Source organism: Notothenia rossii, assembly GCF_949606895.1.
Source record: "Notothenia rossii genome assembly, chromosome: 3".
NCBI classification, from domain to species: Eukaryota; Metazoa; Chordata; class Actinopteri; order Perciformes; family Nototheniidae; genus Notothenia; species Notothenia rossii.
In genome coordinates, this window is record NC_136901.1 from 79,084,575 (window position 1) to 79,156,663 (window position 72,089).

General features: G+C 40.2%; 4 protein-coding genes and 1 long non-coding RNA gene across 7 annotated transcripts; 4 read left to right on the forward strand and 1 right to left on the reverse strand.

Annotated features, from left to right (window-relative positions):
• Positions 1-6,778: 6,778 nt before the first annotated feature.
• sesn4 (sestrin 4) lies at positions 6,779-19,065 on the forward strand. Its single transcript, XM_079671491.1, has 9 exons — positions 6,779-6,996; positions 12,956-13,153; positions 13,329-13,511; positions 14,053-14,298; positions 14,591-14,705; positions 14,886-15,010; positions 15,424-15,590; positions 15,680-15,824; positions 17,237-19,065. Exons 1-9 carry the CDS (start codon positions 6,931-6,933, stop codon positions 17,324-17,326), a joined length of 1,335 nt encoding a protein of 444 aa, XP_079527617.1. The 5' UTR covers positions 6,779-6,930; the 3' UTR covers positions 17,327-19,065.
• A 1,414-nt stretch (positions 19,066-20,479) lies between these two features.
• Positions 20,480-28,263, reverse strand: foxo4 (forkhead box O4). Its single transcript, XM_079671490.1, has 3 exons — positions 26,128-28,263; positions 24,080-25,633; positions 20,480-23,505 (listed from the first exon to the last, which is right to left on the reverse strand). Exons 1-2 carry the CDS (start codon positions 26,566-26,568, stop codon positions 24,104-24,106), a joined length of 1,971 nt encoding a protein of 656 aa, XP_079527616.1. The 5' UTR covers positions 26,569-28,263; the 3' UTR covers positions 20,480-23,505; positions 24,080-24,103.
• A 4,202-nt stretch (positions 28,264-32,465) lies between these two features.
• On the forward strand, positions 32,466-39,320 carry LOC307032816 (uncharacterized protein). 2 transcript variants are annotated; one of them, XM_079671094.1, is made up of 3 exons: positions 32,466-32,508; positions 35,176-35,278; positions 35,586-39,320. In XM_079671094.1, the coding sequence occupies exons 2-3, from the start codon at positions 35,204-35,206 to the stop codon at positions 37,566-37,568; spliced, it is 2,058 nt and encodes a 685-aa protein (XP_079527220.1). In that variant the 5' UTR covers positions 32,466-32,508; positions 35,176-35,203; the 3' UTR covers positions 37,569-39,320. The 2 variants fall into 2 exon arrangements, with proteins under 2 accessions (XP_079527220.1, XP_079527219.1); XM_079671093.1 differs by lacking the exon at positions 32,466-32,508 and having other exon boundaries at positions 34,766-35,278.
• A 1,247-nt stretch (positions 39,321-40,567) lies between these two features.
• Positions 40,568-48,547, forward strand: ubl3b (ubiquitin-like 3b). Of its 2 annotated transcripts, none has more exons than XM_079669451.1 (6): positions 40,568-40,730; positions 41,305-41,415; positions 44,739-44,847; positions 45,457-45,543; positions 46,064-46,141; positions 47,032-48,547. In XM_079669451.1, exons 2-6 carry the CDS (start codon positions 41,389-41,391, stop codon positions 47,082-47,084), a joined length of 354 nt encoding a protein of 117 aa, XP_079525577.1. In that variant the 5' UTR covers positions 40,568-40,730; positions 41,305-41,388; the 3' UTR covers positions 47,085-48,547. The 2 variants fall into 2 exon arrangements, with proteins under 2 accessions (XP_079525577.1, XP_079525578.1); XM_079669452.1 differs by lacking the exon at positions 40,568-40,730 and adding an exon at positions 40,764-40,909.
• A 5,642-nt stretch (positions 48,548-54,189) lies between these two features.
• Positions 54,190-54,896, forward strand: LOC307033564. The gene is made up of 2 exons (XR_013806555.1): positions 54,190-54,297; positions 54,764-54,896. It is a non-coding gene; the product is annotated as an uncharacterized lncRNA (long non-coding RNA).
• The last annotated feature ends 17,193 nt before the right edge of the window (positions 54,897-72,089 follow it).

Genomic DNA, 72,089 nt, shown 5'->3' on the forward strand with positions numbered 1-72,089 from the left:
TGCATCAGTGTGTTACATGCAAAAAACTCAGGAGGTTCACAGAAGAACAACGTATGGCAGATCTGCCGTCCGAGCGTGTGGATCCATTACCACCATTCATATTCAGCATTGCCACCAGACAACGCTGGCATACTCCAAAGAGAAACCTCGAAGTCGGTGACATCGTCATGGAGGAGACAGATCTTCCCAGGAATGAGTGGAAGTTGGCAAAAGTTATAGAGACAGTGACAGATAAAGATGGGCTAGTGAGAAGAGTCAAGATTCGTATTGGAGACCAGAAGACGGGACAGTGTTCTGGAAAGCCGTCCATTCTCGAACGTCCAGTGCAGAAGCTGATCCTGCTCTTGGAGACTGTTTGACCACTCTCTTCATGGAACAACTATATCCTTTACAGCAGTGGTCACCAACCTTTTTAAGCCCAAGATCACCGACCTCGGCCGAGGTGAAAGGCGAGATCTACCTATTGCAGAATTGAGTGTAAAAGACGGCCCAGACAGTGCTTCCAATTTGAGGCCTTTTATATAGGCTAATTGCATCTGAATTACTGTTACAATGAAGGCTCCATAATCAGCTCACGGCATATAGGTAGGGGTAAAGTGCTATTGGGGGGCGGACCTCACCTCCTCAAGGGGGGTCCGGGGGGATGTTCCCCCGGGAAGATTTTTTTTTAAATATTGAATTTGAAAGCATCAATCTGGTGCACTTTGAGAGCAACATGAAGAGATCTATGGATACCTCTCTCAGCACCCATATGAGACAGAACTGTAAACATATTTTCTTTTTCTTTATGGATATTTTACAAATCACATTAAACTGTATTCTTCTTTTACTGCCATATAGTAGGCTATTTCATACCTGTTTTTCATTTATTCTCTTATTGTTTGTATAACTATAATGATCATATAAAGGTGTGCCGCGGAAATAATCTTTTGAATAATTTGTGACAAAACTGTTCTAAACACTCAAGAGTCCTTTAGCTCACCTGAGCCCCTCAGTCTGACAGGAGAGGACTCCTCCAGCTCGTTGTGGAAACAGCTCCTTATGTCCGTTGGTGCAGCTAGCTAACCAGATGCTAACATCACGGTCCCCGCTAGCACCGGTCCCTCTCTCTCCCTCACTCCCTCTCTCCCTCTCTATCACACTAAATGCGCTATCGCCATACACACACAGAGCCGAGCTTGAATGACACAAGCACACGTGTATTTCCATGCAACTCTCTGATTGGTCTGGTGTGTTGCCTCTGTTGCGTTCACTGAACACGGGAAATTACAGTCCTGCCGTCCTCTCTTGTGTCATGATGAAGTTCACGTAAAGCACGGTTAATGTATTATATTATTGAGGTGTCTCAAATATACGTCAATCAAGTGGCACCTGCTAACGGGGTGGTGGATGATAGGTTTACATCTAAAAAAGTATTTTTCAAACATTATTATTTTAATTTTCTTTTTCTTTCTTTTGTTACTTTTTTTTTAACGGTCCGCGATCTACCCGCACCACACTCGCGATCGACCGGTCGATCGTGATCGACTGGTTGGCGACCACTGCTTTACAGTATGAACACTTATTCATGGACATTCTAATGGAATAAGAGTTAAGGTTAAAGGTCAAATCGAGTTCAGAAATTATTCGTGCTTTATCTATAAAGTTAACATTCACTCATAATTTGGTGGGAGTGTAAATGACCTTTAATATGTTTAACCTTTTGTAGAGGTGGTTATATTTGTGTGCCGATGTTTTCCTGTGGTAAAGTTTTAGTTTTGTACTTTTATTTTGATAGTTATAAGATCCGGATTTTTTTTTTTTCTAGGGACTTTTGCCGGAAGTGAATAGAGAACGAATGTCGTCTTCTTCTGTTTGCTTTAATCGAGGCTACGTAGTCATGCAGCGCCCCCATATGCAGTAAATGGAAGTACTACAAATAACCCCGTTTAGTGCAATTATTTCACAAGTTTTGTTATATATACTCGAAAAATATTACCGAGGTCCGGACCTCAGTGACCTCAATGGTAGATACGGCCATGTTGTGTGTGTGTGTATATATTAGCCTATATTATATATCGTGTGTCTTTTGCAAAATACCTATCATACATAACACATAGGCTATCAAATACCAGAATATTCTATTGCTGTTAAGCCTACTGTGAATATTAAAATACGCAGAATCATGTGTCCGGTATCATGCCTACATATATGACGTTTGCAGAAAACCCCCCCCGTGAAAATCAGTTTTGTATTCAGCGAGTTATGATTGATTAAATGCGCTGACACTTCATTGCGCCTGCCAGACAGATTACACTGAGTGGAGCGGGTGACCGGTCCAAGATGGCGGCCCCACGGCTCGTCAGCGCCAATAGGCAGTAGCAGTCGATGCGGCGTTCACTCTTTATAAGTCTATGATTGTAAACACGTGTAATGACGGATGAATGACGGAGAAATTAACTTCAGATAAGTAGTTACGTTACAAAACTGCTATATAAGGAATGGAGATGTTTTATCTGTGAGAAGGTGTCTAATTATTGTGTTTTCTTTCTTTTTTTAGCTCTTACGTTGGTACTTGACAATTAATGTATGTATACATGCATGTGTGTACAATAAAAGGATACCATCAGTTTGAGAGTTAGACCATTATTCAGCTGGGGACGCTACAGCAGTTCCCTAACGTTCAGAAAGTAGCGATCTGTGTGCTCAGTATGTTTGGATCAACATACACATGTGAATCAAGCTTTTCACACATGAACTCAATCAAAAGTAGCACTCGCTGCTCCCTGACTGACAGCACTCTTCACCAATGTCTTAGGATTGCATTGACATCCTATGAGCCAAAAATCACTGCTCTTGTTCAAAACAAAAAATGTCCCTTCTCCCATTGGGAAAGTCAGCGATGACAAATCACAAATGAGGTGATAGTAAGCACCTAGTTTACTATAGTAGACGTGTAGTGTAGTATTAATTCATATAGTTACCCGTATCCCTTGTTATGGGTTTGTGAACTGAAGGGTTTGACAGTTCTTTCTGTATTAATTTAAATGCACTTTGTAATGTGTCTGGGTCAAATGTGACCAAAACGTATGATTTTTTTGTTATTACTTGAAAAGTGAAAAAATAGTATTGCTAGAGTACTACCTCTTTGTGTTGCATTGGATCTCTTTAGGTGGTTTTTTTGTATGTGAGGACATTTATTAAGACTGCTATTATTGTATTCAGTATGCACTTTGTGATGTGCCTGGTTAAAAAAAAATAACCTGAATATTTGACTTCTAAAGCAAAAAAATGTAATGCTCCAACTGTGCACTTTTTTTTCAGATTCTGTTAAATTAATGCTAATTTGTTGTGTTTTTATGCACTAATTGACCTACCTTTGTTAGATGAACAATGAATAAAAATTGCATGTTTTTCATCGCAGTATGTGTTGGTTTAAAATGTGTCACTACCCGCTTTTTACAGGCCGCTGAATGTCTGGCCCAGCTGAATTTTGTAGATATAAAATCTGGCCCAACTGAATGTGTAATTGAATAGCCCTGACGTAGAACATTCAGTATTTTGTGTTCTGGACTGTGGGTTGGCCGAAAATATATAATTGAAGGCGTCACCTTTGCTTTGAGGTCACTTTAGATAATGAAAACAGTCCTTAGATTCATCTAGGAGTAGGCTTAACCTCTGGATACCCCCTTATTATTGCAGATATTTTCCAGGACAAGTCCCAACCTTTTTTTGATGTTTCTCCTGAATCAATTTAAACTGTAGTTAACCGGTTTGGACTGGTTCTGCCTACCGCTGGAGTAGATTCACATGATGTTTGTGCAGACTGCTATTTAATCTAATATGGAAAGTTTATAGTCTCGTGTCACTTGTTTACCGCACCAGAGCTCTCCTCTGCTTTATTTTTACTCAGATGTTAACTATTTTATATTTTCAACACTCATAGGTGATTTTAGACATTAGATCTGTATTTATAGCAAAAGTGTTTTTCTTGTAAGTGGATATTACACTGCAAATATGGAGGTTCATTTGCAAATACTATCATTTTCCATTTTAACTGACCAACCAGAAATGTTTTGATTTCCACTTTCATAAAACAGAAGTTTCCATAGAATCATGTAACCATTTTTAAAAGGAAAACAAATCTAAATTCTTACATTTTGACATGATTGACATGGTGATTGCTGGAATAATAGATGTCACGCTTACCACATGACCCTATCTTAAGCCAGGAGCTGGTAAGACAGTACAAAAACACAACAACCAAATGATATGAATGTCCTGATTCTCAGTCACAAAAACAACCTGATTTAATTCAATTCAATAACAATATGCCTGATATAGAACAAAGGTCCCTTTCAGTAAGAGGCGAGGACTCAATAAATCCCTGCACAAAGTTACATCTCTTTGTAGTCGTTGTTGCTTCTCCTTGTAGTACTATTTTGGTTACTTTGTGTTTTTTTCTGGTCATGTTGTGTCCCTTATGGTAATTCGGCATCTATATGAGGACAATAGTATCTCTCTAAGATCAGATCTTCAGTTTAAGTCAGTTTTCCACCAAACCGGGTGTCTTTGTCTATATGTATTATCCTGTTGAAACTGATAAGTCCCTTCCACAAACTGATGAATAATCATTGTGTGCTGTTGCAGTAAACGAGAACTCACCTGAAGGTCACTTCCCTTCTCAATTAGCTACTCAGTCCCTGAAAGCAGTTTAATAATGATAGACGTCAATGTTAGACAAATGTAGTGGAGTTAAAAATACTCCCCTCTGAAATGCAGTGCATTAGAGTTATAAAGTGGCATGTGACTGAAATACTAAAGTAAAGTACAAGAACCTATAATCTGTATAAAAGTATGCATAGCCCTTTACAGTACTGAAATGTGTCCTGCTTATTGACACACCACCACTGGAGACAGGCCCCTCGGGGACCAGGGGGCTGATTTATAAAGGGATATACGCTCGAAAAATGGCGTACGGCAGTTTCTACGCAATGTTTGCGATTTCTAAAATACTAACTTGACGGGAAAACGTGCGGTCCTCCACGCAAACTCTAACCCATGCGTACGCACTAAGCACAAAAACGGGAGAGACGAGAAACTGCGACACCGTTGGCAGAAGGAAGAATGGAGAGAAATATGTGGAAATAATACCATAAATAAAATGTTACATCTCATTTATCATATATGAAGAATTCATTTTCAAACATTGGTTAAAGCCAATCTTAAAATGATTTAACAAACGCCTGTTTGAGACTCCTCAGTGCACACAAAAACATAACTGGGAGAAATAAATAAATACAGATATGTTATTTAAAACCACCTTGAATATGTTGTGTTAATGTTATGAAATGTTTTCTCATAAATGATGCGGTAAGCAGGAGGACAGAATTACGTCTAAACTGACGCCGTTTTGCATTTCTATAGGTTGTAGATACGCGCATGGTTTTATATATGTTTAATAAATGTTTAATCGTGTTTTATGCCGTTTGCCAAGACTTGATAAGTCGCTCGTAAAACACAGGAGGTATGGAAACTAAGAGCACCATATGTGGTAAATTGTACAGCTAATATAACAACACATTAGTTGTATTTCCTTTAAGTGACGGATATAGAGTTGCTGCGGGGGGGGTTGAGATGCACAGGCTGCAGTGGAGACGCTGCGCACAGCTGATCGACAGCTGGGACACAAACCACCAAATACAAAAACATAATTCAGATCCAGTGGTCATGACTCCACTCCCGAGGGATTCCCCGATCATTCCTTACAGTTTACCTTCAAGGGGGGGTCTCCTGTCCCCGGTACAAACACACTGCCTGAGGAAGGCTTTGTGTATTTTTTTTGTCATTAGCCTTTTTCGGACCACTTATTTATTTATTTTGGTGACAATCCGACCTCCATGCTGCTATTCTGGTTCAAACTACATCCACCAAACAATATGATTTATCTCGACCTCCCCAAAATAATCAAAATCTGACACGGTGTGAGATGTTTTTTTTTAGCGGTTCTGTCGTCATTTCCTGCGATCTTCTCCATGCAGTCATTTAAAATGAATGAATGAATGAATGAAAGGGCGTTTCTATTTATAGGCAAATATGGGTATTACGTGAAGCCCGCAAAAGCTGCATCGCATTTCGAGTCGGTTGTGATTTATAAAGGGAAACTGGCGTAGGAAGTGCCGTACGCACTTTCCTCGCTGGTACGCAATGTTTGGTGAATCGGAAAGTGGCGGAAAATGTATGGAACTATTTTTCGGATTTCTACTACATAAGCAACCTTCCAATGTGAATCCTACGCACGGCGTTATAAATGAGGCCCCAGATCTTAACATTTCCAGATTCAACATTCCCCTAATTCACGTGTACGGTAGGCTATGTTTAAGATAAATCAGCACAGGAGCTTAAAACAGGGTGTAACAATAAATACTGTACAGTAGAATACAAAACGGCTTATTGTATGCCAATGCCAACAGATGAATGGTATGAAGTTTTGAAAAAGATCAGGAGTTGTATAGTCCTATGGCCTGTGGATAATAAAGCTGTCCCTGAGTCAGGTGGTTTTTGTTGAAGATACTCATGTAAAGTATCTAAAAATTGTACTTAAGTACAGTACTTGAGTAAATGCTCTTGGTTAATTTACAACACTGGTTGGGACAGTGTTGTAAAGTGGGACTGTGTGTGCTGTTGTTTGCAGAAGTTCATTAGCATTGATATGAGCCTCTGAGCCCGTAGCCCCGCCTCCTGATCGCTGATTGGCCACACTGTTACCGGAGCTGTCAGCCTGTGGAAGGTTTCTCCGCTCTGCTACTGTCCCAGTCTTCAGCTCCAGAGCGACGGGCTGACTGCAACTAGCGGCAGGCAGGCTCGTCTTGCCTTTTGTTAGCTATAGCTTGGAAAACACCAAGGAAAAGACAGAGCCGCATCCATGCAGTAGCACACTTTTATTGGAAAATGATCATCTGTACGAGTAAAATGGAGTACCCCCTGAGAACCCAGTGTCAGCGCGTGCACAAACAGGTAAGCTGACAAGAGACGAAGCAGTTTGAAATAGTTTCAGCACAATTAAAGCTAACGGCTAACTGTGTCGCCTGGGTAACGTTCATTCATTTGATAAAGGGATTATTTTGTATCAGAGTAACAACTCGTATCTTAACCACCTCTTTCATTTAGCTTCCTTGTCTTTTTTAAATTTAAATAGCATGTTTAGACAGGAAACAGCTTATTGAAAATATGACTATTGCAGTTTTAAACAGTTTTAAATATCTAAACTTTTTTACTTGTCAACTAGAAGCTAGCTAGTGAGCAAAAATAGCATTACCAAACTGATTTAGCTAGCTAACTTAGCTAACGGTATATAGAGCAATCATGCTAGAGTTGAATCAAACTGAAAAGACAATCAAAAATAGTTTTAATTGTTTAATTGGGGGTAATGAGCTGCCACCTTTTATCCCCATCAAGATACCTTTAATCCTTTACATCTCCAGTCGTTTACATGTCAGCTATATCAAGGTATAACAAGCTACCGTTAAGACATTAATATGAACAAAATCTGTTTGTGCAGCCACTGTGATGTTATGCCTTCACAATCCATGTAACGAAGACAATTCCTTTGTTGGTTCACCAGTGGTGATTTGAGTGCTTTCCTTTACAGTACATGGTTATATATAAGGTTCACAGTAAAATACTAATGTTTAAATGCAGTAACAAATATGAATGTTGCAGTACGAGGAGAAATCTATAGGTGACGATGACATCATCTGAAGATTTAGGAAAAAAAGTGTGTCAGTTTTGGTGGCTGTGGAGTAATGCAGTGACATTTATTCACCATAAATAATATATAAGCAATGCTCTAGGTGACCCTACAGTGTAAATGCTTTTAATCTATGAGGCTATATGGGGATCAGTCCTTTTTACTGCAAGTCGCTATAAATGTTGGCGACTTTTATTGTGCTGTTTTTTGCTGGCTGAACTGGACTGCCAATCAAAGTTGTTTTTCTCCTCTGTGGCTGTTTTTCCATTTTGCAACAGAAGGGGGGCGCTGTCCCGAGTGCAGTCCAAAAAGCCATGTTTGCTGCAGATTAGAGTCCAGAAATGGAGCAAAACAGGGAGGAATGTGAGCAACAAGGGATTCAAAACCCTCCACTTTGGGTTCAAGTCCAATATGTGTTCCTTTCAGTACCCTTCTCATTGTGTTATGTTCATATTAATTGACAATCAGCTTGCATTTTTCTGCTGGCATTTTTCTGTACAGGCCATTTGAGTACGTCATTGTTATAACTAAATGGCAAACAATCAGTATTTTTGTTGAGACCTATGCTTATGCAAACCATAATAACCCTATGAGTACTACAGCTCCTTAAAGATATTGCACCCCAAAGCTGTTTAAAATAAAGAAGTATATAGCAGGCAATTTAAGAAACACCTCATTTGAGCACCCGATTTTATAACCCTCTCAGCCTCGGCTTGTTTTTGAATTACCTTGTTATCCGTCTTTTGCTCTACCTGCCTGCCTTGTTTTCTGACAGGTCCAATAATTCATCTGCTGTATATGGGCTTGGCTTTCTCTATTTCTTTAGTCACCCTGCAGCACAGTGTTTTGTTTGTCTTGGTTGTGTTGTATCTGCTGTCCTTACCCTCCCCTCTTCTCCCCCCCTCTCCAAACATCTTTGGGCTGCAGCTGGTTTGTTTTGCGCTACACTCTTGAGTTCAGGTTGCAAGGCCAAAACCGGCCCTGGCTGCTTGTGTTTCCGGTAATTTTTTTAAGAGGGGGGGTTAATGCTGGCAGAACGCCGGCGCATGATAAGGACGGACCCCCTCCAGGCTCAATTGGAATGCAGATTGAATGTCCTTCTCCTGTATCCGCAGCAGCCCCCCTCTTGCAGCCCACCAAAATCACACTCATACTGGAGAGACACTACATGCACACATGCACGTCTCATCTCAAACTGACACAATTCCCCTTAGAGGACTGCTTGCATAATTTTTCCACATCATTGTGTGACATCTTCATATTCCTGCCTGTACAGTGCTGCTGTTTTGTTTGCCAGCCTGCCATCAAAGCCGCTCTTTGTCTGCATTTACCTTTCCTCCCTTCAGCGACGTCACTCCTGTTTTTCATGTCATCCCTGCCTCTTGCTGCTCTCTGATCAATATACAAACGACCTCTCCTGTGGCGGCAAGGGAAGGTTTTTTTTTTTGAATGTCAAATGATCTGCACCTGTAAATGTTTTCCCACAACAGGCAGCTTTTTAATTCTTCTTCTATCGTTTGCAACCAGGCCACAAGTTTGAATTCATCTTTTGATTTGAATAGAGCAGGGCTTCAATATCAACAGAGCCTTCTCGCTTTTGTCACCCCCAAGCTTGTTTTTGACTAGAAAAAAAATGGCTTTGTTTCCAAATCCTTCGCTGCTGGGCGTACTGTAAGCAGAATGAATAGGGTTGTGTGCGCAAAGCCTTAATATATTTCTCTATGAGACTGTTTGCTTCTATGTGAAACCAAAATATGCTTGTTAACAGCTTTTTCTTTTCGTTTAATGCGGGTGTTTTTTTTTCCTGTGGGTGGACAATAAGGAGCGTATCGCCTTATCAAAACTACGGCTGTGTGCAGCATCTGTGGGCAGGCAAAAAACACGAAGCAAAATGCATGGGTGTCTCTGGACACAATCTCTGCAAAACATGTCTGTTTAAACCTTATTTCCCTGGGTATATTAATCACAAGTATTGATTTGAAAGTGTTTTGATAAATGGGCTGGGATGGATGTGGGGAGACACTGAAATATTCATTGCTTTACTGGTCAGACATTTAAGATGTTTTTTGTTTTGGTTTCAGTAGTTTCAAAATCTTGGAATCTTAAAAAAATTACTCATAGCATAATCATCAACTTACTGTATATTGTCTCGAGCTGCTGACTGCTGACTTTCAATTTTGCTTTCATGTTAAGCTGTCAGCTCACTCAGTTAAAACTGTAGGATGTGTTATTTCCTGCTGTGCTCACATCAACTGTAGTTCCTGTTTCAGAATTGACTTTCTGTCGCATTTGTCCAGACTTGTTCATGAAGTTTCATGAAACGCCAATTTCCTCTTTGATGGGGTGACGCTGGTGAGGACAATTCCTGTCTCCTCTGTCTATACATGAGTACGTCTTGTCACTTGTTTTCTGTAGATTTGACACTGGCTGAAAATCAAATTAATGACAAAACTAGTCATTTATTTGCCCACTGGCTATGAGGAGTTTGTGTTCTCATGCTTACATATTGTATGTAAAATAGCAGTGGGTTTATCATCTGGCTATGCAGCCCAGTCTCTCATTTCAGTTTGAACATTTTCTAACAGCAACAGTTACATTTTCTGAATCAAGCTTATGCAGATATAATGTGTTTTCCCTTCACACTGTGAACAAAGAGCTCACACAGCCCCTACTGGAGCAAGTAGCAGTCTGTGTTATGCCCAGATGCATTGCGTCACCTGGTTGCTCACGATGACCCACTTTGATAAGGTTTTGCCAGAGACTCAGTTTTTCTTGATAGTCTGTTTTTTTTCATAAGCAGGCGCCATATTTCCAGTGTTGCATTTGGGACGTCTGGTACAGGTCGTAAATCTGAGACCCGGAGTACATTTATTGTTTTGCATTCATACCGTCAGCTGTGCACTGCAACAAAAAGTGATGTTCATTCAACAGCTATACATCAGCTGACTGTTATAGTGGCGCAAGTGTCAGCTTGCCATCACATACTGGCAGTTACACAAGTATTAGCAGAATTTTCATCCTAATACTGTGTGCATTGTGTTCATCTTGGCCTCCATTCTTCAGTAACTTGAATTAATTAATAACTGAAAAATAACTGTTTAATCTTTAACTCAAATATTGATACTTCCATTAACATAACATCATTCAGGTTAATACATTGACTACAGAACCACCATTTCTTAAACCTCTGATTAAGGAGTGTGTGGTTTTACTATTACAAATTAAACAGAGAGATGGTGATTGAACAGTTTCACATGGATCAGTCATAATCTGTTTGTGTTGCGATCGTAGCTTATTCTATAGTGACACACTGGACAGAATTAGTGGTCTCCCTGCATGAGAAGTCCTTGACAAGTCGACCTCAAAGCAGCGACCTCTGTAAGGCCTTTTCCTTTAAGTGACCAAGCCGGTTGGTGCTTGATGAAGCAGTAACGTAGATTCTGCAGCCCAGAATACTAATCGGCAGCTCTTGTGTTTGCAGAGAGATACTTGTGTGAATGTGCTCTTGTCAGGAGGCCTTTGATTGGCAGGCACCTGTGTGCTCTGCCCTCCAGCCTGTCCTCATGTCTGCTGACAGACCAGAGTGGGTCAGGGTCCGACTATAAGGAGGTTTTATTTAGTGCAGTTCATTCGCTGCCTTTTAATCCTCCTCTTGACTTTCCTCCATTTTATATAAGCTATGAGATGAGGCTCAAATCATCATTAGATTTATTTAATGTGTGTTTCTAGGTCTGAGCGTAAATAGGTCAAGAGGTGGAGTCTTGTGCAGGATCAAACCCTCGTCCACTGTAGAGAGAAATGAAATACCACATGAAGCCACTAGCCAGATAAACATGGTGGTGAATACCAAAGAGCCGTGCTTGGCTCAAGTTAAGTAACATGGTCCGCTCGTGGACATTGTTTCTGACTATCCGTGACATGAACTGAGCTGTCGGGGAAAGAATTAATCCTAGATAGCAGTTTGTGCTGTGGCAAGTCCTTGCCAACATTCGTACAATTCCAACTGCAGTGAAGCATTTGGTTTTGATCAGCGCTGTGCTCTCAGGTTTCACATTCAGGCGAACTGAGTCGTCGCCCAAGGCTGAGCTTCTAAACACCTTTTCCTAGAGGCCATTGTATGATGGCGAGGGAGGAAATAAATGGCTGTGCCTATGAGGGCAGGACAGCTTCCCTCTCCTCATGGGTCTGTTTCTCTTGGCCTCGGGCTCCTCGGCCCAATCCCACCTATGTTTGTGTGTTTGGCCTCATCCACTTCTTTGCTACTGCGGACCTTCCCTCTTCAAGGCCTCATAAGCCCACATTTCACATTAGATTCTTCTTCTGCGGTTCCACCCAGCATTAAATCCCCCTTTCCCCTGGGTGTAATGTTTTCCTGGTTTCGTCGTTGTATCAGTCCATCTATTGAGTTTGTATACTGCATCCACTTTTAATTAACAGATGTGGAGACTCATATGGCTCAGCTACATGTAGTAATGATAATGTTTATGAGGCTTCAGATCCTGCTGCTGCCAACGCAAGGTGGCGTCTCGGTGCCTGTGGAGCTGGCGGCTGAGCACTTTGTTTGCTTGTTTTAGTTGCAGAAAGAATAATGTAAGGAATGCAGTGCCTTGCCACCGGCGCCGGTATCCCAGCATCACGGCCGCTGTTCCTTCAACACTCATGAGCTGATTTAAGGTGTGGAACATGACTCCAGTCCAAAGCACAGTCGGTGCCCGTCGTCACACGTTGTGGACGCTGAAGCTGCACTTTATCTTGAGCCAACTTTTCTTGGCTATAAAATAAGTTTTAATAAATCACCGAAAGGACAGTCTGCCCTGTGTTACTGTTTTATTACGTCTTATCACCATTTATATGTAAGCAGTAGTACACAAAATCAAAGAAAACATTTATCTGACATTTATGGCTGCATATAAGGTTTTCGTTCTCTATCAATTAATCTAGTTTTATTACTTAAAATTTCCATATCCGATCAAGTGGAATCCGTTTATTTGGGGGATTTTTGCTGATATACTGATTTAAGCAATTATTACAATGTATGCCAGTTCATTTTCTGTTGCTAGATAAATCTATAAATGTACCTCGTTTCAGGTCCAATGACTTCTGCCTCAGCATCAAACACATGATCACAGCTATAAATCATCCCCCGATTTTACTGCAACAACAAACGGGAACAAAGTTTGTGCTTCTCCCGTCAGAAACCATCTCCTCTCTGCCTGCTCTCTGTAGGTGATGGTGAACGGAGAGAAGGAGCGCGTGTCGCTGCTGTTCATGAAGGCTCTGGTCAGCAGGGGCAGCGTGGACGCCGTGTCGCAGCAGATGGCCTCTCACCCGCAGTACTTGGAGAGCTTCCTGCGCACACAGCACTACATCCTGCACATGGACGGGCCCCTGCCGTTGCCGTACCGCCATTACATCGCCATCATGGTCAGTGGCCTTTCTCCTCTCGTTGATACAAACCCAGGATCTCGCCATACTGTGAACAAACCGATAGTCGATTTGGAAGCTGTTCTCCAGCAGGGATCATAGAAGTATTATTCAAAATGAAAGAATAACACCTTGTTTGAAAAATGTCTGAACTTTTTCTTACCTTGCCCTTCAGGCTGCAGCGCGACATCACTGCAACTACCTGGTGTACCTGCACTCAGCCCAGTTCCTGAGGGTGGGCGGGGACCCTGTGTGGCTGCAGGGTTTGGAGGCAGCCCCCCCTCGGCTTCGTCTGCTTGACCACATCAACAAAGTGCTGGCCCACCAACCCTGGCTCACTGCCTGCTCACACATCCAGGTACAGCACAGCAAAATGCAGACAATCATTTTTTAAATAAAGCGTAACAAGAAAGTATCAAATGATTCCCCATTACAACTTACAGAATACACAATACAGAAGTGAGCTCTCAGGGTCAAGGTTATAAACCTATGAATTAAAGTTTTCTGTATGCGTTTGCTAGTTTTAGTCTTTATATACGTTTGACAGCAGTTTGTTTATTACACTTCTTGAAATCATTTTCTTGTTATCAAATTCTACAAATCCAGACTGTGTGTGAAAAACAGCAGGTTTTAATTGTGAAGCACAGTGCCCTCTGCTGGAGTGTCACGTCTGATCAATTGCTGTCTTCTTTTTTAGGAATTGATATTTAATAGAAAACTTAAACTAAAATAAATGTATGTTCATTCTCATTTTTTTTTTAAATAGCCAGACTATATATTTTCATTGAGTTAAGATATTTTCTCCGCTCATTTCAGTTTCTGTTTATACTAATCACCCTGCTCACATGCACACTAACGAGTATAAAGGGCCGTGTCTGACCCTGAGCTCTGTCTGTCAGGCGCTGCTGAAGGCGGGCGAGCAGTGCTGGTCTCTGGCGGAGCTGGTGCAGGCCGTGGTGATCCTCGCTCACTGCCACTCCCTCTGCAGCTTTGTGTTTGGATGTGACACAGACTCAGACCCTGCCTCTCTCTCCAAGTCTCCTAACGGCACCCCGCCCACCTTCTGCCCCATCGATGCTGCCAACGGCAACGCCAACGTGCCTCAGACGCTCGCCACTCCCTCCGAACACATAACTCGAAGACGGGTAACAAATCAGACCTGTATGCTCTTAAAATGAAAATCACTGATAATTGCAGAACAAAGTAGACTGTTTAACACAAATATTCCACTTGCAAACATGAATAAAATATACTTTTATAATTACAAAAGTGTACAGTAGGGTGATCATTTTAATCTGATACAGCATCACAGAGCTCTTTGTGTAAAGGACAGATGCATCTGAATCTATAATGTAAGATTGGGTAGTTCATTGTTCAGCCTGTTGTCTGTTCCTTCCTGAAAGGTTTATTAAACCTTATCTGTGTTTGTGTGGATAGTCTCTGGACTCCAGCTGTGACATGGTGTGTCTGAAGGAGAAGATTCAGAAGTCTCAGGAGGAGCGAGAGAAGAGAGAAGAGCGGCTGCTGCAGACACAAGCACTCCAGCAAACAGGTAACCAACAGAAGCACACAGGCAAGAAAACCCCGCTCAGGTGTTCCCCCTCACTTCTGATGGCTATCTCGAGCGCTACATTTGAAGTCACATGGTGTGAAACTCGAGCAATTTACATTTATTGACGCACTCCCTCTGCCTCCCCTCCCTCGCTGTTGCTTTCATCGTCTCTTTTTTTAGATATGGAAGAAGAGGAGGAGATGATATGCTTTGCAGACCCCACACGTTTCATCACAGACCCCGACTTATGCTACCAGGAGTTTGCTCGCAGAGAGGAGGACCACTTTCAAGTATTTAGAGTTCAGGTGAGGGTCGGTCACGGTGGGTGTTAGGGCTCGTTATCCCACGGCGTCAGAAAATACCTTCCATTTCTTTTACACATGACTTCGTCCCTCAGACCCCATTGAGATCCTGATGCCATACTTTATGGTTCTTTAGGAACAAAATCATAAAATGATTTAGAAGATTGGAGAAGCAGAGAAAAAATGGCTTTACAAAATGATGTTGTTTTTTCCTTTTACCTTTGGGATTTGTTCCGTCTTTGTTAAATCACATCTCACCTCTTTAAGGCTTCTTAAATTATTCAAATAAAAACAACCGTCTTATTTGAACTGCTTACAAAAGGACGAGGGTTGGGAACCACTGCCGCACTTTAATATTTGATGATCTTTAGCTAACATCGCCACCTTGCTGACTTGATGTGTTGTTTTCTCTGCAGGACTATTCATGGGAGGACCACGGCTTCTCCTTAGTCAACAGGTTGTACTCGGACATCGGCCATCTCTTGGACGACAGATTCAGGAGCGTGACGACCCTCCCCTCGATGCACAGCCCCGACCTGAAGAGGGCCATCTGGAACTACATCCACTGCGTGTTAGGAATACGGTGAGACACAAACACCCTTTGAGACTCGAACTAAAGCCCTGCTTCCTTTTGTGTTTAGTAGATAAATGAATGTTTGTTTGTGGTTACAGGTACGATGATTATGATTATGGAGAAGTGAACCAGCTGCTGGAGCGCGATCTGAAGCTGTACATCAAGGCTGTGGCCTGCTTTCCAGACGCCACCAAAACTCCAGTGTGTCCGCTCAGTCTGGCTCCGCTCAAACCTTCAGAGCGGGTAAGAGCCCCTTTAACACAGCTTTACCGACTATCTTTGCTACATTTGAAGCCTCCATAGAGGTGTTTTATTTAAGCATTATGTCTATGTTGTTTTGTTTGTGACGTCACTACTCTAGAAGTACATTTAAAACATATCCTCATACAAATCCTTAATTTAAATAGTGATTTATCAGAATTCGAGAGTGAATTTCTTTCTTTTCTTCACTTTCTTTTATGAATATAACTTTTAACTGAGGGAGAGCCAGGGGCGGATCTACGGGGGGGGAAAGCAGGTCACCTTTAGCTCTCTTAAGAGATGGGTGATGTTATTTGTGTACTTAATTATAACTAAGTACTTTTACTGTACTTACAGTAAACAGAATTCTAGGGTATCACAAGTATTGAGCTGTTTTATACTATATTTTAGTTTGTTTGTCTGAACACCTTGTTTCTCTTGTGCATTAAGAACACTTATGTTAGGGCATGATTTAACAATAAATAGGTTATATATATATATATATATATATATATATATACAGTATAAAATACCACGTACTGCCCGCCCTCCCATGCCACCCTGGCATGACCTCTTGCCCCCCCTTTGCCACCCCATGTAAAATGTTCTAGAACTGCCACTGGGGAGAGCTAACAGGTTTTTTTTAATGCAATGAACATTTTATTTTTTGAAAGGCTTAAAGGTATGGTAGGTAATTCACTTCAGAAACACTTTTTGTTATATTCCATGGAATGTTCTTAACATAAATCCATAAATAAATGTCATCTGTGGAAGCCGTAGTACTGTAAAAAGCACGACCAATCATCTGAGCCGGCCCGGCTAAAATAACTGGATGGCCTACCTGCCTGTCAGCCTTCCATCTGTGCACAAACTTATCTCGTGCCCTCATTGGTCATGTGCGCGTTCGTGTGTATTGGAGGAGGGGTTCTGTAAGGAAGTGGCAGATTTTTTTCGGTTGTGTATTTTCAAATTCTAGCGCACTCAAGCTGGTTCCTCCATTCTTACCTACCCCACCTTTAACGCCCCACAAATATTTGAAGCACAATATATTTGATCATTTTGGAATTAATCACATCTTTTTTCAATAGTTTTTGAATTTTTGAGGTTATTGTGAATGTTTGGATTGTGGAATGATGGGGCAATCATACACAGCCACCACTCGAATGTAATTATAATCATAGTATTACATTAATAATAATAGTGTAGTCTTTTCTGTGTCTGCAACTGTACTGAAATACTGGCTTTAAACAGGACGACTAGACGTTAAAAAGAAAACAAATCAGCAAAGCTTTTAAATCTGAATATCAATATCAGGAACTAGGCTTCTATCTATTTGGTGCCGTCCTAATCCTCACTGTTTACTCTGAACCCTGTGAGGCGCTCTGAGTGAACCCCATGTCCTCCCCTCCCCTCAGATACACGTGAACCTGCTCATCATGGAGGCCCGGCTGCAGGCGGAGCTGCTCTACGCGCTGAGAGCCATCACTCAGTACATGATCGCATGAGCGCTCGGAGAGGCACCGAGCTAAATAACTCTCCGCCGGTACAGAGAGACGCGAGGATGAAGACATCTCAACAGCAGACGGTGGGACGAGAGGGACACTTTTAGGGACACAGAGCTCATGGTTTTGTAGCTGTGCCTCATGAATGTGCTTTTCTTTTTCTCAGATGTAATGTATTTATACCATAGTGTGCCACGCCCCCCTCCTCACGCAGATTCTCCTGTTGTGAAGTCCTCTCATCAGACATCTCGGCTCTCAAACGTTATGTGCAATTATTCCTAGAGATGTTTCAATGTGTACCTTTTTGTTTTGTGTTCATTCTGTACGAAGCTGCTCGGTAGTAGCAGTGCAACACTCTCCTTAGTTTGATTGGCCTCCTTTTTGTATTAACTATGCTTTCCCCAAAAAATATCGTTTTGTACACGTTGAATGTTAACGGGAGACCAGGTTATTTTTGTTGACAATCCTCGTCAGTGTTGGAGGAGGACAGTGAAGGATGACCGTTTCGCCCTCCCTAACATTTCGTATTAATGCTGGTCAAGAACAAACACCACAGTGACACTGCTGGAAGTTATCACATCACTATAGTTTCTTTTAATAAGCACTTTTCTAAACTTTATATATTTATAATGCAAGGTAACTCAATAGTAGACATTGAGACGCACGGTGTGTGTGTGTCTGACGCCTTTCTTCTCGACTGTATGACGTGTAACAAATATTTGAGACTGTATGACGTGTAACTTTCAAATTAGCTTTTGTTCTCAACCCCAGATTACAGTGAATTATTGCTCTACTTGTTACGTTCAGGTCAGCGCTGACACACAGAAGGATTTTGAAGATAATAATGTTTTCAAGACTTAATTTACGCCTGATAAGAAAACATGTAACTAAACTTAGGAAGTCATTGAGGATTAAGCTGAGCCATTCGCTAAATGATTGTTTTTTGCGCTTCAGAAGTGATCAAATCAGAGACTGAATTTCAGACGTTAAAGAAGCAAATTGAAGGATTGGATGGATGAAAAATTCCCAGTCGATCTGCACTGGTCATGAGTTCAGACGTTCTGCTCAAAGCTTTGTGTCTAAGCTTTTTTTGTGAGCTGTAGCAAAGCTGATTATCAAGTAGAAATCCACGGTACAATTTGCAAAGCAGAACAATGTGCAAACTATTCGTTGAAACGCGTGTATCTTGTTTTTCTGTCTTTTTTTATTTTTATAGTTTTTGTTTCTGGGTTTGACGGTAGGACCTGCTTGTTGTGCTGCAGCTCAGGTAGACGTAGAGTTTTGACAGACTTTAGAATTAGTAGCTGCAGGATGTAGAAAATAAACAAGTGCATATCGAGCATGTCAAGCAAAGCGCTGATAACACAGGTGCCTTCAGAATACAGCTGGATGCTGCTGAAGTGGAGGGACGTGACTACTGGAGGCTGGATGTGGGCTCTGGTGGGAGCTGGGTAACCTTTTTTAACACGGGTTTAAAAAGTTGAAAAAAAGAAGTTTTTTTTCTTGGCGTTTGTCAGTGTGTGTCCTCTATCAGACACCTGGGAGCCCCAACAACTCAGCAAAGAGCCTTTGACACAGATGGATGTTAAACATGTTCAACTTGAGCAGATAAAAATAAAGGATAATTATCTTTTAAAAAAAACAAGAAATGTCTTTAAAAAAAGAGAACAAGTGAAAAAGCAAAAAACTGTTTTTGAAAATGTGAAGAAATGTTTTCTATAAAGATGCTCTATGAAAATAAATCCTGTCTCCTGTTTTACTTTCATCCCCAGGAAACCTCAATGTTTTTCATAGTGTGGTAAATCACACAAACCTTAAACTGTAACCAAATCATATCGAGCAATCCTTTTGTTTCTCACTTACTCTCTACAAGTCCGAGTTTTAAACCATTTGATTTAAGTTCCATTTATTGGTTTCTAAATCTTTCCACCACCTGACCGTCTGCTGATCGCCTGTGAGGTTGAATCAAAGCAAAGGAAATAAGACGGAAATGTACTTACGTTTCTGCTTAAACTACTTTTTCCAATATCATGAATATATTTACTCTCCTGATATATGACCAAGAAGATATGATGGAGAGTTAAGTATTTTTTACTGTCCTTTAATCTTTCTGATTAATTACAATTCAGGGGGAAATGTTGTACTTACCTCACTTCAGTTTTATGGTTTCTTCACACACTAAAAAACAAGTTTTATAATTGAAATGTTTTGTTATAAGTGTAACAACCCAACATTTTATAAAATCAAATGTTTTATTTTATTATGCTAAAGTTACATTTTCCTGATTAAATACTAAATGTACTTAAGTACCCTTTTTCAAAGCAGGACATTTGACTTGTAACAGAATATTTTACGTCATTTCTCAAAAAGTCCTCAATCCTGGCTTTTATTAACCAGCCTTATGGGTACACGTTGTATTTACCGGCCTTATGGGTACACGTTATATTTACCAGCCTTATGGGTACACGTTGTATTTACCGGCCTTATGGGTACACGTTGTATTTACCAGCCTTATGGGTACACGTTATATTTACCAGCCTTATGGGTACACGTTGTATTTACCAGCCTTATGGGTACACGTTATATTTACCAGCCTTATGGGTACACGTTGTATTTACCAGCCTTATGGGTACACGTTGTATTTACCAGCCTTATGGGTACACGTTATATTTACCGGCCTTATGGGTACACGTTGTATTTACCGGCCTTATGGGTACACGTTGTATTTACCAGCCTTATGGGTACACGTTATATTTACCAGCCTTATGGGTACACATTGTATTTACCAGCCTTATGGGTACACGTTATATTTACCAGCCTTATGGGTACACGTTGTATTTACCAGCCTTATGGGTACACGTTGTATTTACCAGCCTTATGGGTACACGTTGTATTTACCAGCCTTATGGGTACACGTTGTATTTACCAGCCTTATGGGTACACGTTGTATTTACCAGCCTTATGGGTACACGTTGTATTTACCAGCCTTATGAGTACACATTATATTTACCAGCCTTATGGGTACACATTACATACTGTTTATCTGACAGTTACAGTAGCTGTGTGACAGCAGCGCACCCTGGCGGCTGAACTGAACACAGTCTGACTTCAATAAAACATAAAGAGTGAATCACTTTGAAACCAAAGACACAGACAGTGGGTTAAACAGTTTATTGAATTTATTTCTGCTTTTCAGAACTGACTGTCATCTCTGGCTGACTTTACAATGTGTAAAGAAAGATAAAGAGGTAGGGGGGGGGGAAATCTATCAACATTAATCAAAAATCATAAACATAATTGGCTTATGCACAACTCATCATTCCATGTCCACCCCACCCTCCCCTTATGAAAGAAAAACCCTTGCCGCATACTAAAATACTGAGTAAAATAGGGGCAATTTTAACAGTTCAAAACAAAAATTAAGGGACTAACTGCTACTTAAAAAACTGAAGAACAAAATATGTAGATAATTATTACATAGAGGGGGAGATACAAGGGGAGTAATAACACCACACCTGCCCTTTTTTTTATTTTTTTAAATGAGGCAACAGTAAACTAGAGACATCAAACCAACCACCGCTCCTTTACATGCTGCAGTCTGTCCTTTAAATGTTAATAACATTTCCAACACCTGGACATTAATTCAAAATAGGGGGCAAAATAGTTGCATATACAACTTTCTAAAAACGATTACATGTTATGATTTAGAAGAAAATCATGCACTTTGAACAAGCTGGTCTCCTGTTTCCAGATCTAATTAATGACCAGTTTGGAGAAGGGGGTTATCATATTTATATATAAAAACATAAAAAACGAGGAAGGGGAAGGACTTTTGATCGTGTGCTAACTTCTAACCTAACACCTCATCCACATCCTTGAGCTGTGTACAGAGAATTCAAAAGGCCCTGATATGCACCCATTGCATCATGGCGTACAGCAGGATACGTCACAAATGACATCTAGCACCATTCATAATGTTTTTAAAAAACTGTGGAACAAAAAAAAAAGAGAGAGTGCTTTGTACAAATCAGAGGCTCACATACCTGCAGTGAAATGATGAGAGTTCAAACTGCAGGGATGTTATTTCTGATCACAATTATGAACAAAAGTATTTAAATACAAGCACAAAATGTACGGGGGGGAAGAGGACAAATAAAGTCCATCTTGCTACTGAGTAAAGTCATGCTATAGTGTTTTAAATATTGGCAGTAAAAAAAAAAGGAAACCCAAGGGATCGGCTACCGGTGATATAAAAAAAGGTAAGTCAAATTTAAAGTCAACTCTTTTTAAGACAGAAAATCCTCCAGGAAAACAAAGACGTGAAGGTTTCCAGTCCAGAGACAAAGGGGTCAAATATATAGATTATTTTTTTGCTTTATGGTCACGTGATCATAAAGCAAAAATAATCTATATATTCAGTGATCATAAAGTTGTTTTCCTGTGTTTCTTGTGAGCGACCCTGAGAGGTAACGGTTGTATCAGTCTCGTTTTGAGATGAGAATCCGGCGGCATGTTGAAAGTGGGACTGTTTCTCTTTTGGATTCACGATTAAAAACAAAGAGGCAGATCATTGTGAATTTAAATGGTCAAGTATGGATGCACGTTGCCTCACTCTACAAGTCAGATTCTTATGTTACAGGCATCTTCTGCAAAGCTTATGTACACGAGATACTGTGTCAGGCCCAAGCTGGCCCTACATGCCATGCAAATATTAGTGTTCCTTTGGTTATGTAAAAAAATCTACATGCATCTCATTCTTTACAAAAATAAAAGTATAGAAAATTACCGTTAAAAATTATCTGAGAATGCTTCCTCCAATGTAAAAAAACATCACTTGTCATTAGTAATATATTCATATGTATTAATATCTCATTTATTACGTCGTCTAAATTGTATATTAAAACTATAATCAAATATATTCTTTTTGTGTACTTCTCACACAGAGAATTAATTTCTTGAATAATTAAAGTCTCAACATTTCAGGAAAATGTTAAACAAAAAAACCTTCAAGAAGTGATTTTTTTTTATTTCCTTCAAGATTTCATTTAGTTCTCTCCATAAATCTGCATAGCGTCTCATCGTGTACATGTGCAACACGTACTTTTATTTATTTTTACAGGATTTAAAATCATTTGATGAAATGTTATAACCTAATGTGTCTACTAGTTTGGGGTTCCTGGTTCGCAGGAAACCTAAGTGCTATTAAAATGCACAGGCTCGATGAAAACAAAAAAGAGGAGATAATAATCAGATGTCTGACAGTGGTGGCATATTGCGGTCTGAAACAATATAATACTTGGCCAACCAATCACTTGTTGGCAAATAAATGTACCCTTGAATGCCCCGTGTATAAATTCAAAAATCACATTTCTTCATTTTGTTAGTTTAACTGCACATCAGGGATAAAAAAAAAAAAACACACCCTCTAACTGACATCTACCTTAACACACCGGATTGAAGTCAAAATAGCCAAACTGCAAATACAGACCCTCTTAACTGTTCATCACCAAATTCCATTGAAAAAAAGAAAGAAATGAATCTTCTTTCTCTATAGTGAGAAATTTAAACCGTACACATAATTGTAGTTTACAATTGGGCGAGATGTCGAACCAAACATTTTATACCTCCAGTCGCCCAGTCTTTTATCTTCCGTCTGTTCGCAACACAATCCTGTGAGGAGGCTTCTTCCTCCGACAGCATTTGGTCTGGCAGTTCGTGCTCGTGTAGTATGGAAAACTGGCCATTTCTAAAAAAAAAAACAGTCTATTGAATCTTCAATACCAAAGTAGTCCCGTACCGTATCCACCCTAAAGCTATTCTGGTGTGACAAAAACTGAAGTATAAACCCCCAGCAGAGGGGAGTTCATGATGTCTTTTCACTCTTTAAAACACCAAGTCACACGTCTTTTAAAAAACATCAGTTCTGGTTAGAAGAAAAAAAGTTAATCGGCTAGCAGCCAAATCGTTGCAAGTGTTTGTTTTTTGAAAAAAAATGGAGAAATATTGTGCATAGTAGCATGAAGCTCCTCCCTGTCCTCCGCATGTCTTGGCACATGACATGGGAGAGGCTCTGTCTTTTACGTCCGAGAGAAGCATCTTGTTTTAAAATCCAGCCAGCAGGGAGGAGGAATGCACCGGTTGTTTAGAACGATTTTGAGGTTTCATTGATTGGAGATCAGTTCCTGCAAGACAAAAGGATAAAACGGTCTTTCGTGATGATATATCGTAATGAATCCTTAAGATGTACTTAAAATCATATCAGCTCAACCACTGTAAATGTAATCCATGTGTACTGCTCTACATGGTGTTGAAATGCTCATCATTTCGATATAAATGTCTTGTTTCATGCCACAAACCGTCCAAAGCCCAAACATATTCAATTTACAGTGAGACAGGTTAAAAAGTGAACCTTCTAAGGTGTTTTAATTCATTAGAATTCGATTATATTTGGTTAACGTAGACTAGGGCTGCAACAATCAGTTGAATACTCAGTTAGTCGATTGAGGACAAACTAATCTCTAACTGTTTTGATAACCAATTGAGGGTTAAGGTGTTTTAAATATGGAGATTTCACACTTTTATATCATATTAAACTGAAAACATATAATTAGAAATTGAGAAACTGGTATGGACTGTAATTGTATAACCCGAACAATGAATTGACTGATCTAGAAAATAATAATCGATAATAAAAATGGCAAATTGCAGCCCCATGCACCAATAGTTTAACTGATAGAGGAAGAGTGATGAGCGTACCTGGCTGACTGGACAGCGGAGGACTTAGCTCGGCACCCAGCTGTGAGCGGAGCCCTGTGTGGAGGCGGGGCCGGCGTAGCCCTGGCCTCCAGGCAGGATGGGGTCAAAGTTGAAGTCGAGGACGTCTCCGTCCATGAGGTCACTGTTGATGATGTAGTCCACGTCACAATCCAGGTTCTCGGTGAACATGTCAATGTCCAAGTCTGTGGGTAGCCGGTCCTGCCCGGGCTGGAAGCAGGACGGAGCTCCAAACTGACCCAACTGACCCAACTGAGCCATCCCCAGCAGGCTGGAGCCAGGGTGGGCTGCCCCGGGGTGAGAGCCCCCCGCTGGCAGGGCTGCGTGCTGGGCTTTGAGGGCGGAGAGCTGTGACGGGTCCTGAGACATACCTGAGAGGATCATCCCCAACCCCATCTGTGAGTGGTGCTGGTGTTGTTGTTGTTGTTGTTGTTGTTGTTGTTGTTGTTGTTGCTGCTGCTGCTGCTGCTGCTGCTGGAGGTGGAGGTGGCGCTGCTGCATCTGCTGAAGTGCCATGGGGGCCACCGTGTTGGGCTCCAGCCCTTTCCCCAACAACAGCTGGTTGGGTTTGGACCTCACGCCCACCACGGATGAGCCCAGGCCCATCATGCCTCCAGGACTCTGCATCAGGGGGTCCACCTGGGTCATCATCACGTCACTGGGGGGGGGGGAGTCGGAGGTGAGCAGCGCCTCCAGGCTGGAAGGCACATGGCTGGTGTAATGGCCGCCCCCACGAGAGCCGGAGCTGGACATGGGGTTGAAGAGGGAGTTGCTGAAGGATGACGGCTCTTTGCTGCCACACGGAGAGGCCTGGGTCCCGCTGTGAGGGGGGGGGGGCGGCGGGAGGCTGGACTGCTGCAACTGGTTAAAGGAGGAGAAGCTGGAGCCGCGGGGCAGCAGGGTGGAGGCGGAGGGCAGCGGGGTGGGAGGGGCCGGGGGGGCTGTGCTGGGACTGGCCCCTCCCTGCTGCCCGGTCATCAATGTGAGGCCATCGATCAGATCCAGCTCTTCCATGAGGGTCTCGGTGAGGGTGGGGGTCAGGCTGCTGGAGCTGTATCGGCCCAGTAGGCTGTCCTCCGGCAGGTTGTCGTCGTCCTCGTGTCCCGGAGCGATGGGGGACAGACGCCCACTCAGGGTGCTGGCGTTGGAGCTGGTGCGCGGGCGGAAGGTGGTCCACATGTCAGAGTCGTCCAGGCTGCCGCGGGACGAGGGGCTGCCGCTGTTCACCCCCCATTTGGGAAACTGCTGGGATGAGTTGGGGCTGTCTGCGCCCCCGGAGCCTGTGCTGCCGTCGCCCTGCAGCCCCCCTCCTGCCCCCCCCAGCCCGGCGGCTCCAGCCTGCTTCTTGGTCTGCTTTGCCCTCATGCGGCTCTTCAGCAGTTTGCTGCTGTTGTCCATGGAGGCGGCGCGGCGGCGGGGGGCTTTCCCCGTCTTCCCTCCTTCTGGGTTGAGCATCCACCAGGAGCTCTTTCCTGTCGATTCATTGTGTACCCTCAAAAACTTGTTGTGGAGTGATAAATTGTGGCGAATTGAATTCTAAAACAGGAGATAGAGAACATGAAATAATATGAAAAATTATGCACAGTGGGCTTTCTTTCATTAAACATGTTTTCATTGTTTGATTAATCACTCGCCAAAGTTTAGATTACCCCACTTGCTTTGTTTCAAGGGGTTATTAGTCAGAACTATATTTGCCTTGCTGAAAAAAAAAGATTATAAAAAACAATTGTGCCCCCACAAATAGAATCAAATTATGTGGGAAACACTGCGCAGTCATATGAGATAATTAAATACATCTATTAAAAAAGACAAAATATAATACCCAAAGAAACAAAGTTTTACACTTTTTTTGAAAGAGTGTAAATATCCATATTGCCCAGCCCAAGTAATATGATGGTTATCTGCATACTAGTGTTTCTATGGTGCAACATGAATTGTAAAGCTATAAATATATAAGTTGTGCCACATAAAGCTCTACAATCCACCTTGTAAAGTGATGCAGTAAACATGTCCACCTCCCACATGCTCACCTTCCAGCCAGCCGAGCTGTTGCTGTCTCCTTTGTCTCTGAAGTAAGGCACTGTCTTCACCATCCACTCGTAGACCTGAGCCAGGGTTAGCCTCTTCTCAGGTGAGTTCTCGATGGCCTGGCTGATCAGGTCTGCGTAGCTCTGGTTCCCCCACGCGTTGCGGCGGGAGGACCCTTTGCGGGGCGTTGCTCCTCCCCCGCCGGCCGCGGCCCCTCCCTCCGCCCCCGCCGCCTCCAAAGGCTTCTCGGGCTCGGACGTGATTTGCTGGGGCTCGGGCTTGTCCTCGTCCCCGGGCGGGGTCCCGGCGGAGGACTCGGAGCCATCCGCCCCCTCCGTTTTGACAGCCGAGATGTCGGGTCTGGGCAGGGGCCATGTGCAGGAGCGGGGCCTGCTTTGCGGCTCAAAATCTGGGTCAATCGGTGGCACCGAAGAGTCCTCCATGGTGGTCCTCTGAATTTACACTCAACCAAAAAAATATGTCACGACTTAAAACATCTACTCTAAAAAGTTAAGGTAAACTTTAAGTGTATGATGAGTAAAAACAAACACACTTCCTGACACAAAAACAATATGCTCCAGAGACTATGGGGCCTGGAGAGGAGACGGAATAATCTGGGCACACCAATAGCCTCGGTTAATCCTCAGATTGGAGATTAGGGAACCCAAATAATCTCCTTAATAGTAACTATCATAAACCTTCCGATTATATAGAATGAAGGAGGGCCGGGATGAGAGTCCCTTTGTTTGAATGAAATAAAAACAAAAGTGGCAGAGTGAGCACCAAAACATCTGGTTCTACAGAGGTTTTGGTTCCCCTGCAAATGAATACCAAAATGTTAAAGGTATATGGATACAAAATAATGCCATTCCTATTATTTAACAATTTAAATATTTGTTTAAATGGTAAATGTTGTGAAAAATATAATTAGCTAACTAACTAAAAACAATATTTTTTGAATAAATAAAAAATTAAGAAATATTTCGTACAAAATGTATCATTTTATATTTAAATTGTCTTATTCAAAACAGGCAGGGTTTATATGTTACTGTAAAGCTATGAGACTACAAACAGGGATTACAAAGGATCTTCTCAGGAGCCCCTGTCCGTCTACACTTGTAAACAACGTGATCTACACAAGCCAAAAAAAACATCCAAACAAACTTCAAAAAAAAAATAGCGCAAAACAACCTCACAACCCAGTCCGGAAAAATCAAAGTTAAGTGTAAAAACTAAAAACGACTGATCATCCTAACAACAGTTTGTTTGCAACTGTAAAAAAGTGTTTAAAGATCAGCCTCCAGCTCCTCGGCCTGTAAGTAAAAGCCGCTAAAACTAAAAACCAGAACAATTTAGAGCGGGGGAAAAGGGAAGGGATTTAGGTGAGTGACAAATGGTGTTTATAAAGTTAATAAAAGTGGAAAGATGACAGAAATGTTGGTGAGTAAAGTCCGTTCTTCAGGTCTGCACGATCTGCCACATTGCGGCCAGGCGCATGTCACCATCTGCCATGTTTCTGCTGCCGCCGCCGCACACGATGCTCGAAGAAGCGGCTATAAAACCCTCTCAGCGAGGCCCGGAGCTCGGTCGATCCGCCACCAAGTCCCGGAGAACAAACTAGAAATCGTATTCCCGGGTGTTGGGTGAAGTTGTGTGTCCTCGGCGGTGTATCGCCTCCAACCCGCCGCACTTTGAAAACAGCACGATAGCCTACGTAACGCTAGCTGCTTAAGCTCCTGCTGTACTCCAGAGTTTACAATCCGTGAAAAAGTCCGTGAAAAGCTCCCGATAACTTCCACCAAGTGGCCGATTTTAATCCGCGATGAGTTTTTTAAAACTTCCTGTCGTCGTGGCTGTCCAATTATTCACTCCTTCAGTCTCTTTTTGAGTTGTTTTGTTTTGTTTTGTTTTGACTCGAGGCGAAGACTCCCTTCTGACGTCTGTTTACCACTGTCAGGCGAAGCGTTCTGCGCCTGCGCACAGGGGGTTTCTGGGAAAAGGAGTCAAACATGTGACAGCAGAACAGGCGTAAACAGCAGCTGAATGAGGCAACATGTACCTGCTTAACACTACATTATGTAACAGTCTGTTAAGTGTGCTAAATCCAAGGTACACTTCGGTCAGTTAAGGTATTACCGATGTTTAGAGTACTGATACTAATAAAATACAACAACAAAAACTACAAAACAATGTTTTTTTACATTTTTTATTCCGATTCTCATTTTTTTTTAATATGTTGGTTGTTATCTTAATATATGCTTCTTGAACATATTTAATTGTATTATACTTATTACTATATTTATCCCTCTTGATCATTTTAATTTCTCTTGTGTTCAGAAAATAATGTTTTAACAATAATAAAAATAATGTATAATAATACTGGATGGTGCATATCTTTCTTTATAAAACTGTAAATCTATTTCAATTAACAAAAAAAACCTACATTGAACAACACCAATGAAAACGTGGGGTCTGCTCTAAAACTTTAGTAAATTCATAACAATAATTTTAGACATTTTTGATTTTCAAAAGTGGTCAAATTAGTACTTTTGTGAAATATAGAAGGAGGGTTGTCTTTTAAACAAATAGATTCCACAGTTTTAGGAAATCTTGCATCGTGAATATCCTGAGCCTGTTCGATGTTTGATACTCTGGCTCACAAGCACTTGCAGTAATAAAAAGACACATTAGCCAACAACGCTTTCAAGTAGATCAAAAGCGGGAAAAAATGATAAAGGACTTTTAACTAATACACATTTTGATAGAACCTCTACCCACAAGATTGGTTAAAGAAAATGCAGGAACCTCCTTAAATGTTATTTAAACTTAGTGTTGAAATTCCTACTTTAAATTATGAATCAAATATGATTTTGAATAATGAATCAAATTAAGTAAAACTATTTAATATACAGGCAAGAAATGCGGGACTGCTGCAGGTGCCTTACCTGCCAGATGTGATTCTTCTTTGACAGATCATTGTAAATGATTTAATGTAATGACACTTCTTAATGGTTGAATACATGTAAAATTACTCACATCCAATACCAGAGTTTCCAAAACTTAATTAAAAGTATAAGCATCAACATGCTCGCAAAGTTTTTAAAGTAAAAGTATTTATTATGCAGAATTAATCCTTTTTTATTGTTGTATTATTTTAGAATATTGTACTTTTCAGTTTTTATCACAAAATGTAACAGTTATAGATCTATACTATTGGGTAGATTATAGTATTATAACATGCATCACATGAAATAAGTTTTTATTTGTATGTTAAAAAGTAACAAAAGCTGTCAGATAAATGTAGTAACAAAGTACAATAGTATCTCTGAAATGTAGTGGAAAAATAAAAAGAATCAAGTTAAAGTATGTACATATGGCTGTACAGTTATTTGGTACATATATCTAGTAACATTTCATCATTGGTTGAATTTAAAATGGTTTTTTTGTAACCCACCACAAAGTAATGATAATCAGTATACAGTAGTTATACAGTTATACCATGCAGGACATGTGTCTCAGTCCGTGCCATTTGTTGAAGATAGCCTCCTTGACTTCAGAATCAGAAACAGGTTTATTGGTAAGTAGGATTAAACGTACAAGGAATTTGCTTTGGTGTATAATGGTGCATACATAAACAAAATAATAGGAATTAAGTTGTAAAAAGAAAGGAAACAGAAACAGGGCATATCACTACTTTAAAAGTTTTAAAAACAATGATACAATTAGAAGATATGCAAAAATAAATGTTTACAATAAATTCAAATATACAAAAAAGTACAATAACAAAATGACAATCTAGCTATTGCTAAATATTCAGAGGAGGTTTACAGTATGGAATATGAGGGCTGGCTCACATGAGTAGGTTCATGTGCATACTGTACATGGGAGGGGTTACGAGTCTGTGAGGGTCCCAGGCCTTGTTGAGCAGGCCAGTCGTTGATGGGAAGGAATTTTTTTTTGTGGCTAAACGTTTTGGCACTGAGCGATTCAAAGAATTAGTGTCAAGTTCCTCATGACCCTGAAAATATTGCAATCTTCAGTTAATATGTTAATCTAATCTCTTTTAGTTTAGAGGCCCTAACACTGAACAGTTAAACACATCATCTAAAATCTGCTTCATTGTGAATAAGATTCACCTTGAAGATGCACCGAGTAGACTAATTGTAGCTAACAAAAAAGGAATGCACCAAATTCATAATCACGTTTCACAGTTTATGCACGATATCAAGCAGAAGAGGGGTTGCTGTAACGTTCTTAACATATACTGTTTACAGTGGTGTAAAGTAACTAAATACATTTACTCAAGTACTGTACTTAAGTACAATTCTGACAGACTGGTTACTTTAGTATTTTAATTTTTTCCTACTTTGTACTTCCACCCCACTAACATTCAGAGGTAAAAAGTTTACTTTACTCCACTACATTTATTGTATACCTTTAGTAACTTTGCATATTTGGAATAATGATGTAAAATATTATAAACAGTTAAATAAGACTTTAGTTACACCTGGAGTAAGATTCACAAGCTACCCGGTAGTGCAGTATAAACCTGTGAGTTGGATGTAGAAGAGTCAGAATCAATATACATGTTTTGATTTAAAAAAAAAAATGCAAAGGATAGTTTCCGTCCAAAAGAAAAACATTACCTATGGTGAAAACCACCCGAATGATGGGATAGTAGACTACAAGCGTTAGGAATCCAAACTATAACATATAATAAGTAGCCTACCCTGTATCAAGATTGATGCAAAACATTTGGGTACATTTGCCATATATTTGGAACCCATCGGTCGATTCTGATGATTGACACCTCTGTTTAACCATTAGAGCCAATGGAATCGAGGGGGAGTTCCTAAATCCATCTAAACATTACAATTGGTGAATGAGAGTGATGCGCAGCCAGCACGCCCAAAACCGGAAGCTGGGTTACAGCTCTCATACACTCTATAAGAAAACTCAGTTTATTGACATAAATATGATGATGGATTATCAGTAATCATTTCAAAGTGACACAGAGACATTGGATTAACCTTCAGCAGCGTTTTTATCGTTTTAATGCCCTTGAACACAACTTTTGATGAGAAAACAGCAAAGGTTAGACGTATTTGCCGTTTTGGCTCCGTAAAGTGAAGTTGTGTGTTCTCTTTGCTGGCTTTCGCTGCCGCGGGTTTTGGTCGCACAGAGATGATACGTATACCATTGGACTCTGTGGAATCTCAGCTTTCATATGATATCTAGTTTGTGCAGATCCGATGAAGTATAACATATTTCTACCGTGAGTTATGTGCTAAGTGCGTTAGCACTCTTTCGCTTAGTGCTAATTCAGAGGCTCGGCGTTAGACTTGTGTTTTGTTTCGGTAACAATTGTTCATATCGTTAGGTAGCTGAGTTTCTTCCCGTTAAGTGGGTATGACACATTCATAGTTTGTTAAATGTTAAGAAGCCCTCAGACGCTGTTTCTTGCAAGATGTTGCGGGGGCTCAACAGGGCTTAACAGGTTAAAACTAGCTGCACCTTTACCAGCTTTGATAAAAACATGAATGCATCAATTTTTATAATCAATAAATATAATATATATTATTCTGAAATAGACCAATCTGCATAATGAGTAGGCCTACTTTTACTTTTGGTAGGCCTACTTTAAATATAAGTTGATGCCAATACTTCTCTACCTTTACTTGAGTAGCACTTTGATTGCAGGACTTTTACTTGTAACAGAGTATTCCTACACTGGTAGTTCTAGTTTTACTGAAGTACAAGATCTGAGTACTTCCTTATGGAAGCCCATTTCCGCCACTTGAAAAAAATAAAATCCCCATGAAAAGTCATAATTATGAGATAAAAAAGTCGAAATTATGAGATAAAAAGTCGAAATAATGAGATAAAAAGTCATAATTATGAGATAAAAAGTCGAAATTATGAGATAAAAAGTCGAAATTATGAGATAAAAAAGTCGAAATTATGAGATAAAAAGTCGAAATAATGAGATAAAAAGTCGAAATTATGAGATAAAAAAGTCGAAATTATGAGATAAAAAGTCGAAATTATGAGATAAAAAGTCGAAATAATGAGATAAAAAAGTCGAAATTATGAGATAAAAAGTCGAAATAATGAGATAAAAAGTCGAAATAATGAAATAAAAAGTAATAATAATGAGATAAAAAGTCGAAATTATGAGATAAAAAGTCGAAATAATGAGATAAAAAAGTCGAAATTATGAGATAAAAAAGTCGAAATTATGAGATAAAAAGTCGAAATAATGAGATAAAAAGTCATAATTGTGAGATAAGAAGTGCGCATGCGCTGCAGTGGCGCTGTCTTCAAAGGTCCCTTCATCACCTTGCTGCTCTCCACCATGCAAACGGCATCTAGTCCTAAATAAGGTAACTATTACAGGTGACTTTTGTAAATGTTAGATGTTACATATAGCCTATATTGCAGCTAAACTACAACAATGCAGTTCATAGCTTTGACTTTACCTGAACTATAACATATATGCCTATAGTTTTGTGGTAACGTTCACGCCACTAATGACAATAGTGTAGGCATACTGCTGCTGTGAGTTGCTAGCCTAACTCTAACCCGTAAATGCTATCTCAGCTACGGTACACCACTAATTATAGTAGCCTACATGTAACGTAGTGGTTAAAAAGTAATGCGTTAATTGAACATTGCACTGTCGTTCTTTATCGCTTTTCAGTTTGCTATTCTGGGGGAAATACTAATGCCATAGCGATCATTCAGTACATGGCCAAACCGAAGTAGTACAGTCAGATAGCATGGATAGCATTCATTATGCATGTGTTGAACTTTCCTCTCGGCTCCCAGACCGTAGTCGAGGAAACAGGGGATTACTCTGTGGTCTCCCAGGGCCGAAGCAACAAGCTTCAGGTTCAATAATATCGAAATGACTGGAGAGAGGCGAGCTGTTCTTTGGAGGCCGTTGCATTTATTTAGTTCTTCTTGTTACACAAAATACTTCACAGACCTATATTTTCCGCTGCTTCGTTTTACTTCCAGAAACATAAAAACGCTCGCTCACTCTCGCACATACTTGTCAACCCTCCCGATTTTCGCGGGAGACTCCCGATTTCATTGCCCTCTCCCGCTCTCCCGGTTTCCTCCCGGGGTCATATTTCTCCCGCATTTCTCCCGATTTCTGACAAAATCAGATTTACTCAGGACTATTTCCACTCGGACTTTAATACAGCTACACCATTGTTTGGTTTCCATGGTAACACGTCTCTTTAGTAGCGCGCGCAACTCAAAGTCTGAGAGGGTGCGGCAGATTGTCAGAGAAAACAGAACAAGAATCGACAACTACTCTACTCTCTGCTCACTCCTTTACTGTAAAATACAGGTCCAGCCCACACATATGCTCCATCCAGGATGGTGCTACAGGCTGCAAGGCAGTGCACTTACAACTACAATAAGCATGTTAATGTTAATCTAACAGCTCCGGCGATCCACTAGCACCCACACACACACACACACACACACACACACACACACACACACACACACACACACACACACACACACACACACACACACACACACACACACACACACACACACACACACACACACACACACACACGCCACACCTCTCTCTCTCTCTCTCTCTCTTATATAGCGATCTCACTCTGCATGACCCTAATATCATAACACATGGATATCTCGGCTACTTGGCAAATCTAGAACTTAGTCAGGCTCTTGATAATGCGGGCAGGAGTGTGTTAGCAATATACGAGTTAGAGTAAGAGGAGAGAGTGAGGAAGTGTGGAAGAGGGAGTAAGCAAGAGAGGAGATGAGGAATAGGAAGAGAGGAGGAGAAGGAGGCAGAGGAGTAGGAGAGGAGGGACCAATTAGAACAAATGTTGCATTTTTCCTTATATTAAATATAGTCTTAATCACAACTAAAGTATAGCTTATAGGTAACTTATTTTCATGAAAGAGGGAAAAGCCTAATGGGAATGTTATAACAAGTCTGAAAATAGTCAACTATTGGTTTACATGCAACACAACATTTGCTGTTGAGATGTATCAACGTACAATGAAAGTTGTTGCCATGCAGCTAATTGTTTCATAAAATATTAATACAAGCCGGGTTTTTTACAAATCAGTTTTTGCTACACAGCTATGAAAAAAAGCAGAGCATTAAGTAAATAAACACGCTCATGGCATATGTAACAACTTTCCCTTCTTAATAAAAATTGCATTTTAAAAACATGAATTGAAGTTCCATTGGCTTCTTTAATTTGTTGAACATCCAGCCAAACGGGTTATCGTCAACTAGTCACTGCAGGTGCTTTTTCATTCAGCGATGTCATAAGCTGCCTCACAATAAAATCAAAAGAAGTGAATATTTCCCCTTAACCACTTTAAAGATTGGATTTGTCATATCAGAGGCCAACTTACGAAAATCTGATAACCAAGAGTCCTATTTTAACTATTACAAGATCAATAAAATCTAATAAAATTAAATAATGCTCCCCTTCCTCCTTAGTTGGAGAATTTGGAGTAAAGTTTATAGTCTTATTTAAACATGACATTTAAAGGTAGGGTAGATAAGTTTGAGAAACCGGCTCGAGATACGCTTTTTTTTATATTCCATGGAATGCTCTTAACATCCCGATAGCAATGAATACATTAAATGCTTTGACAATAAATACATACAAAAAATATCATCTGTGGAAGCCGTAGTACTGTAAAAAGCACGACCAATCATCTGAGCCGGCCCGGCTAAAGTAACTGGATGGCCTACCTGCCTGTCAGCCTTCCATCTGTGCACAAACTTATCTCGTGCCCTCATTGGTCATGTGCGCGTTCGTGTGTTGGTGGAGGTGCTCTGTAAGGAAGTGGCAGATTTTCTCCGGTTGTGTATTTTCAAATTCTAGTGATCTCTAGCTGGTTTCTCCAACTTACACAACCTACCTGTGAAGATGCTTGAATACCAAAACGACAAACAAAAACGATTTTGTAAAAATCAACTTTAAAAATCAAATGTATTTAAGGTTACATTTAAGCTTTCATTTCATTCAACACAGGTGGAGAGGTTTTTTCAACTGTCACAAGATGGACGAGCTATCTGACTATTTAAGGTCACGACATGTGCCTGAGGAAGACATACAGCGAATGGAACAGGAGAAGGTAGTTTATACTGTATATATTTTGTTTTTATATTTCTGAACATTTCTTGTTATTGTAGTAAAGTGTCTTTATTACATGTACAGCACTTTGGATCAACCAAAAATCGTTTTTAAATTTGCTCTATAAATAAAACTTGATTTGATTTGATTTGATATAGGAAATATGTGACAATTCACAAATAAACATAAAAAAACCCAAAGTTTGGAAGAGCTTTGAAAATAATACCTGGTGCTGTGTATGCAGGTTTTTCATGGTTGTAATTTAATTCACTTGACCTAAGAATTCTTGATATATTTCTTCATTTTAGATGGATTCCAGTGTCATAACTCTCATGACAGATGACCAGCTGAGAGAGTATCTGCCATCCTATGGTGATCGACTGGCTGTTTTTGGATACTGTAGACGGAAGGAAAAAGAACCCACGAGTCGCAAGTCAAAGCTCTTTGATCGACTTAGAGGAAAGCTCTCAAGAAACAAAGGTGATCATGTGTCTGAGACAGACCATCAAACCGCTCCAAAGAATGCTCAGAAGAATGCTCAGAAGAATGCTCAGAAGAATCAAAGAAAGATTGAAATTGGATGGGTGCATTTCAGAGAAGGGGAATTTGTGCAGGTACGCACCAAAAAGGGTGGAGGGACCAGAAAAGAGAGTGTCATGAAGGACAGTACAAAACAGAACCTAATTGAAAAGGCTGTGCAGTTGTTTTTTCCAGATGGAAAAAATGCAGAGGGGAGCCTTACTGATTTTGACATTGATTTAACGGACTTTCAGCGGCATTCATTAGAGGATAGTATCACAGTCAAGGAACTGTATGAAAAGACAAAATTACCTCTCTTACGTTTCTATTTAACAACCAAGAAGAGAGACATTGCCAGTGACATAAATCTGGTGGAAAACAATAGTGATGCAACTGCTCAAGAAGGTGAAAACACACATGCCAGACCTGATATCTATCACCTCTCTACAGACACATCTGCAACAGATCCGGTGGAGATAAGTACTTCAGATGTCATTTTTGTTGGAAGCAGCACAGTTTTTGCAAATGAAAACATTGATAGTGTTTCCCTTCTTTACACCACAGTCAACCCAACTGATGCATCCAGTTTGCAAGAACATGAAACACTGTTTCATGTCGGTGCTTTAGATGATAGTGGCATTGTAACTTTCCGCACAGACAGCATCTCTCTGATGGAGTACTCCAGTCTTGATGATACATTGCCTCTCTCTACGGAACTGTCTATTGAATCATCCATGCCTCCTTCAATGGATATGTTTCAGGAACAAGCCAATCAGAGAGAAAGAGTGAAGAAAATTATTGTTCTTCATCGTGGACAGATTCTCAGAGAACTTATTGTAGTGTTTTCTGAGGAAAATATCATGGAGAATGACTTTCACTTCCAAGTTATTCTTCCCGATGGAAAGCTTGAAAAAGCTGTGGATGATGGAGGTGTTATGAGGGATATACTGTCCGAATTTTGGAATGACTTTTATGAGCAGTGCACTATGGGAAATGGCTTCAAAGTGCCATACCTGCGTCATGATTTTGGTAAACAAGAATGGGAAAGTGTAGGCCGAATAATCACATTTGGCTGGCAAAAAGAGAAGTACCTTCCTGTTAAACTTTCACCTGTAATTCTGGAGCAAGCTCTTTTGGGCTTTGTTGAGAGTGATCTTGTGGACAGCTTTCTCAAGTATGTTTCAGAGTCTGAGCGGGTGATCTTTGAATCTTGTCGTTCAGATTTTGAAGGTGTGGACCAAGAAGAATTGTTGGAAATCATGGATATCCACAACTGCCGGCGGCTTCCAACAGCAGATAACTTTGAGCAAATCTTGAAGGAGATTGCTCACCAAAAACTGATTCAAGAGCCTGCTTTTGTGATTGAACAGTGGAACAACACACTTGCACCTCTTAGATCAGAGCTGAAAGGGATTGCAGCAGTCTATGAAGAGCTACAACCAACATCAAGAAAGATCATGAGATCAATGACTTACCCCAGTACACAGAATGCCCAGGAGAAACAAATGGTCAAGTATGTTAGTGCATATCTTAGAGAGTCAGACACCCAGCACCTCTCCCTTTTCCTCAGATTTTGCACAGGATCAGATTTGTTCACAGGAAAGAGCATCACTGTCAGCTTCACACAACTTCAGGGATTTCAAAGAAGACCTGTTGCTCATACATGTGGCTGTTACTTGGAGTTGCCAGTCAGTTACGACCACTACCCAGATTTCCGACATGAAATGAACAAAGTCTTAGATAGCAACGTGTGGGTAATGGATATTGTCTAAGATACAAAGATTTCAGCTTACAGCAACTAGACTGCAATCAGAGGTTCACGTTTAGAATTTGTAGGTTTTCCAGATTATTGTGAAGGAAGTAATACAGCTTGTTTAACCTTACTGAGTGCCACCGCATCAACATCTTGTCAATATTTCTTTACTGCTTTTAGCAACTTTTGTTGAACATTGTTTTCAGTTTAAGAACATGTTTACGTTTCAATGCAGATAACTTTCTGTGAATACCTCAGTTAAGGAAGTAGTTTAAGATTGATGGTTTATATTGCTAGACTTCACTAATAACCTGAGTCTAAATCAGTTATTTCAGACAACAATGTATATCTTCCTTTGTTAAGCACTATTCTATTCAGGTGCTGTTCTTGTTATTTACCAAAAGACAGTTTGGCATTTAAACCACTCATAAACGTATCGATGGATTACAATTAAAGGCTGCTGATGCTGTAGCAAGTTAGATTAAAATGCAGTCAAAAATGAAAACAGCAATTTTGGTTTCAGAGGTTTATTGAAGTCTGCCAGCTGATTGGTTGGATTCAGATAAATGGAAGGGGAGAAAGGAGCGAGGAGAGAGGAGTGTTTGAGGAAGTCACTCGCTCTGTCTCACTCTCTCTGCTGAATAAATAATTATATTAATACATGTGTGTATTTTGCATATATCCTGTTTTTACACATAGTCAATCAAAGGGCAACACATGACTTTGTTTGTGTTTACATACAAATATATGTACTGAGAACATTTGGTACATCTTTGACGTGTCTCAAACAGCTACAATTATATTTTCATTCATCACAGGTTCAAGTATATTATAATTCTGACAATTGCAATCAGTATATATATTTCAATTTGTCCTGGGATGAAACAGGAAACACATTTCTGAAATATAAATTGTGACACTGCCCCAGGAAAGTTAATGATCCAGTTCATTGTTCATCAGTTGTCTGAGTGTGATATACAGGTTAACAGTTTCAAATACATCCTTTGTTAATTTCAGATTATACTCTGACATTAGATCCACACAGATATGGAACACATCTTCATCACATGGGAAGTCCTTGAACACACACTCATCAAGGCAGACTTGAACTTTCTCCAGGTCCACGTGGTGCAAACAATCTCTGCCTCCATACAGGTGAGGGACTGCATGCAATATGGAGGGACGTCCATGGGGTGATCGTGAGTTATGGACTTGACGGACTCTGTGATTGTTCCAAGTCAATACAACCTCATTAAGTTCTTCCTAGGAGACAAATCATATTCAGTCAAATAGAAAGTAGAAAAATACTGGGCAGTGGTGATTACTGCCTTAGTGAAGTATAGTCTTGACCCATGTTTTGTTATATTTGTGAGATTTGTCTTCTAGTTTTACCATGGTAGGTTGGCACAATCATATTAATACCTGTAAAATGTAAATTGCAGCAGTGCAACTAATGTTATATCTTAACTGCTATACAAATGTGGTGGATAAACCCGAAAATAAAAATTCTTAGATACCTACTTATTTGACACAGCTACTCTGAATACCCACATATTTTTGTTAGCCAGAAACAATAACTTATTATTCACTCTATCCACGGAAAACAGGCAATTTCTATTTTACACATGTTCATTTGTGGCTCTTTAAAAATATTCACCACATTCAACATTTATTTATTTCATAATGTGACAAGTACCTGTATTATTTGTAGAAAGCAGAACTGGATCAAGGACTTGTCCAAGAAGTTGTCTGAGAAGTAGCCATCTACACTCAGTTTGTCAAAAAGGTCCATCCAAAACTGGACACACTCACTTCGCAAGGTCAGCCACCATCGTTCAATACGCTGGTTTCCAGTGCTTGGACCAAAGGTTACATTGTCTGTTTCAGCTTGGTTCTCAGAAAAATGCAAAAACTGCTGCATTTCAGCCATATGGCCATTTTCTGTTCCTAAATCAAGTCTGAGTCTGGCAGGGCACCCAACAGCATTGATAACAGCATCAATAAAGTAGCCAGCGATGATCTTCGGGTCTTTGTTTGTTTTGTAAGCTTCAAGCCATATCATCTTTCTTGAAAACCCGTCAATGCATCCACTGATTGCAATTCCAAATGGCTTAAGCTTGTCGTAACCATCAATGTGCCATACATAGTTTGGACCACAGCTGTGGTAGATGCGCCTTCGCAGTCTGTTTCTTGACCTCAGATCAACACCTTCACCATCCAATAACTGTAGCAGTATTCGCACTGTTTCTCTGTCAGTCACAATTCCATGTAACCAACATTTTTGGTGCATCCATCTGTAACCATGACACTGACCAGATGTTTCCAGTTGCTGTTCAATGAAGATTGCCACCTCAGCCACATCGGTTTTATTCTTTCGACGCCAGAGCTGCTTCTTGCTTAAAATCCTTTCAAGGGTGCGTTTGCTTAGTACAACTCCATGTGAATCAGCAAGCAAATTAAGTATTTCATCTGTTGTAAATCCACGTTTAAAGTAGTCCTCAATGTACTCACAATCCATTTCCGTGTCAAGATAAATAGGAGAACTCGAGCCAAAGAGCTGCTTTATCTCATAATGGCTTTTTATCTCATAATTATGACTTTTTATCTCATTATTTCGACTTTTTATCTCATAATTATGACTTTTTATCTCATTATTTTGACTTTTTATCTCATTATTTCGACTTTTTATCTCATAATTTCGACTTTTTATCTCATAATTTTGACTTTTTATCTCATAATTATGACTTTTTATCTCATTATTTCGACTTTTTATCTCATAATTTCGACTTTTTATCTCATAATTATGACTTTTTATCTCATTATTTCGACTTTTTATCTCATAATTTCGACTTTTTTATCTCATAATTATGACTTTTCATGGGGATTTTATTTTTTTCAAGTGGCGGAAATGGGCTTCCATACTTCCTCTTCCCCTGACTGTTTTTAACTGGTTTTTAATTGCGGCGATAATCTTTGTTCTGGACTTCAACTCCCAGAAGTATTAGCGGTGGTTCACTGTGTTTACAACCAGCTGACATCCGGCGTCTTCCCGTCCATTAGCCACCGATATACCTCAGTCAACGATATCCATTTACACTCGATATTTTCCCAACGAAAAGAGCTCCCCGCTGATTCGGCAACTCAACTGAATGCAACATTTCATCACAGTCATCCGATGCAGGTGAGCTTAACGGGTCACACATCTCCGTTGCACATTTATTTAGCCAGTTAGCCCGCGGCTAACCAGAGATCGCAGGATTGCCATAAACTAAAACAGGAGCTAATGCTAATGTTAGCATAAGGCTTCCTATTCACAGCGACCAGTTTCGACATCAGTCAGCAGCACACAACTCGTTGCTAGTAAGTGTATTCAGCCTAAATGCATTTTCAAAGATGTTCAACAACATTTGATTTGTTACTTGACACCAGCTGATTTGCATCATTAGGTAAATCAGGCTAATATAATAAACATTAGCCCGCCAGCTCCACTAGCTTAACGTTAAGTGTGTGGAGGATAAGCTCGTCTCTGCTGTAGCCTGCCGAGCTCAGTTTGTTGTTTTAATTAGCTTAAATCACGGGGAAGTGAGCCAGTTTGCTCCCTACTTTAGGTAGCTGTTGAATCTTGTGCATGTTACTCGTTTGATTGACAGTGTTATGATGTTGGCTGCGACATGTTAGCTCGGGTGCTAATGGATTATATATGCAGTGATGGTGCCAGGCGGTGCAGCTCACAGTGTTTGTGTTGTTTGTGTCAGGGCTCTGGCCCCGTCTCCAGCAGCTGAAGCACACCAGCCCTGTCCTCTCTGATCCTCGTCCACGGCCTTCATCCGCACTGAGCCATGACCACCCAGAGGGATCTTGATATGGTGAGTGAGGGTCTGACACCTTTTCTCTAGTTATTTTCCAAACACCAACACCAAGGTGATCTTTTGTGGGCTGATGTTTATGTGTCTCTGCAGTCTGTCACACCTACAGCTGCTGCATGATATTCAGAGATTGTTCACTTGATTAATATGGGGATGACATGACATAAACGTTCCCCTAAATTAAAAATAATTTGGGGTTTTGGGGCCATGGTAGGGAAAAGGGGAGGGGTCAGGGATTACTAACCTCCACTAACACTTAGCTGGGACAGTGACTGCTGCTCCTGTGAACACCATCTGTCTAATCTCAGTTAAAACGTTGCCCTACTTTCCTTTCAAGGTTTAGACGCCAATTGATTGTACCCTCTTACTAAATCCTGGCAACAGTCCCCCACTATTGGAATGGACACACAACACCCATTTAGAGACGGATCACAACATATTGAATTATAATTGTTTGTGTTTATTATGAAACCCATGAGTGCTTGCTTTCACAACTGCAACAAGTAGTCGACTGATCAATTAGTCGATGGATAAAATAAATTGACGGCAATCATTTGTGAATCTATTAACTGTTTAATATCATATTAAACTAAATATCTTTGGGTTTTGGATGGACAAAGTGAGACCTCTGTAGACATCAACCTTGGACTTTGACAAAATTAGATGTTTTCTTTCACTATTTAATATTTGTATATATATACATTTTATAGTCCAAATGATTAATCACAAAAATAATCAGCATAATATTTAAAATAACTGTTAGTTGCTGCCATACCATCACCTACAAATATAAACTTTATATTCTTTCATAATTTACAAATAAAGGATTTTTGTATGTGTGAAGCTGAATTGTATCTTCTTTTAATTTAATAAATAATAAAAACATACATTTGGTTATTAAAGATAGACAATATTAATTGTTTGATAATCTGTTGGACAATCAGTTAATTATATCTAAAGTGATTTATTATAAAGCATTATTCAGTTAATCCAATGACCTTTTATCCAGAACTCATACATCAGGTAATGTCAGCTCAGGTTTTGTTGTATCGTCTCTCTCCAGAGAAGCCATGGCCGTCAGCTTGTGAATGTTTTTAGAAAACTTGACAACATCACGAATGGATAAGTATTTGGTAAACATTCAGAAAGTAATTCACGTCACTGTTTCAAGGATTTAATGTCTTTCTTTGGATTGGAGAACATTTGTGATGCGGGAGGTTGCCATGTGTAACCGGGCAGATCTGACTTTGTTTTGATTTTGTTGGGGCTGAAAGGGGAAGGGGACAAAGCTTGTTAATGATGACATGGGTATGTAACCCCACATCGAGGTTATTCAGTTCAAAGGGGGGAGGGGGAGTGCCACTGAGGGAGGATTGTATTTGTAAACAGATCAGAGAGTGGGGTCGTCCCTCCTGACGTCACACCTCGTGTTAAGTCTCTTTGTTCTCTCCTCTGTGAACCCGAAGAAAGTTCATGTCACACCTTCAGAAGAAGGGCAGATGTTGGGGGGAATGAAACCCCTCTGTCAATCCTGCGCCCTCAGCAGAGATGTCTCAGGAGAAGATTGAATTGACTGCATGCTTTTTTCCCTCCAAGTTATATTTTGGAGTAGCGGCATGATTGATAAGAGATGATGGATTAATGGATTAATAACGAACAGGACTCGGTGCAGCATGAATGATACGCCTAAGGTCCAAAATGGATAAATAATTCAGGTCAAAGTGATGTTTTAATCCTGGCCATGAGCTGACTATACAAACAGTATTTAGTAAGCACACAAATGAATATAAAAACATGAGTACACTCCCTTCTCCATTTCTTACTGCCTGAAATCTGTGAGAAGGAGCTGGAAAGACTCCAGACAAAAGTGTATTTAAATGGACAACATCTAGTAATCTCAAATAAAATGTGTACTGAAAGGCATTATACTCATTCCATTTACATCATATTTTTAGATACACACTAACAATGATGATGTTTAACCCTGTACACATTGGATGGATAAAGTGTAATTTCTGTCAATCATAACAATATATGGTTGACCTTTTTTTCATTACTAAGCAGTACAATTACTAGCCTCATCCATTGTCTTAAACACTTACAAAAAACACTAAAAGTTTGTTTAAGAAAAAAAAAAGTACCAAAATCGTATGAATATATGACAAAAAGGAGGTGACAAAACAATATTGTTTTTTTCGCGTTCAAATAAATACATATCAGGACTGCATTTAGAGTAACTTATTTAGGTTAAAGTTGGGGTAATACATGGTGATGTTCGACCATCGAATCATATTGGCGGAAATACATCTTGCAGCTGACCTTAAGCACTCTTTGTCTGATGGCAGCTGATTGATTTTGTCGATGAAGACATCCGCTTGGGGACCATGTGTGAAATTTCAACACTGTTGAACATGAATGTGACCACACACACACACACACACACACACACACACACACACACACACACCCCCCCCCCCCACCCTGAAAGCTGAACGTCTGCACTGTCCCTAACCTCATTTAATACAAAGGAGCTAAAAATACGTTGTATAATTTTGTGTTTTTAAAACATCCAAATGAGATGGTTCACAAAAGACAAAGAAAAGAGGGAAATCAAGAAGTTTTAACTTTAAAAATGAAGGAGTTTAATACCAAAACAATATATTATGTTGATCATTTCATCCATGAGTTGTGACCGCTCTTAGTTTTTTAAAAGTGTTGATGTAGCCCGAGTGCGGAGTGTCCCACATGGGTGTCCTGTGAATATTTACGGCTTCAAGGCAAGTAAAAGCATCTTCTTTTTATTTATTCATTAACAGATTGGTTTTTGTGGTTGCCTAGAGGGTAAAACGTTGAGGGAGCCCCACCGTTAAAGACCCTCCCACACATATGCACAACCCCCTCGGGGCTACGCACTGGCCATCTAAATGTAATAACGTGGCCCAGAGCTGTCTGGGACACCTGGGGTTATCGCATTAGGCCGACAGCCCGGAGAGGAACTAAAGGGCCAGTGTTCCCCCGCAGCCCCACCCTGATCTGTTGTCCTCTCTGGCAACAGGGGCTCACTTCAGTGTAAGCCCTCGGTGAAGGAAGTCGCCCAGTTCGAAGGGTGGAGATCTGGCGTGGATAAATCTAATTAGACTGGAATGCCCGTCTCTTCCCAGCCACGTGGAGGTCACCGCATGTCTGCAGAGGTCAGAGGAAGTGGAGGGATTCCTCCGACACTAATTAAGATCGACTGTAATGGAAGTTTGGTGTTCTGTGATGGCGCTCGCACGACTTTTCTATGGACTGCGATTGAGCTGTTTTTTTGTTTGTTGTTTTAGGTGCACCTCCGCTTAATCCTGGTCAGTGGGAAAACGCAAGACTTCACTTTCTCCCCAAATGACTCGGCCACAGACATCGCCAAGCATGTGTTTGACAACTGGCCCGCAGGTACGTTTTTATAGGATTCAGATAGCGGGTTTTTTTGTGTTCATTTTATATATTTCACAAAATGTCATATATTGTTATTGCTATGCAGCTCTTCTTATTCAGTCATAATCTTTGCTGACTCAGTTTCTGTCAATAATTCCATATTATATTAGAATTTAGGATGTTAATATAACATTATTGATTATTTTCTTTGTCTGTTTTCTTTGTGGACTATCACTAGCAAGGCCTGTACATGCTTGTTTATAACGCTAATATTAAAAGGCTAACTTTAAATAAACCAGGCCAATAGATCAGCTGATATTACCTTATTGCAGATGAGTCCATACATTGGCTAGTTTTAGAATCATTTAGAAACGGTATCATGGATATAATGTATTTAAAAGTTTATAACATATGTTGTGTTTTTTTATGTAAAATATTTCCCCATTGCATATCTTTGTCACAATTTGAGAAACCTACAAATCTTAGTGATGTGCGTTTTTAGATGAATGTGTTTATAAAAAAAAAAGTGACTGATGTACTTTTATCAGATCTTTTCAACATCATTGTTGTCCTCAGATCTCCAGTATAGTTGTGGCCACAGTAAGTAATGCTCTTGTTTCTCTGCAGGATGGGAGGAGGAGACGGTGAGCAGCCCCAGCATCCTGCGCCTCATCTTCCAGGGACGCTTCCTTCATGGCAACGTTACCCTGGGAGGTAAATAAACCGCATTATATTCCACTTGAACTGAAATGTTTCAGGTGCAACATGGCTTTACATAAATCACAGTTGTTCCAAATGTTTTTAAAGGGAGATTTTGTCGATATTCAAGCAGCTCTGTTAGGTTCATTATATTCAAGTTTCACAATAGAGATGAAAATCCACAGGTAAAACTGGAAACATGTATTAAATAGTATCTCCAATAAATTGCCATAACTGTAATCTTAAGTTATTTCACAGTTGAAGAATACATGCACTGGTGCTCTGACTTAAAACAGCATTGTGTTTTATTTCAGTTTCATAGATTCAGGATGTGACGTGATTAACACATCTGTTGCCATAGTGACAGGAGCCTGTGAAGTCACCTCAGTCTTTAAGATGGTTGTGTTGTCCTTTCAAAAGCACCATGATGATGTATCTTCAAACTGTATCATAAACATGAATCCTTCTTCAGGATCTTACTGTTTAATGTAGCTGAAGGATAAATAAATAATGAGGTGTCTTTCTTTGTTTAAAGCTCTGAAGCTGCCACCAGGCCGAACCACCGTCATGCACCTGGTCGCCAGAGAGACTCTCCCAGAGCCCAACTCTCATGGTGAGGATCTTTTCTTGTCTTTTCTGTTGCAGAATATAGTTACAGAACAAGGTATATTGTTAGACGTAAGTAGCTTCATGCATGCAAACTCCATAGTTACGGCCTAACAAAAGCTTAAATAGTACACTCTGGACATTAATATGTTACCGAAGCTGAACTGAAGTTACTGAGTTAAACAGTGAACGGCTACATTTCTGAAAAGCCTGGTGAAGGCAGGAGGGGAAATCAAAGTCATAAAAGAACAAAATAATAAAATATATGTTTTTCCGCCAAACTTTTATGCTTTTTCTGCATTTAGATTGCTTTGGGGTCTTTTGGAGATATCAGCCATAGAGAGATTAATAATAAGTGCTTCACAACAGCAATAAACAACTCAATTACAACAGTATAAATATTTAAAACAATTATAAAATACACAAAACTATGGTGTACGATAAGATATTAAAACAATAGCATTTATTATTAGACAAAAGATAATCCAGACCTTTTTATGTAGAATTATTTTCTTTTTACCAAATTAATTTCAGTAAGTTTTTGTAAGTTTTTTAGCTTTTTCTGAATCTGGGCTGACAAACAGCCAAAACAAACTTCAGGGCTACACCTATGTTTCCGTTGCTCCTTCAATATGCTGATGCATTTTTAGGTAAATGTTAGAGGTTTCTCTTAGAATTTATTATGAGCGTAGGAACTCTTTAAGTGCCGTGTGTCTACAGCAGCAGAGCACGGAAGTTGATAATTTGCTTTCTCAGGCTCCACTTTGTTTGACCTTTCACATGCATCATGCAGTAGGTGTTGCTACGGCTGCTCCCTCTCAGTCTGCAGAGCCATGTTTCAGCTGGTTGCTTTTTTTTAAATCCTCACCTCATGTCTCTGCTGTCTTCTCTTTGTAGGTCAAAGGAACAGAGAAAAAACCACAGAGAGCAACTGCTGCCTCCTCTTGTAAAGTAACTGAAACAAACCTTTTCCACACACATACACACACATATAACACACACACATGTGACACATTTATTAACATGCACACACCCTGTTCTCTCCTGCCTGTCATCTGGATTTGGAATAAATCACAGGGAGTCCGGTTGGGGCTCTCATCCGCTTTTGGTTGAACGCTTGTCCAATCTGAGGCTTTTATTTGTGCCAATATATTCACTTCTCCCCCAAAAACTTTAAATGTGTCGGCAGAATTTGCTGTTGGTATTCTTTTTAATTTGAAGATCATGACATTAAACAATGCCCAGCTCCCTCGCGGACCTCAACAAGTTTTAAAGAGCCGTCACACGTGGTGGAAATGGACACAGAGTTGCTGTAAATAGATTTTTGGGCTATTACCCTTCCCTACTAGTCACATGGATGTTTCCCTACTGAATGCTGTTAACCCCGTCATTGCACTTAACCAGTTTGTTCATTCAGAAAATGTTTATTGTGTTCCATCGCCATCATTTCCCCCCTCAATGGCTTGTTGTTTTATTTAGTCAGAGGAACAGACCCTAACTCCCCACGTGGTAGAAAATGTGCCATCATCGTCCTCTTCTTGTTCCTCACTAACTGAGTCTGGCGGTCTGTATCAGCACCAGTGGCGTTTGTGCCATTTACCTTACACCTGTTTATCCTGGGAATAATGGACCAATGGAGACAGGACTTTATAAGGAAGAGGAACCACCTGAGGGGGCGTTCAGGATCAAACGGGAGCAGACTGGAGGCGTAAAAAAGGATGGGGTTGGCTCGTGTGCCGCCGTGTGTTCACACCTGAGGCTTTGACTTTAAGGACTAGGCCGTAGATGTTTCCTCGCAGCGGGGGCATACGCGGCGGGCCAGTGAATCGCAGACAGAAGAAGCGGCTGAAGATGTGAGGAAGGAGTGTCGTCGGTGTTCCCCCCCCCCCTACTGGACACTGAGAGCGAGGCAGGGGGGAGAGCTTGTCCCACCTGGAGGAAGAGTTAAAAGGAAACATTGTTGGTGGTATTTCACCTCCTTTTCATTTGGATGCTGTCTTTGCTTCATGTTTGCCTTTTATCGTGGAAATCAATAATATCATTAATATTGAAATTTAAATATATCAATTTTTATCTTGTGTATAGGTATTTGTTAAATTTTAGTGTGGGTGAGTCTGTATGTGAGTGTGTCTGAGGGTGTGTGATGCACGTGGCATACTGTATGATGGCTAGTGAGGGCATGTGGTCTTAAAAAAATTAAGGTGGTGCACTGGGAGTGTTCATGGGCTGCGGTTTCTTGAGATACAGTCGGAAACCTTTTGATTCCTTCCATTGAGTGTCCTTTGGTTTGTGTTTTTGTCAATGTCACTGCTATGAAGTTTAGCTCAGTATGAATAAATGTAAAAAACAAAAAATGCAATGTGGTCTACATAAAAGCTTGTATTATAAATTAATAAATCTTTAAATAAGGCAACTTCTCTTGGATTATTTCAATATCTTTTCTATTTGCAACTAAAAGACATTTCAGTCTGGCAGGAAGCTGATGGAAGCCACGGGTAAAATCTGCAGCTGTCAATAATGTCTTTGAGTGTCATAGAGACCAAATAAGTTTTACTTTTAAAAGGATCATTTGCTCTTCAAGCCGGTTTTATGAAAATCTTATGCAGTCAGTGTAATACCAGACCCCATTGACAAAACAATCATTTCACCTTGCGGACACAGGTTGCCTTGATCAGTTAGTTTGTGTGATTTAGGTGCTTTTTACTTTTGATTCACCAACACAAACTAACAGATTGAGGCAGCCGTAGACCAGAAACCCCCCTTGTTCTGAGAGGTAAAATTATTGATTTTGTCACTGGACTTTGGTGGGTTTTGTAACATAACTTAATTTCCCTGTCAGAAGGGTAGCAAGGGAAAGTGGTAACATATTTTTGGTATAGATAACCCTCAAACTGATATTGATTTTTGATTTGTCTGGATTTTGTTTAGGTTGCTAGAATAGCTTCAGCTCTCATATCCAGCTATAACTGACTTTACTCCCTGACAGAACATACTTTCTGCTTCACTGAACTGGAAGCCTGCCAGCTGTCATCCACTGCAGGTTATTCACTGACTGGATAATTATCCATTTAAGAGACTGAGGCTGGAGTTTCAGTCACATTTTAGCACGTAGCCATTTGTCGACATGAAGGAGAACATCATACTTGTCACTGGTCAAGAATCCAAAATAAATCAGTAGCAATTACCAAGTTGTCCTTTAAAATGTATTTTGTTTAAGGGTGGGGTATGTAACTTATTTCAGAAAAACTTTTTGTTATATTCCATGGAATGCTCTTAACATCCCGATAGCAATGAATACATGAAATGCTTTGACAATAAATACATACAAAAATGTCTTCTGTGGAAGCCGTAGCGCTGTGAAAAGCACGACCGATCATTTTAGCCCGCCGGGTAAAATAACTAGATGGCCTACCTGCCTGTCAGCCTTCCATCTGTGCACAAATGTATCTCGTGCCCTCATTGGTCATGTGCACGTTCGTGTGTGTTGGAGGAGGGGCTCTGAAGGAAGTCTGAAGGAAGAGGCAGATTCTTTTTCGGCTGCGTAGTTTCCAATTCTAGCGCACTCGAGCTGGTTTCTCCAAAATTACATACCCCACCTTTAACTGTCTCAACATAAATGTTTCAATTGTGAAGTTGTATTTGCCTACCTCTAGGTGGCGGTGTCTCTCTGTTAGCCTTATGAGTGGCTCATCATGGGCTGATGGATTGAAGCTTATATATTTGATTTTGTCTGTACAAAATGCTCTGATACAAGTTAAAGTAGTATTAGTAACTAAATGGTTAGATTCTGTTAAAAATAGACCAGTTGATATTTACAAAGCAACTGACGGTAACACTTTAAAATGCTTAAAAGCTTAAAGGGAACAAAATATACCTCTAGACATTTTGGTCAGACATATGTGAAACGTCAGTGGACTTGTGCTCTAATTGGGTCCTAACTTTCTGTTGAGTTAATTTCCACAGCTTTGCTCCGTCTGACTCAGGAATCTGCTCCTGACGTGTAGCTGCAAGAACTCCAGGTTTCCAGTTGACACTGGCAGCGCAGCTTAGGAAATGAGCGATCAACCCACTTCTTTCCCTGTACTGCACCTCTAAAACAAGCTATTGTGTTAAACAACTCGTCATTCTTCACTTTTTCCACTTGCTCTTGTCTGATCTGCCCGCAGAGTTGAGTGTAAAGTCCACACAGGAGTGGTCAGCAGTGATTAAATGAGTGCAGGGAGAAGTATTAGCTACTTAAGCGCCCCACATTGGGAGAGACTGCAGGATGAATGGCTCTCTGCGGTGGACATGACTCAGAGCACGCGTGCAGACAGTTCTGTGTGTGCTGGGTCCAACCAACTCAGTCTGTCCCTGGAGGCCGGCTTCTCTCACAGCTGCTCCTCAAGTCCAGATATGGAGGGCTTCACTCCCTGGCAGCGGCACAGCCTGCAGTTAGAGTCATGCTCAAGTAGAAGTAAAATAATACATATTTTAAGCATACTATGCTCCTTCAGTCAAAAACTGGAAGTTAATTAGTGAATTTTATGGGATTTTAAAGTTGTTGCAAGTGTTCCGAGGTCTGGGGTCAGTTGGAACATCTGACTTCTTCCTTTCAAGTAATCATTGAGAACAATATTCAGCTGTAAATGGTATAGGTAATTAGCAGACACAAGTTATATAAAAATGTGGTTGGTTAAGATCATCTTTGGGTAACTAAGATAAATGCAAAAGGTGTTGAAACTGTCCCCAGTCTCCTCTGCTACTTAGGATTGAAAACTATTGAGTAGAGCAGTGGTTCCCAACCTGGGGGGCGTGCCAAAGATCGCAGGGGGGGCGCCAGGCCTCAGATGATTTGAGGCCAAATATCATATTTAGACTTTTTATTTTTTTTAATTTATTTTTAATATAATGGTAACGCAATACATGATTGTCACTAAAAGCCTTGTCTCAACATTACAATAACATATACCAAATAATTGATTAATTAATTTGAATAAAAATGTAAGTTAGTAGCTATTAAAGGCATAAAAAGACAGAAATGTATCATTCTTTCTTTAATAGAAATGTTTCTTCAGCCCGTAAAGTGTCCAAACCAGGCTTTTCTGGATAAGCGCATTTTTAAAACATAGTCATTGTCCATGCCGGTTTGAGTTGGATTATTTGTCACAGTTGCTCCGATCAGATCGGTCTCCTCCATTTTGTAGATTATTTACTTTTACTATTATTAACTTTTGAATCCACATAAACACATCGGCAAAATCCGGCTTACTTTGAGCATGTGTTTTATCCCTTTGTGAATTGTTTCTACTTGCGTCGTCCTTTAATTTCTTCATACAGCGGGAATCCAAATGAATGAATCCTGAGTCCAATAACCATCAAAGTCACTCCAATAGTGCTCCTTAATTACGCTTTCATCCTCTTTTAACAAAATACTTCACATTCATCCAGTTTGTGACAGTAGTTGCAGCATTTTTGAGACTTTGAAACTTTAATTACCGCTGTTGCGCCCCCCCCCCCCCCCCTTGTGTGTGTGTGTGTGTGTGTGTGGGGGGGGGGGGGGGAACTTCCAACAGGAGTCATTTGGGGGGGCTCTTGGGAAAAAAGGTTGGGAACCACTGGAGTAGAGGTCACTTATCAAGTTATTACTGAAGGAAAAGGTCAAATCCTTTTTGAAACCATTAGCTCATACTAGTATGGGTTACATTTAGTGTTTGGATTTCACTTTCTTTTGTGACAATTAGAGTTGATTCAACTTTAATTCCCCATTTTCAATTAAAACGTTTTAATTTCACATTTTGTAAAAAATAAAGTATCTGAAAAAATGACTGATTCTTGAAAAACACTGAAACAGCCACAAAGAAGTTACGTTGCCGTTACAGGAGCCCAAATTAAACAGACTGAAAGCTCGATTTGATATACAGATTTGTCGAGGCTTGAAAATCCTTGGAAACAATTGGTGTAATGCTCAACATACTATAGGTGTAGTTGTTTTTACATATTTAGATGCAGGAGAGTTTCATATTATATCTTTAAGGAGCTAAACCTTGGCATCATATTATACATCATCACAGCTCCTCTGCTCTCTCTGGATATTCCGGCTTAATGATAGACAGATAAAGTTAGAAAATGCCTGAGTCTACATGAGGTGGTGATATATGTGTTATTTTCTGCTCTGACTTTCAGCTGTAAATCTGTATTCCCTCCACTGCTTCTTACTGTTTTCATATCTGTTCCTCCTATATTAAAACCAGCTGTGAACACACACACACACACACACACACACACACACACACACACACACACACACACACACACACACACACACACACACACACACACACACACACACACACACACACACACACACACACACACACACACACACACACACACACACACACACACACACACAGAGAGAGAGAGAGACCCGCACACACTCAGCAGCACTCTGGCTTCTGATACCACGCAGTGACAGGAAATCTGACACAAAAACTAAAAACAGATCAAAGTAATCACAAAAGGAGCGTCTTCCTCACTGTTCATGATTAAGAGTGAATGTGCGGTCATGACTCTGCATGTGTGTTATCATGTGTGCATTCCTTTGAGTGTATTTGTCCACAGCAGAGGTCCTCCGATGGCACGAAATGAAAGAGTTCAGTAGGCCAGTGTGAAAACATACACACTCATGCAGGGGTTGAATTAACCCAGCGGGCTGTTAGCAAATGAGCAGCTCTCATGCTGACTCCAGAAGCTACCACTATCTCTCTTCGTCTCAGGACCCCCTTCTGCTCATGGCTGTGAAAACACTTGTTTATGTGGCTCTTTGTGTCCAGATGAAGGTGTGTACCAGGTGTGAGGAGGAGGAGGAGGTGGTGGTGTTGTAGCTTTAGACAAGAGTGTCCAAATCTGTAACAGAAGGACAGACGGCACGGTCAACTTATTTTTATTGGACTGTTTCTTTTACCAGATGGCCCCTCCGTTCCTTGTAATATGCCACTGTAAAGAGCCGCTGCTTTGACAACAATATCCGCCCTGTGCACCAGAGGGAGAAAAATGTCATACACAAATATTTCTCAGCATTACTGAGCAGCAGGGGATGGAAAATGTAAGGTCAACAACACACTGCTATCACAATCCTCTGGGATATAGAAATGACAAAGCCTTAAGGCCTCATGGGGAATAATCTTTGTTATCCTCATCACTAGTTCCTCGGACCAGTGGCGGCGCCAGAGTATTTTTGTTGGGTAATCTATGGTAGGGCTAACCCATACAGTGGTGGGGCTCAAATCAGTATTTGCAATGTAATTACATAGACGCTCCCCTTGACAGTGAAACGCCACGCTTGAGGTTTAGATTATTTCCCTGTCTCAATCCAAATTGAACTGTACGAAATAAAAAGACACGTTTGTCTTGTAGTAAATAAAAAGGGCGACCTGGAGCCAATCCTGCAATTTCCCCACAAGTGAAAGAGTTGACGTATGCTGAAGACCCAACCCCTGCAGGGGGGTCGTCCCCCAGGAGATTTTTTGAAATACTAACATAAAATACACATTCTGGTACTCTCTTGAGAAGAAAAATAAATAAATCCATTACTACACACAACTACTTTGTTCTGAAAGCTGAACCTGCTGCTCCTCACAGAGAGAAGAGGGAAGAGGCTGTGTGAATTACTTTACATTGTGGATAAGGGTGGATGTTCTGTGTGTCAAAATGAAAGACAGCCCACACACCTATCAATCATCAAACCATGGGGTCTTATTTCATTACGTGTTGATAGGAATCAACACGTAATATTGTATCGATGTATATAGAGATGTAGGCCTACTACAGCAAAAGTATTCTCCTTCGGGACTTCCTGCAACAACACCACGCCGTTATCTTGATTCTGATTGGCCAGAAGACATTATCAAGGATGTTCTATTGAGAAGACGATCACTAAGTGACAAACGTTTTCAAAACCGTTTCTAGCCTTCGGTATTTCCAGACAAGTGGCTACTGAAATCAATCTTACCAGCGCCATATAGACTGAGAGTTACGTCATCTCCGTTCACTCCAATGGACCACTTTTGTACAGCAATGGCGGATCGTGGAGCCTCTCAATCGTTCCCCGGAAGTTAGCGCCAAGGCTAGCAGAGCTGTAGAGTTTCAGCATAATAGACCGTTCGTGACGGACTTTTAAAGGTAAGAAGAAGTTTAAAGATTTATATTGCGGATATTATCAGCACATCTGATTCAAATTAACACGTGTATTAAAGGATGTCAGTGGATTATCCCTAAATTAGTAGAATTAGGGAACGTTTACAGATAACAGATTAAGCTAGGATACCATACCATAGTACCATACACTATACCATAGTGGTTGAATACACAGTATTAGGAAACACTTTATACTTACTGGGCATGTTATACTCATTACATACTGTATATAAAATATGACCAAGAATGTGAGACAACTTTATAGAAATTCATATCACATCTGTTACTGATGCCATTTGTCATACTTTGTTAAACTCACAAATAATAAAGTTCCATAACTTCAGTTGGGAATAAAGACCACACCTTATCTCCCCAAGGCAATTTCCCATCCAATAGGTGTGCTATATAGGTGTGTATAACCCTTTATCCTGTCTGTTACTCCCTCTTTCAGCACAAGAACCAGAGGGGGATTCAATGGAGCCTGAATACCTGCACTGAGACCCTCACCCTGCACCCTGAGTCTCAACTCTGTGTTTTTCAAGCCTTTCCCTGTTTTTTTTGTATTAAACAAAACATTAAGCTTTCCCAATGGTGTGGTTTTCGTTTTGTGAAAAAGTGCAAATGCAGTGTTTGTATATAATAACCTCACATATTTTTTTGCTGTTGGTCGTGAAATTGCTCCTGCTGACTTGAGCCAGCCATTTTTTCCTCCGCTCTGTCAGTGGGGAAGCCGTACATTCGTACTCCTTTCTCGGAGCGATTTGAGCATCCCCAGGCAGCACAGCAAACCATGGTGGCGACTAGGAGGCAGCACAGCAAACCAGGACAACACGGAGGAAAAATGCAGACAAACTGCATGATATGCTATTCAATGTTTATTGAATTCCATGTATTTGCAATGGATGTTCCTAAAACAACACATTTAACATCATCATCATCATGCTGCTGCTGCTGCTGCTGCTAGTCCTTTGATAGTCACCTGTCGGTCTCCTGTCCTTTCTGAAAGCCATAAAGATGACATTAGTCATTTAGATAACTTGTGTCCTCAATTACCATGGGATTACTGAAACTACCATGAATGTAAGAAAATGGTAGAAATGAATCTTATCTGAATTTCTGAAGCATTCCTTTAGATCCCCTCCCTCTAAATATATCAATAAACATTAGAAAGTGATGCTCCTGACTACCATACAAGTTTAAGAAGATAATATTGGTTTTAAAGAATTCAAAGCTATAAATAAACAGCAACAGGCTCTTTAACCAAGGCACTGTTAGCCTAACATGTAAACTAGTTGTTCACACTAATCCTAATATTATCACTTAATATTAGCAAATTCTATTTTATTTTTTAAAACATATTGATGTAAATACATACACATATCGATTTGTTGTATAAATATTGCAAATCAAAACCTTTATTCACTAATAATTACCAAAAATCGTAGTTCTATCTCCTGTTATCAATGCATTCACATTGCCCGCCATGAACTTCCGGGGAACGATCCTCGTCTACATGAACCACGTGAAGATAACCGTTTTTGGATTCCGCTGTCGTAATTCTTCTATCTGGCGCTGAATCTTACTAACTGCTGTCTGTGCAATTTACTCCGCGCGAGTTGGCAGACTTTATTTTGCTTACTTTAACATCATTTTTCATGGTGGGGCTAAGCCATTTCTTGGTATGGCTGTAGCCTAACCCAGCCATACCCTGGCGCCGCCACTCTGACAGTGTATTTCTACAGGAGGACATTAACGCGCACAGACTCACGAGGTGAAAACAATACCAGGGTTGCTGTTACAGCTGTTGTTTGGTTACACTTCACATCACAACAGTAAACTGTGGGTTATTCTAAATCTGCATTATAATTGGATTAGCCATAGCAGCCCCTTAATACACTGTAGAAAAAAGTTCATAAAAAAACAGGAGCACTTATGTGACTCATATTTGCAGCTGCTGCGGGAAAAATGACTTAAGAAACAAAAAATAAACAATAATGGGTGAATATCATATCATCTGGAAATGTAAATTAAAAGAATATCTGTGCAAAGTTTAAGACTATGCCTTCATACAAATCCTTAATAAATAAATAATTTTAACAAATCAATATATACTTTCTGGGTATCTTATTGAAAGGTACAAGGTCAGAATAGTGAATACATTTTGAAAGGACTTTTTTTAATAGCTCAGTAGGCTACATATTTAATTATTGCTGTAACGTCCAGGGGACCACCTGGCTCAGCCAAATATAATTTCACAATAGCGCCATCATGTCAAGCAGATATTTAAATGTATGTCAAAAAAGTACAACATAATTTCTTTAAATGAATCACAACACAATCAATGTCCTAGAAGCATAGCCCACTGTTACCCTACTTCCTGCCTTGTTATTGTGGTGGAAAGAGGGATTTTCTTAAGCCCCAAGCCTGTTTTTCAGGTTTCAGGCTCGAAAATGACATTCCCAGAACAAATGACCATATCTTCTCTTCTAAAAAGGTTAAATTAATAATCTTTTTTCTCAAAGTAATGATAAACCTGTGAGTTGGATGTAGAAAAGTCAGAATCAATATAGATTTTTTTATTTTAAAGAAAATTCAGATTGAACATGGTAAAAAACTGTAAATTATAGTGTCCGTCCAAAAGATATTTTGTACTTATAGTGAAAACTAACCTTGGATGATGGGTTACTAGACTAAAAGCTTTAGGAATCCAAAGTACAACATATAATAAGTACCCTGTATCAAGATTGATGCAAAACAAGTGATATTTGACCTTTTTAGACAGATTTTGCAAAAAAAACCTCTTCTGGGGCCATTTGGGTGGATTTTCCTTATCTCTGGCCCCCCTTCTTCAATTTTGACATGTGACATCGCTTTCTGACCGTTAGAGCCAATAGAGAGGCGAAGTCCCTCCCCCTCCGGGAGCCTCCATGGGACCCCGGAAGCGGAAAATTATACATTGAAGTCAATGGAGAGAGAAAAGTTATCTTTTGATCCCGTTTGAATTGTGCCACGAATGACACATATGATGTTTGTCAATCTTAAACAATCATTTCCATGTAAAAAAAGTCACAGTTTGTCGTAAAACTGTTGAAATATAAGACTATGAAAAATACGCAACTAGAAAGACTACAAATCCCAAATCGCCTTCTGGGTCGCGTAAGTGATGTCATAGGCGATAATGCTCCAAGACTGGTTGCGACTCGCAATTAAAGCAAAGAAGAAGAAGAAGATCTCGTAACTGATTTATTCCCTCCAATAAATATAAGAGATTGCTCCATTAATTCACTTTTACAAAATGCCTGTGTGCTTTGTACCAGGTTGTAATCACAAAAGTGATCATACCACTTGTTCGTTCTATCGCTTCCCGTCTGGTGAAAGGACCAGGACCAAACATCAGGTAATATACATGTTTTGCATGGAACATAGTCAAGTTAGCTACCTAGCTAGTAGTGAGCATGTTAGTTAGCATTACATTACATTACTTAGCCTTGTCATTTGTATTAGCCTTAACATGAAGTAAACCAAAATGTTAAACAGTAAGAGTAGTCATGATGGTAAGTATTTTGTACATTTGAAGAGTAGCCTATCGCCCCCTCCACCAGGTGCTAAGGGGGGGGGGAGGTAGGCTAAGGCCACATTAGCATCGGGGATCTTTTCTACTTCATGCTATCTGCACAAATGGTTAACATTGAACATTAAAATATCAGGCAGTTCAGGGAGAGTCGAAGGAAGGAAGCCAGGCAGGCAGGCAGCTTTGCATAACATTCTTCTGGACGTGTTTCATTGTTTCATTTCATTACTTTAAAGTGTTGTTACTGACCTTTTTCTCTTTTATTTTCTTTACCTCACCTGTAACTGCTGAGACCCTGAGGAACATGCACACTGGACTGACCTGCTCTGGCAACCTGATTTCCACTGTACATAATAGTATTTGGTTATGGTATATTATTTATATACATCAAAGGCTTAATGCACCCCCCAGAGACACACATGTATTGAGTGTGATATTTTGCATTGGTCATGTGAAATCCTCTTTACATACTAGAAAACTGTAGGAGCGGCAACTTGTTTTGAAATTTAATATTTAATATCCGATAATAAAGTTGATCTGTTTTCTTTATTCTTCTCTCTTCCCAGCTCCATCCATCACCATTCCCTGTTCCTGCAGGTCCTGCTTGCTAATCAATGCTCATATTTTTTTACACAATTACAAATAAAGTCAATGTATTGTATGACATGAAGTTGTGCTTCCTTCTGAGTCAATAATAAATTCATTCTGCCTTCAACTGCAAAATTATTGTGGACTGCACCGACATCCATGTAGCTGCTCCCCAGTAAGATGAACCAAGCAAAGTTGCCATACTCAACATACACCTGTGCTCTTAAGTTTACATGAAGAATTTGTGAAATATTGGTAATAACAGGTTTAAATTATTATTAGTAATTAATTATATACTTTTCTCATTGTAGACGAGCAGACAGGGAGCCAGATGAGAAAAGCAGAATATGCAGCTGCCATTTTCCACATGGAAAAGAGAAAGGGCCAAGTGTATTTGAGTGGACAAAAGAGAAAGGGAGCTTAGCTGTTAATCAGTCCAGGGAACTGAAAACTACTAACTCCACTAACCCACTGAAAAACAGTCCGTAGAGATTTAAAGGCGTAGTTGTAGTTCAGTCCAACGTTTCATTTGGATTCATTTGACAGTCAACTATTTTCATAAAGAATATATATATTTTTCAAATTCAAAGTCAACTTTATTGTCAATCTTACTCAGTTTGTGTTTATAGACAGAGATCAAAAAGACGTTTCCAACAATCCCAAATACGAAAAATAAAATTATACAATTTACAGATATGTTTACAAATATATATGTCCTATATACACCATCATGTATAATTATGGTGTACGATGTAGAATGAAGTGTGGTAGATAACAAGTAAATATAGAGTTAAATACAGACCCATGTTACAGCAAAAGATGGAATAACTAAGAAGCACGCAGTATAATAATAATTACATGCAACTATTAAATAACTGCTCAGCGTCTCCACCACAATCCCAATCTGCTGTGTCCTGTTTTCCTCCCCTCTGCATAACACCCCATCACACATACGAAACACAACGCAGAGTCCGAGGGTGTTAAGAGTATGTTTATTTAAATGTCCTCCTCTCTACTGGCCAACACAGGGAGCATATGCTGGGTGTAGAATTTTTCCAGGAGGAGGAGATTTCCATGCCATGCAGGGTCTTTGGGGATGGGGATGATGATCGCCTCCTCCGTGGTCCACAGTAGCAGAGACTCCGGTCTGTGATGTGCAGCTGTTATATAATATACAATACATTTTTGAAAAACATTTGATCAACAAAAAAAAAGGATTTGGTCAGGATCTAGAGTCAGTGTGTAGTTTATTAATTAATCAATGCTCTCTACATCAGGAAAACACATACCAGTGTACCAGAAGGAGTCACACACAGCTGTGCCTATATAACCAAAATCCTTGAATCTACACACAGCAAATAAACTCAAATGACACAACGAGATGTAAAAGGAGATCACAAATATAGTCGATATAAAACTGTCCGCTTCAATCTGAAGAGCAACTAAAACAAAACATGAGAGTGTATCTTGTTCTTGTGAACACTAATGTTATCCACAGCATACACAGAGACCACAAAGTTCTGAAGGAGAAAACTAGTTGCTAAAACAAAACACGTTAGTGTACCTCGTTAGCTAATGTTAGCTAGCTGACATTAACTTTAAACATTGCACTCATATTACTCACTGAAACCTTGTAAAGCCGGTCCCGCATATTGGCTCTTACAGAACCGACTAACTCCCCTTTCGTGTATGTACAGCTCTCAACATGCCCAGACTTGTAGTGATTTTCACCTCGTTTGATACTTTTTCGCCTCATTCTGAAAGAAACAGGTGAAATTTGCTAACGTGACGGCCACCTTTGTGATGATGACACGTATTGTGCGAGACCAGAGACCTGTAGTTCACTGAGCGGTTTCACACAAACAAATGTGTAACTTCACAGTTTTACGACACATTTTTATTTTTTTGACTTCCAAAATGTTCTTTTAATTTGACAAACATCATATGTGTCATTCGTGGCACAATTCAAACGGGGTCGAAAGATGACTTTTCTCTCTCCATTGACTTCAATGTATAATTTTCCGCTTCCGGGGTCCCATGGATCGGAAGTAGATGGGCGGGACTTCGCCTCTCTAGATAATCTAAGGGAAATCGTCCCACACACACTCATGTTAAAAAAAGATGGTGTCTTCGCGCATTCAATGAAGCTATAGAGTTTAGGAATGGCCTGCTCTACTATTTTAAAACGGAATTGCAGTTTTATTGCTTATAGATTATCAGAACATTTCAAAGGGGACACAGCCACATTGGATATTAACCTATGGATTGACTACATCATCGTTGTTATCGTTTTAATGCCATTGAAGACCAGTTTTGACCAGACAAAACCAAGGTAAGCCATGTTAGCGTTGTGGGATACCTAGCGCCACTTGTTTTGATGTACGTTTTTATTGATAACGTCGCGAGTTTGTATCTTTCAGTGTTGAGGGGGGCACCGTTAGATTCTGTGTCTTTACAATCATAAACGATGTGTTGGATGTGCAGCTAGGATAAGTAATAAGGGAGCTAGGATTGATTTTCGGTGCAGTAATAGGTTAGCATTCTTCGCTCGGTCTAATTCAGAGGTTCACTGTTAGCATTGTGTGTATTTTTAGAAAAATGAGTTAAATGAGTTTTTTCCCGTTATATGGATATACAATATTCATAGTTTATTAAATATTAAGGTTCCTTAGACGTTGTTTCCTGCAAATGATGCGATTTCGGCCCTGGAACCGGGTCTGTGGGGCTTAGGAGGTTTTAACATTTAATAAGCTTTTCTGCGCAGAATAGAACCACACTTTACAGAGTCACATGTTCAAAGCCAAGAGTCTGCAAAGTCTGAATCAAGATTGCTTGTGTTTTATCATGGTTAACTTCAAGCTGTTGAAACACCTGCGTCCTTGAGACTGCCCACCAAGTGCAAAAACTGCTCACTATCAGGTAATACGAAGCTACACAGTTAGTTGTAAATGTTATGTGGGAAAGAAGGACTCAGTACTCTCATGTATGTGAGACACTTGATTGAGCAAACTAAACTAAATGGACATTTCTATCACAGTATAACATAACTAATATTAAAATGTCTAATATATTCGCAATATTAATGCACTTTATGACCAGTTCAATTGATACTGAGTGAAGACAAGTAAAGAATAAAAGTGATTTAAGTCTTTGAACTCCCTCTTAAGCACATAGTTGTTATTCACATCTTATTTTCTCCCTGTATCTTAAAATTTGTCCCAGTATAGAATCCCTGTAAATCTCTTTTTACAAATAATAAAACAGGCTATACTCCAAAGTGTTACTGTATAACTAGCCATGTACATACGATACACGATACGATATTACTTTATTTGTCAGATCAAGTCTGAAATTTGACTTGCGTCACAGCAGCTCCATGTCCAACATCAACAGACAAGTATCCAGACACAATACATGAAACACAAACAACAAACATTTAACATAACAGCACAATCAGTGAGAGAAAACATGCTCAAAGAGCCTTCAGCGTGCATTTGATCTGGGATTTAGCTCTGTATTTACTGTGAGGATTGACTGATGCACAAAGGAGTGCTTCAGTCTGACTTTATTGAATCGTGGGACCCTGTATCTCCGATTAGATGGTAGCAGTTCATATTCACTGTTCAGAACATGGTTTGGGTCAGAAATTATGTTGTTGGACAGCCTCACTAGGTTGTTATGATAGGCTGAGTCATAGAGTCTCTGACAGTGTGACCCTAGTACATTTCAGTGTGACCCTAAAAGGTCAAAGGTTAAAGTCCCTGACATGTATTGAGTCATGACAAACACATCGATAGGTGACAACATATGACCATGTGATGGTAAAACACACATTATGAAAGTACCCTTGTTTAGGCACACATCTCAGAGATGCTGCAAAAACAGTATATTTTCATTTACAGTAACATTACATCATTCCTCTGTGATTTCTTGGCTCAGTAAACTGTGTCCTCATTGTTTGTTTGAGACGGGCACTGGCTTCTCACCAAACTCTCTTCCTCGAGTTTCACTTCAAATCAAAAGCACAAAATAAGCTATGAAGAAAACACATGCTAAAGTTATTACACAAAGGACTGAGTTCAGAACTCGGAACAAATGCAGTCCAGAAAACGTCTGTCTCTCTCATTACAAACGAATGATCACAGCCCTAAATGTTTGTGTACTTGCGATGATGCAACAACTTGGACTTGATCTGATTTCTGCTCATTATAGTTATCATTGTATTTTGATCAGTGTTTTCCTACTGCTCGGCCCCGGGTTGTTTCCCTCTGATCTTGATTACTCTGGCTCTCTATTTTGGCCCTCATAGATATGATCATTAACTGACTCCATTTTCTTTTATTGCACGTGATTACTCTTTTCTTTTCATCCCTGTTTGTTTCCAGGATGAACATATTTCGCTTTATGTTCAGGTGTCTCGAATTTCTCCATCTTCACTCACCGACACCCGCTCTGATCACTCTGCAGACATCATTCAAGTGAATCATTTTGCTGATCTCTGGATCCACTCGTTGAATTACTTCATGTTCACATTGTGTGTGATTATTGCTCAGTGACACCAGGTGCTGACCCTGTGCTGCACTGTACGTCCCAGAAGAATGCAGCCTCCAGATTCCTCAACATGGAAGACTACGTTTTCTTCGCTTAAAACACATTTGCTCAAACAAAGATCCTATTTTTAGCCTTTAATAGCATTATGGCGTCACGCTGCTTCATTCCTAAATACTGGCGTTATTGTTCTCAGTGTTTCAATACCTTCCCTCCTTCACACTGTGAGCCTTATGTGTTTCTGCTAATGCTGCTGCTTCTAAATGTAGAGGTGCCCTTTATTGGACTTGTTGCTGTGTGTATGTTGTTAATTTAAACACCAACATGCTTTACAGTTCATTGCTCTTTTACACTGCCTGCTGGAGCCTGAGCTGTGATTCCAGTTAGTGAGGGATCAGATGGAGGTCAGCGCCGGACTGTGGGGGAAGCACCGAGCCTCTCCGGACTACATTACAGCTTTTATCCTCACTAATGGGATCTCTTGGTGGAGAATCCCAAGGGTGATGGGGATTAAGATACCTGGCCTCGCTCCCACGTGCCATTTAGCATGTGGGGCCCAGCAAATATGTTGCACATGCTGCTGCCGAAACATTTACAGCACTGGACACACAAAGAAACCTCAGGAATCAGCATTTCAGCAATGTCATTGTTGTGTAAGTCACAAATAATAAGTCTCATGTCTCTGAACTGAGTCCAAAGTCAAATCCCAAGTCCTAAGCTTCGAGTCTGGAGACCAAACCATGTCGTTATGCGCAGTTCAGTAAGTGCAATGCCATTTTGACCCCGTTTTACTAAGTGGAATTTATTGTTACAGACTGGCTCATAGGCTGCAACAAAGTCAAACAAGACAACTTGACGTGTAACAGAAAGCATATTTATTTACAAGATACCATAAAAACACTAAAACAAACCTGAAAGTTAGTAATCACTCGCTGTGTTCAACGAATTTGATCAGGGGAATTAAGCGGCAACTGCCTGCAAATGAATAAAGTCAACATTAGTGGGTTTAGGATACATTATTTTGTGGCACAGTTTTCAAATTACATTATTGTTAATCTTAAAGTTTGAGGGAGTGTATCAAGTTTTTTCAAGTCAATAGGCTGAAATCCAAGTGAAGTCGCAATGAGTAATTGGTATTAAAGTCAGGTTGTCAAATAGAGCCTAAAATCCTCAAATATGTGACTCGCTAGCCCCTCTGGTATCAGGAGCTTAACAAAGTAAGTCTGCACTCAGGATGTCAGGGATCTGTCTTTGTATCTCCCTCTCAGTATGTCAGCCTCTCCACGCCTCGACCCAGTTGAATCTGACACCGTTTGCAACCCAACGAGAGAGTATCGGGTAATGGAGAGCTAAAGGGACGCCCGGGCCTCAGAGACAAAGCTTTTACGTTTTTCTGCTCTGCTTGACTTGAATAACATTGCTGGATATGTTCAGGAGTTTCCCGGCGTTACAGCCAAAGTTAAAAGAAAGAGGAGGGAGTGAGAAAAACCTCAGCTTGGATGATTATTAAAGAACTTAGGGTGAAATAAGTTTCTTTGTGGAGACCTCACAAAGAGAGAAGTAAAGACAAACTTTGAAAAGGTTGCTTGCTGAGGAAATCAGTCTTTTTCTATCAGGATATTATAACCTTAAAGACAGCCAAGGGTCTTCTCTCGTCTGTCTTTTAATCCTTCATTTTGCTCTGTCCCTCAGTGAAGAAGCAAGTGTCTGTGTGCGTCACGACTTAACGATCCATCTGTCCATCACATGGCGGCTCTTTAAAAGAAACTCAGCTCAGTTACCACATGTAATCAACTCCACCAGCACCACCTCTGCTGCTGCTCTCATGCGCCTCCAACGTGTTTGTGACTTGTTTATTTCCATGTTCTTCATCAGGCTTTTTGATCCTCTCTGGGATAACAAAAACTTAAACTGCCAGATGCAATAAACAATCCTTTGACACGTACTTAGAATCCTATAATTGATTGTTATAGTGTTACAGGATATGAGCCCTTAAACAAGAGAACAAATAAAACATTTGTATATTTCTTGGCTCAAACCTGCAAATTAGTCAGCATTTCTGTACTTCTGGTTCCCCACAAGGGTGAATTGAACACGTTTTTGTTAAGATGCCTGATGCAAGTAAGGTCTGTGGTTTTCCACTTTTTTTAATACCCCATTTTAACACGGCAGAGTCCCTTAAAAAAGGTGGCTTGTAACACATGGCTGAACGAGACCAGAGGTTGTTGAAGATATCAAACATCATCACGAGTCAGCTTTTAAAGCCTTATTGCAATACCTATTTATCTCACTTTTTCTAACTTGTTAATTAACAGTTTATCGTATTTATTTTCCAGTTTTGTTCGATTTGGCAAAACAAATCTAATTACAATTAGTTAGTGTTGATGACGTTGAAGTCATGTGATTAGAGGGGGGTGTAGTTTGTTTACTGTGTTGGCTTTGAACTTCTGGTGATTGCATTTCACAATATCATTCTCATTTTCATTTCCAGGTTCATATTAGTATGTTGTGTCTCTGTGACATGTCTCCATGCTTTAATGTTCAAACATTTTCCTCATACAGCCTGTGCTGCAGCACCTCTTTTCACCCTCTGTCTGAAACCAGAGCCCAGTCTGCTCTGATTGGTTAGCTGGCTGGTCTTGTTGGTGATCGCTTAGAGATGTCCCGCCCCATTAGCTTAACAAGTACAACGTGTCTAAGCACTAGCCAATACGAGCACATGTGTTACATAGTGATGTCACTATGTTACGGAAGTAAACAAAGAGAAACTCCCTCTGGAGGGAACACACAGATTTCTTCTTTTCCAGACCATTTACATGCAAAAAGCATAGACTACAGCAAAGGGGAAACCCCAAAAAGCACCGTAGGACCTCTTTAAAAATCATAAAGAAGTTTTGAATTGTGAAGATGATGTTAATTAACGGAAAGTATCAAGAACCTTTGTTGCCTTTTTTCCCTTTTACTTTGGTGCAATAATCCAAAGTCCAATAGAAAGTTCCCACAGTCTTTCTGTGGAGGGAACCAGGGTGATGCCAACTTTCAGGTCTGCCTACATTAAAACGTCTTCCCTGCCGCTCTATTTGTTTCTCCTTGTGTTTTGTGTTGGAACACAGCGGTGATCTTTTCTTCGGCCCGGCAGCAGCTCTGGTGCTGAGAGCAGCAACAAGAGAAGGTCAGGTGGAGTCCATTGAGCTGCCAGGAGTCTGATTTATGAGCAGCAGGTTCACACTGTTTCTGGTGCTTTAACTGACTTTTTCCATATTTTGGTTTAATATACAGGAAGAGAAAGATATGATTTAAGAGCCCACAGGCTGTGACTTGAACGCTCGGCACTTCTTTTGCTTCTGTTCCTATAGTGAAAATGTAATCTGAGGACACTGCAGAATTCATTTGAGCAGAAATATATCGGAACGTTATAGTTCCTGAAATCTCGACATTGTGTTTTGTGTGACTTCCAATCCAAGGCTCAAAGGAAAGTTTTACCTTTGCACAAACTTTGCAGTATACGCGGGAATATTCTAAAAAAGACCCTTAATATATTTTTTTATATATTTTGAGACCACATTCAAACCATGCAATTGGACCTTCACAAGACGTTTATTACAAATATTTTTAATTTGCAATAAAAAAAGCACACAATTATCACACTGGAATGTTGCAACTGGAAACATTTGTGCTCTCTTATTTCATTTTCACAATAGTTAGTACATTTTCTGTCGATCTACTAACAATAAGCAACTAATGTTTTCACCTCTACTTACAAGATAGAAAACCAGGTATTTTGCTGCTTTGTACGTTCATAGTAACTGGGAAGTTGTGACATAAACTCAAACTCACTCGGGAGCTAACAGGCAGCTGAAGAAGAACACACACTTGTTTAAGTTTTTACAGGGTGATTTGTGAAAGGAATCATCAACATATTAAGGGACCTAATGACAGGTTAAAACCTCGTCCTCTGGGTGTTTGTTGTGGGTGAGCAGAGGGCATCTGGGACTTGGCGATGAGTGGAGTTGCTTTGGTTCTGCGGTGGAGTTGGTGAACCAGCGCTCTTTAAGCTGACAGTCATTCAACACCCTGCCAAGTCGCAGGCTCATAATTCACCAACACCTCCTGCAAACATGAGAGTTACAGCAACACATACTGTATGCAGGGAGAGACGTTAAACGGCTTTGACATGATGGGAAACATGAAAGTGAAAATATACATAGACCAAGCTAAAGATACCCGGCATAGACGTCTGCCGGTGGCACCTGTGACCACACCCTGCAGTCATGTCACAGAGTAATGACACTACAACACTACAACACTACATCACTGCTGCCAGGTGGGAAGGTACACCAGTTGAGCTTTTTAACATCAGGGATTTTAGCTAGTTTTCTGTTCAAGTCGCATGAGTTTCCTTCCTGAAAAAAACATTTACAAAACTTTTTTTTTCAAAAGAAGTTTTGTTGCCACAAGTTTAGGAGATACGGTTAAAGTCAAAATGAAGATAATAAAATAAATAATTGTGGATATAAATGCATATCACGTCCAACATATAAAATCATATCATAAAATAAAGCTCATTTTGACTAAATGAACTGTCAAAGTCTTAAAAAAAACATGTTATGGAAAGAGGACAAAATAAATGAGCTACCCACTTAAATGAAGCCAATGTACTTTACAACAAAGTATGTTCATGATTATGAATAACATTAGACATAACTCTTAACATATTCTTTACCTAATGAAGTTACTTTTTAATAATGATTTTTCTTGGTATCATTAATTTATTTGAATGAACTGTGAATATATAGATACTTCAGATGCATTAGAAGATAAGAAGCTATCCCAGTGTATGTCTGAGTGTCGGTGGGAGCAGGCCGTGTTTGAGTAATGGTGTTACTAATCTGGATCTGGATGGAGTTGAATGTGAGGACACACAGCTGCAACCCAGCCTCGCTGCTCTGAGATCAGACTCTGGACATCGCAGAGCTTCTCTCTCTCAGACTGTTGTCACCGGTCCCAACGCCTGCACCATAAGACATTTCAGGGAACATAGAGAACAAACACTGGGATTGGATCAATGTCTTAAAGGATTATCTGACTCAAAATATGAGAACTTGTATATCAGTTATTCACCCTATGTTACCTTTTTGCACAATACTTTATTTAACATTCATAAACAGTGAACAGAGAATCTGAAAACAACAGCAACATCCATAAACGTCTGGTTACAAACTCTAAAACAACTCGTTCCGTATAATCTAAGAGTCGTATGCTCACTTTCCCCCCCAAATGAAGCATTTTTACTTAATGAGTGCTATTTAATACTCTTCCACCTAAACAGTGTCATGCTGGTGCAGACACGATATTGCCAGTGTGAGTTCTGTTTTTGTTTGAACAGTATGTTTTTAGGAAAAATGCATGTTTAATAGTAGTAAGCTGGATATATGAGACTTGATACTGTGTTGTGTGAAAATTTGTAAACAGATGTTTTATGCATTTCTTCTGATGTTAAACGCAGCCACCATGTACTTCAATTCTTTGTCCTACGTGGAGTTATGCGAGTATAACACAGTTTTCTGCACAGGAGCTCCAACAAGCCGTTTAGGACAGATAGTGAATACACATACTATACTGAGATGCTGTATGAGAAACCAATGTGAGTTTGGAAAATTGCACAATATAAATGTATTTTAGTTGACCTCAACAATGGAATCAGTAGAAATGGCCATGAAATGGGACCTTTAAAGCAAAATGTGTTAAAAACAAGTTTTATTCAATATTTAGTACATCCTGAACTTTATGACTTTTTTTTTTTACTGTTTTTCCTGGTACTGGACGTCCCTTTCAAAGTGTCCTCCAACTGGATCCCTGGAGTCAGACACAGTTGAGGTTTTTCTCCAAGTTCTTTTTGGCTTTGCACTGGGTGTTTTGGATTCTGCCGCTTATTATAAACAGACATGTGTATGCAACGTTTTTGTGATGATCCAAGATTCTCAAGCACTCATGTCCTGTGGGCTTTTTGTTCATCTGGCTGCCAATAATCTTTACATAACAATTAAACAGTTGTCCCGGGAATGTTTTGTCATAGCCCTGAAGTCTTTTTGGAGCTGTAAATCTCTGTGCCATCTCCTGTCCATTGAATTTATAGACCCCAATCAGTTGTGGATTAAATGCTGGTCAGAAACTCTAAGCTCCAGCTGAGCACAGAGCAGAGATGTGCTATGCTGGAATCTAATTATTAGCGTCATTGCGTCATCAATCTGTCAGCAGCTGAAAGGAGAGCCAGCCAGGGGGGACAAAACCCTGAACCCGAGCTTGTGGCTGATCTGCATACAGAGCTTTTATTCTCAGGGAAATTCTCAGGAGTCTGTTTCGGACACTGGGAGTGGGCTTTGTTTCTCTGTGATGTGAAGTGTTTATAGGATTAAACTGTGGGTGTGGAGTTGCCCTGAGCACTAAGACTGCTCTCAAACATTCTGCGGCTCCTCAAAGCACACAGGGACACAAAAATAAGGACGGCCTTGTTGCTCCAAGTCTGACAGGAAAAAGGCTCCAGTAAAAAGTGCATGGCCAGACCTCAGTGAATTCCTGATGAAGGAAAGAATGCAGCAAGAGGAGCCACGTTCTCTTCCTCCTTGAAGACTTAACCATGAAAAACTCCCAGTGCAGCTTTTTGGCTTGCTCAGCTCCTCATTCACTTGCACAGTTCTGGCACAGTTAAAATACCATAAAAAAGGCCTCTAGATAAATGGGGGGAAAAGGTGGATAGTGGAAAAAATATTTTACTTCACAAAGGGAAGGCAGCTACATGCACTGCTAATTTGGTTTGTTTGTTGGTGCGTGTGCCTTGTTAAAAAAGGCATCCCTGTCTCTCTTTATTCATACACGTTGTTTGATGTATTGCAGAGGATATGTCCCCTTAGCAAGCCTGACAGTGATTATGGAAACTGCTGTTGTGTTTAGTTGTAGAGCGGTGTCACTAAATTAATATAGCATGTAAGTGCGAGGATTAGCAGCTGCAGATAACAGGCGAGTGAAGATTTCTGGCAGCTTCACAGCTCTGTTTGTTGGAGAGCTGCATCTGGATCTGTTGTTGCTTCATGCTGCGTGAAAACCACAAGAGCCACACATTACAAGGATAAAAAAGAAATAAAATGACACAATCAAATGAGAAATGTAACACCTAAAAAAAATACAAATGTATCAGCCTGGTTGTTACTCTCGGGTATGAAAGGCTTTATTATTCCTCAAAGGTGACTAGGTTGTGCTCGGGGGTTGGGGTAAATGTACACACACACACACACACACACACACACACATACACACACACACACACACACACACACACACACAAACACACACACACACACACACACACACACACACACACACACACACACACACACACACACACACACACACACACACACACACACACACACACACACCAGCAAACACAGACTGTTACACTGGCCGTTATCAAGACTTCTTTGTTACCTAGCAACAGAGTTGTTCCCGTGGGCGGATCTTTTGTGAGTTATTGAGTCTAGAGCAAAGAACTGTGGCGATAACATTCCGGAACATTCAGGAACATTCCACTCAGCACTCAGGTGTCCCCTCAGTCTGATGGACAGTTTACTGACACCAACCATCATTATCAAGTTACACTGTCTTACATTGATTAAGTAGGGTGGGATTCTTTTTTTGTCAGATTGGTAAAATGTAAAAACGTTATACTCTTTAATAATGGTTGCTACCTGCCTAGCACCAAAAGGCAGATGGACACAGATATGCCTCATGACCACATCATGGCTCAACTCAACCCTTTTTACTTTTCCATGGTGGACTCTTAGCTGTTCACCATAGCAACCTCTGTGAAATGAATCCTTTCATCGACAAACTCTGCACTTTGTCAATTGTACGTTTTAGTACAATGGTTTGAGTGAATAAAGTAAATGCTGTCGCTATTGACAATAGCTTGGCTATGTCCAGTGTTGCACAAGTGATCATTCTCTCCGACCAAGCATTGGTCTGCAGTGTTTTAACTCCATCTTCCACTATCTCTCAGTTAGTTTGAAACCCTGACATGGGTGAACAATAGTACCAGGTACTATCCACAACCTTTGGTAGTGGAACACCACTGACAGAGAGTCAAGTTAAAGGCCCAGATACACCGGCCCGAATGGGAGTCGGGCCGAACATGAGTGTGGGCACGCCCTATTCGGAGTGGTGTGCGCCGCACCGTCGGGTCTTTTCTGCCGACCTGACGCCTTTTCTTGCCGATTCAACATGTTGCGTCGGCGTCGGGAACACCACCGGAAATCGGACAAAGGGATAACACTGATTGGCTGTTCAGCTAGCAAATCAGTGCATGAGAAGCGTTAACGGAAGTGAGGGAGGTAAACAAATGATTTAAAATGGAAGATGGAACACACACGGACGGCTATTTCACCTCATCGGTTTATAGAGCTCCTGTTCGTTCATGTTTTTAATGGACGAGAGTGAAAATGGAAAGAAAAACGCTATTTGTTGTTGGTTTATATCACTGGCCGGTGTATTTGGGCCTTTAGATGGCTGTGTTGTACCATGCATTGGAAATGCAGTGACTAGCTAGTGAACAAAGTAAACAACAACTAGCAAGCTAAAGAAATCATGATTTGATCTCAGGAAAAGTGGAGACTGAAAACAGAGCTAAGTAGTAGAGTAAATAATGGACTTTAATTCCAGAGAGGGCTAAAACGACAATTGCTAATGGATGCTAATGTTGCACCTGGAACTATCTAGGTTTGATTAAAGATGCAATGTGGTGACAAGTAACAGTGTTTGGGGATATTTGATATCGGCAACAACAACAAAACAAGCATAGTGTGAAAGATAATCGTTGACAGAAGTTTAAGTCAACATTTCCCTGCAGGTTAACTGGTTGGAGGTGATAGTATGTTTTCAGCAGCAATCTCATCAGTGAAACTCAATTGTCTCTGTGCAGGAAGCAGAGACTCCCACAGTGTCAGCGGGAATGTTTGCTCTGAGGCTGTAAATATTTGTGTCTGTTTGCAGAGTCCTACAGCAGATTTATTTCTCC

Excerpts from the sequence above, each read along its gene's own strand:
- ubl3b (XM_079669451.1), top strand. The coding sequence starts at position 41,389 with ATGACCACCCAGAGGGATCTTGATATG. Across the intron at positions 44,848-45,456 it reads GTTTGACAACTGGCCCGCAG|GATGGGAGGAGGAGACGGTG; the intron begins GTACGTTTTTAT and ends GTTTCTCTGCAG. Across the intron at positions 45,544-46,063 it reads TGGCAACGTTACCCTGGGAG|CTCTGAAGCTGCCACCAGGC; the intron begins GTAAATAAACCG and ends CTTTGTTTAAAG.
- sesn4 (XM_079671491.1), top strand. The coding sequence starts at position 6,931 with ATGATCATCTGTACGAGTAAAATGGAGTACCCCCTGAGAACCCAGTGT. Across the intron at positions 6,997-12,955 it reads GTCAGCGCGTGCACAAACAG|GTGATGGTGAACGGAGAGAA; the intron begins GTAAGCTGACAA and ends TGCTCTCTGTAG. Across the intron at positions 15,591-15,679 it reads CACTGCGTGTTAGGAATACG|GTACGATGATTATGATTATG; the intron begins GTGAGACACAAA and ends TTGTGGTTACAG.
- foxo4 (XM_079671490.1), bottom strand. The coding sequence starts at position 26,568 with ATGGAGGACTCTTCGGTGCCACCGATTGACCCAGATTTTGAGCCGCAA. Across the intron at positions 25,634-26,127 it reads ACAGCTCGGCTGGCTGGAAG|AATTCAATTCGCCACAATTT; the intron begins GTGAGCATGTGG and ends CTCCTGTTTTAG.
- LOC307032816 (XM_079671093.1), top strand. The coding sequence starts at position 35,132 with ATGTATTTAAGGTTACATTTAAGCTTTCATTTCATTCAACACAGGTGG. Across the intron at positions 35,279-35,585 it reads AGCGAATGGAACAGGAGAAG|ATGGATTCCAGTGTCATAAC; the intron begins GTAGTTTATACT and ends TCTTCATTTTAG.